A 57712-nucleotide genomic window follows, 5' to 3' on the forward strand; every position below is an offset into this window, starting at 1 on the left:
CAGGCCTGTAAAGAAGCCAGTCCATAATAGATGCACTTACAAAGGTGGGGGGTAGCCAATGGGCATCTATCCAGATGCATGAACCATGAACTGGCTTCTGTCAAAGAAGCAGCAGGTCTATAGCAAACGTCTACCACACAAAAAGAGGCTTGCACAATTCTCCTTAGTTCAGCCGCTCATTTCTGCATTCACTTTCTTTTAGTAACTAGGAAAGATTTGTGTAATAAAGCTTTTTTCGGACGTTAAAGTTTGCAGACATGGGCTGTTGGGTTTAACGCTTGCATTCGAGTCGAATAAAATCCACAGCGAATTCTTGAGGGTAATGTTTCTGTAGGCCCGGGTGACTTTAAATATGCAACACTAGACTGGCTCCACTCTTGACACTGAATGGGAAATGCCTCAACACACTCAGTCAGCTTACTATAAAAGACCGGTCAACCCCAAGAGCTCACCGCTTAGAACTATAGTGCCATATATAGAGGCTGTACAGAAGGGGGGAAACCAGTGCCTGTACTGTATTTTCATTTATTGAATATTTAGAGAATTGTTAATATTTCAGTGAATTCTGAGACATATGTTTGAAGTGTGGACAGTAGGGAGATAGTGTATTGTTGCCTAGCACCATTCACTGTTCATTCTCTAAGAGCTCAACTCTCCTGGCTATCCCCTCATGTGAACTGAGCAACAAAATACAAATAGCAGATAGTACTTAACCAGAAAAGAGACTTCAACTCCCTATCTCTAACCTTAAGGGTCACTTAAAGTCCAGCATATTCCAAAACACACCCTTACTACCATACCTTGCCAAATTAGCATGAAAACACATCAGGAAGGAAATTCTATGTGAAACAGAAGTTTTCTTCTCAGTAGGAAAGACTTGCTGGAGCTATAAAACAGCCTTTTTGCCTCCTCCGCACACAAAGTCAGGCTCCTGAAGTCTGTGTCCACTGACAACGTTTTATTCTAGTTTGCTGGAGGGGAAAAAGTTGACTTTTTATTGTGAGACTGCAAAGACAGGCAATTAAAGACAACATTCCTGAGCCTGCTGTTGCTCCTGTAATAGTTTACTTTAGAGCAAAAGGAGACTGGATGGTCATTACAGTCCGGATCCTCCTTTTCTTTTGTGGATTCCTATTAGAGGAGAAAATTCCTGGCAAACTATTCGAATAAGGACAATGGTGCGCTGCCAGGGTGTGATTTATTCAGTAGTGCAAGGTGTAAAGAAATAAAAACTGAATAAAAAAAATACGTACAGTACATTTTCTTCAGACTGCTCGGTTTTGTTGAGATTAGAATTTTGGACCACCGCTTCCAAACTAATCCTAATTGGATCACGTCAAGCGGCTCATTGTTTTGCATGATCACCATGTAGGAATTAGTCATCAGTACATTATGTCCCTTGAGGCTTTTGTTACTCTCACAAGCTGTGCTTCAGCAGCCACCGAACAGTAAAGAGAGACACTACTATAGCTCACATCTTTAAGTCAACGTGATTAGCGAATATAAGAGTCAGCTGAAAGTGGTCGACATCACTATGCGCTTTGTATATAGCGCTCCTAAAGAGTCGCTCACATTAGTCACACTCTTTCATGCACTAACCCAAACCACCTGCACTTCATAGCAGGATCACGTCTCTTTACAGTATACGACACACACACACACAGCATGAGTAAATGAATGTCCTCCCTGTTGCATGAATGGTCTCTACAGTAAAAACTATTATCTTAGGGCACACAGGGGCAGAACAATGCTTTTCTCAGTGTAGTATGCATGGCTGGTTCTATTCAGAGTAGCGGGTGTCTGCAAGGGTTTACCTGAATGCTTCACTACTTGAATAAGAAACCCTAGGGTTGTTTTTTTTGTACTGTGTGCCTTAATGGAGGATGGCTACTTTTTCAAATTGCCAATGTTTCAGTGGCTTAATCACATGGTCACTTAAGATGGGGCAGCAAATAATGTATGATTTTAACCCTCAACATGAATTCATTCTGAGACGGAGGCCTCAGCTGAGTGTAAGCATGAGACCGGAAGTGTTAAAGTGGTTAGATATCGACTAAATCTTTGTCTTTAGCGTGGAAACATCTGCATCGCAGAGAGGAAGCTTTCTATGTGGGAATTAATGTTATTCTGACTCATGAGGTGAAGTGAAGTGTTGCTGTATACCTCCATTTGTGCAGGGCGAAGCCAGGACACTGCTCTCCACAGGTGATGCACGGCTGTCCTCTCTGTAGCTCGTCCACGGGGTTCAGCTTGGGGACAGGCAGGGACAGGAAATGATGGGTCACAGCATGAACTAATAGATACAGTATTCTGTCCACTTCAGACAACAGCCCTAAACAACCTGGGGCTCTAAATGTCACATTGTCATTGGCTAACTGCTGTTTTGTTTTCAGTGGGTAACCTAAATTACTTTTATAGCCCTTTAAGTTTAGGACAGGTTATCCTAAAACAGTCGGGTGCTGCTGTAATTATTCCTCCTGTTAATACTGACCATTAAAAGATCCCTTTATGATGCAAAATCCACAGTCCTCCTTCTTCACATAAATGTATTTAAAAGTTTATTCGAAGGTAATATGAAGCTTCCGCCATCCAAATGAGTCAAATCAGGAGATATGTTGCACAGTTTCAGTCTTTTCAGTGCCTAATTCCCTCATTTTTTTTACGATCCTTCCACTGCAGATTAACAGTAGAACACTGTCCGCCAAGACACAAAGAGATCTTTAAAAAAACAAAAAAACAAACACTGTTACTGTGGAAGATATCCACTTTATTTGACTAACACGGATGGCTGAAGCCTCATGTTATCTTTAGATAAACTTTTAAATAGCTACATTAGTGCTCAAAACAAGGACTGTGGATTTCTCTGTGACAATGTGAGCACATTGTAAAGGGATCTTTTAATATTCAGTGTGAACACGAGGAATGATTACTTTGAGCAAAGCCTGTTTGAGTGTTAATACAGGCACTTGACTGATGTATTAAGACAGAATTGAAAAATTGTGAGCTTGACCTTTAAACTTGTTTGGAGTCAAAATCTAATATAACATTTAACATGAAGTCACTCCTTACATAAGCTGCTTACAGATAATTAGTTAATTATAAAATAAACACATCTGATAAAACATTTTGGCTCAGTCAGATAACAAGGATGTTTGCTTACGGATATTATTACATATGTTAAATTAAACATAGAAAACATGTCAGTGCAGTTAATGAGGCTTTTGCCAATGCTTTATCTTTATCTTTATTGAGCAGATGTAACTTGATGCCCTTAGCAACGGGACAGGGACCGCTGGTTTAAACATAGAAAACATGTCAGTGCAGTTAATGAGGCTTTTGCCAATGCTTTATCTTTATCTTTATTGAGCAGATGTAACTTGATGCCCTTAGCAACGGGACAGGGAAGAGAAACACACACACACACACACACACACACACACACACACACACACACACACACACACACACACACACACACACACACACACACACACACACACACACACACACACACACACACACACACATTTGAAAAAACTTCACACAAGAGAAAAAGCCACATGCGTATTTCTTTTAAATTAAAGCGCAAAAGTATGTGGTCTGGACATGCGCCATGGATGCCATCAAACCCACTGTATAACTTTGTCTCGCCTACCTACCGATCTGCTGGAATCTCTCCTCTTGGAACTGCGACTGAACATGACAGGTTGATCCAAGCACAGTAAACAGTACAGTCTGCTACCACCGACACAAATGGCGCACAGGGTGGAAATTGGATATCAGTGCGCACTCGTTAAAAAAAATGAAAAATCCCTCAAGACTTTTCCAAACGCACAGAGTCCTGGATGCAGCACGAGTCCCATTAACCTCCTTCATTAATGAATTGGAACTGCGATGTTCCGGGTAGCAGCTCCACCCTGTTTCCTCACAGCCAATCCCAGTCTAGTGAAAATTATCTCCACAAAAAAAAAGAGAGAAAAGGACAAACAATCATCAAACTTGGATAAACTCCGTTGATGCAATGCTAAATAACAGTGTGGATGAGTTCTGACGTTCAGTCTGAGACCATCTCAAGGCAAATAACAGACCCTGTAATCACTGAGAAAATACATGTTTTTTGTATTCTCCTTCAAACACCCTGCCTTTACATAACCTGCACCACTTCACTCTCTATAAATTGTCACAAGTTTCATAACAGTATGCAAAGGTGAATGATATCACAGCAGAACCTGATGCAACCTTGACTCAGAGATAACAGAGTGTTCTTTCTTCTTGTTCCCACTCACAGCTTCATTCCATCACTATCTCACACACTCTCTCTTTCTCTTTCTTTCTCTGCACATCTCGTCACATTTGAACAGAAAAGCTTAAATTGTGACCTCTATTTATCTCACAAGAATACGTCTGCCATGTGCCCCACGGGACGGTTTTCAATTCCATGTGGTCTGACAGTGTTGACTCTTTCCAAGCAAGTGCCTATTTATCACCAGGGAGAAAAGGCTTTTGAGCATCACCAGCACAGCCTCAGCACGCTCAGACTCAAGAGGCACTCTTCACCAAGATGTGCTTCTACTATATTATTATTTCTAGACATGCATTTAGCTCCAGGCTCTATTCTGTATACATTATGCAGCCCTGTCAGCCTCTCCAAAGTTCAGGCATGAACAAATTGTGTGGGATGTTCTCAGATTTCATCTTCCAACCATTTCCATCAAGACTTTGCTGAAATGTTAACCAAATATGAGGGTCAATTAAAGGTTGAAATTAGAAATTCAGTGCAAAATTCATATTAACTTAATGACCGTGGACCCTGGAGTAGTCCCTTTACAGGTAGTGAAAGTCAGGTAGTGGTGTGCATGTGAATGGTTTTCATTGTATAATAATTCATTGGACAGTTGATAAGAACCTGTTCTGGAGCTTTTGAGCATGTCACACAATCTTAACTTTTAAACCAACATGCGCTAGAAGTGCTCAGATGAAAATTGAACTACTACATTAATCCTTACATACCATTTTTACATCTGAGAGCTGTAAAAATGGCAATTTTTTTCCATTAGGCTGAAATGTGATGATGTGTCCTACAATATATACACAGAACTTTTTATAAACATGTTTATTAACATGTTTGTAGTGTGTTCGACCCATATTTATTCAGAATTTCAAAAATGATCATTCAAAAATGTTCATTCTTCACAATTAATATAATTATAGTTTGTTCTCCTGTGTTATGTAACATTGGACCATTATGTGGTGTTTTTTATATAGTTTTTTTCTCATAAACTAAAAAAGAAACTCTTTTCTGTTCTCTGAAATTAAAGATTCATTATGTTTATCTGTGACTGATGAGGTCTTTATGATTGATTAGTGGCTCAGAAGTTTGTTGTTCCAGAACAGCTACTGATTAGACCTTGTGTTGCGATTTTGTCGACAACTGAAGAATGAACTTTAATGAACTTTCCTTGGGAGATAAACCTTGTTAGTTACACTAATGTATGGGGGCACCTAATAATAATTAGATATACATTATCTGTCATATATCAGTGTCACTTTATTTACATCATTTGTTGTGAAAATGATACCAGCAGGTATCTATGAAACAATCCCAGAATAAAAGGATTTTAATGCAAAACATTGATGTGATTCTATTTCAGTATATATGAAGTTGTCTTTCATTATTTTTACCCTGTTTTTGAGCCTTTATTGATACTTTTCCTTTCTACAAAATCATTTGCAAACACTGACATTATTATTATTAGCAGTACTAGTTGTAGTAGCCTATTATTAGCAGCAGCAGTGTACAAATTCAAAAGATTGTGTTAACCAGTCAAATTAAAACACAATGAAAGTGAGTCTGAATACATTTTTCTCAAGGAGCATTTTTGCTTTATTCCTTCATTTCCCATCACTTATCTGGAGTGAGAAAGACAGAGAAGCAGCAGCGCAGGTGTTCCTGGGTCAAAACAAAATGATTCTGCGCTGAATTGAATCAAGCCAGAGTGCTAAAAGATCTTTGTTTTGTCTCGAGGACGGCCTGGCAACCTTGAGACACTTAGTTGTACCGGTGAATAAAGGAAAAACAAACACGGCTGTAATCTGGAGCCAAATGATGGCAGTGAGACACAAAAAGAGAGGAACTCACACAAATGTATACAGCACCCATCCTCTCTCCACACTCAGATCAAAACGTACTGTATCTGGGTATCCAAATGATTTGTGTGTGTGTGTGTGTGTGTGTGTGTGTGTGTGTGTGTGTGTGTGTGTGTGCACGCAGGCCTGAGGCGTACTCACTACTAAGCCTGAGTTCAAAGTCATCCCAGATTACCTTGAGGAATGATGATAATGAAGGTAGGGGAGTGGGGGGGAGCTGACCCTGGGGACTCAGGACTTTAAAACTCCCCTCATTAAGTCTAAAGTTAAGAGTCTAAATACTGTTGGCAGAATCGAAAACAGCTTCCGTGCTATTTCCAGGAGCGATGCAAAAATTCGAGAAAAGCTCCTTTTTTGGTTGTATAGGGCTGACAGGGTGCAGCGAGCGTTAGCGTGGTGCTGTCGGGTGCATCAGTTTAACAGAGTAGAGAGTAACGGGCTCTCGTAAATACTCGTTCCAAACTTGCTTGTGATGCTGTGGATTTTACCTCACATTACTTCAAATAGCTTTGCAGTGAACTTTAGACCTGCAGAAGGCTGTCATGGCTAGTTTGGGTTCAGTGAGCAGCTGCTTGCAAGGTGCTGGACACGGCGTTCAGAAGTGTTGGGGAATGTCTAGTACAGCCTGAAGCCCACAGCGGCTTAGGTCACCGGTTTAATCCTTGTGGGAAGGAGTCACAAGAAAGCAGAGATGAATCATATTCATCACAAATATTCACAGAGGAAAAAGCTGACACCTCCTTCCTTAGTTTTCTAAGCTATTGTTTGGAACACTGTTTTGAAATATTCCCTGTTTTTTTGTCCCCACTTTCCCCTCCCTGTCTCTTCCACACACTTGCACACACCCTTTCTTCACCTCAGTGACATTTAGAGAAAACAACAGCTTTAAAATCCAGCAAACCCAGCTTCAGCTACTTATTTCTCTGCTCTTTTCCTACTCTTCAGACAGCAATGAAAATCTGATTGGTTTCTACTACGGGAGCACATATCTTGTGCAGTGTGCTCTTAGACCCCACTGAGAGGTGGAGGCGGGCTGCGGATCACTGAAAAGGACCCAGGGGACTAGAGGAAAAAACTACAGACCCAGGAAGAATACCAACAAGGATGCTTTGATGGTGTTAACAACATTCATACTCAATGAAGCTCAGGGAAAACTCAAATTCAGAGAGTTAAAGCACAAATGATAAAAGGACACATGGATATATAAAGATAATACATGCTTTGATAAGGAAATGAATGCAATAGTCATCTGGAAATCTAAGGACACTTACCTCTAAAGTGTCATGGGTGGCTGTCTGTTGTGCTGATGAGGGCTCCGTGGAGCTGGAGATGATCAGCAATGCACAACAACACCCATACACACACGCACACACCCATTATATGGATGTTGAATAGACATTAATAGTGCAAAGGTCCCTCTAACACCATTTGACATGAGCAAAAATAAACCATTTTGCTGCATGACTAGCACTGAGAATAAGGGGATTATTATTATTCAAGTCTTGGTGAGTGTAAGTCAACATCAATATCTGCACAATAAATCACATCTGTCGGATTACTGTGAAATGTAAAAAATGACTGGAATATATCCTCCCGGCTATGGTTCAGTGGACTTCCCATGCACACAGTGAGTGCGGGTGCCACTTCAAGTTCTTCATCAGATACGCTTCTGAAAATTAGGAGTGTGAAGAAGATACAGTCTCGCTGCTTGAAGTGACATGTCTTTGTAACATTAAACCCATGCTCAGCACGTTTGGGAGAATTCGCCGTAACTTTCAACAGTGATGCAACTATTTATGAGCAGTGAGGCAGAGCTATTCGGATGACATTTGACGGCTTTCTGCAAAGGAAGGATTTTACTGTAAGCTATGAGTCTGCAATTTATTTTTCTTAGGAATATCTGATGTAACACAAACCTGCTGATATGCTGCTGTCATCTGTTTTTTACACTTTTAACGTGTATGGAGACAAAAAAAGGAAACACAGAGAGTTTTTACTACAAACTGACCCCTGGGATGTTTGCAAATCGACTTCTGAATTTTTAAGTTTAGACAATCCTTCTGGAGCTGTTAAAAGCTTCAGTCTCCCCGCAACCCTACTTCCCTCTCTCTTTCCATTTCACACTTTGTGCTTATTCTCAGTGTGACAGCCACTCTTACAACAGCAGCTCACTCAAAACTGCTGACAGATATTTGAGAAGTCAGGCCCAAAATGTGTCGGCTCCTATTGCTACAGCTCACCTGAGATTACTGAAACAACATGAAATATAGATGAAGTAAGCTTGTGTAAGTTAGTCAGAGCTACTTAAATGCATGTTCTCTCTGTCCTAATGTCTTAGTGCTTGTATCTTATGCACCACTCCAATTGTATTAGTATTAAGTTGTGAACAATATAACAACAGCTGCCCATATTAAACCACTCTACAGGTAAAGTATGACACATTTGACACTGTTTTAAACATTAAAGACAAACATGCTCAGGTTCAGAATATGGTAAGCTGTTACTAGCTGTTACAATAGATCAAAATACTTCCAACTCATACTGAAAGACCCTTTCTGTCACATGTAAAAATTGTTCATACTGTAGATTCTCATCTGGTGATATGTGCTCAGCAGTGAATTACGTTAGCTGCTACTGATACCTGATAGATGGCGTAATAATTCACAATTATCAACACATACACCGAAACCATGAAATGTTACGATCAGCTCCATAAAACACGTCTGTCAGAGCAAAAAGCCAGACTGCTCTAATGCTGGAAAGTGTAATAATAATTAAGGGCGAAGCGGAATTTTACACTCCAAGCATTAACGTGACCCTTGTGTGTTCATGATTTTTTACAGCCTGTATTATAATTCAAGGACAAACTGGAGGAAATAATATATTGGTGTGAAATGCAGACAGGCAAGCGTGGCATGTGTCCGGCATTTCATCTCTCCAATTATTGCCTTACCCGATCTCATACATAAATCATGCTTTTCACAGACTTTCCTTATACTATTACAGTAGATATGACCTACCTATGAATAAATAGGTAAACACAAAAAAGTGTTGCCAAGCGGTTTCTTTTTTGGTGATACTGCATGGTAATTCATAGCATATATGATCAAAGCCTATGTACATTCACAAGAAAAGGTAAAAAATAAATAGGTGCATATTAAAAAAAACTGCATATATGACATTTTACATTGTTAAACTGCAATAATACATTTTCAGATACCTAAAAAAAACATTGTGTAAAATAAGATAAATACATTTAAATATCATGATAATCATTTCTGACACCTGAGAACACTGTTGACTGGACTAAATTCTGACATTCACAATGAGAAGTGCTGTGATCAGTTGTGGCAAAAATAATTTCCTTCCCCGTTAACTTTAAAAATCACTTCATACATGTATAGTTGCAGGTTAAGACCTTGAAATTCCCTTTGATTGAAGTGTACACATTATAACACCAGGCACTGGAACAGCACCATACATAAAGGCTATTAAAAGCAAATATGGCTTCTTAATCAGCTGTGCATTTATAACCTACATATTCACTCTACACACAATTAAGGCTTAAAGAATTAAAGAGTAATTTTGTATGTTTCTGCATAAAAACAAACAAATACACAAAAAAGATACAAAAACATACACATACACAACATTAAAAAGTACCCTGATATTGTCACAAAGAACAACATGTCAGAATGCTCTAAACAGGAGCATATCAGTATGTATAGCTTGGACAGACTCTTAAAAAACAAAGACGGGAAAGGAGACTGTGAGGTACAGAAGGCAATGCTTTACAGGCAGCATCTGGACAGAAATCATGCTGCGGGGGCCTGTGAGCTCAGCAGTTTGTGAGGTGTCTCCTGGGCCGGACCAGCGCGTTAAATCTCCGGGGGTATCTACTGGAATTTTATTGGCCTGAGGTGAAACCTTTCTTTCTGAATTCTTTCAAGTTGCTCCAGATAAGATAACCTGTCTGCTGTCTAAAAGCTAAAAGCTAATGGCTCTCCCTCGTCACTGCACGCTACCTGAGAGATATGCAGGAACACAGAGGAATTTGGTTCTCTCTGATGTCTGGCAGCACAATCTCTACGGTTCTTGTAACCCGCAACCTTCTTCTTATGATCCAGTATGTGTATGTGTGTGTACGTGTGTGTGTGTGTGTCTGTACTTATGTGTTATACTTAACCGCAGCGTGTTTGTGTATGGGTAAACATCTCACTTCCTCCCTATAAATTTGGCCTGTAAATCCCAGCCTCACAACAACCCCTTCTCAACATACATACATAGTAATTCTAAGCTAGCTTTAAATATACATTATTATCTATATAATACCCTTTAACTGCCTGACAGCTGCACTCCCATGAACTCCCTCTGTCATTTTACTGCACAGAGGTTGAGATCTTTTATGAAATCTATCTATATACTGTATATGTATGGATCATAAAAATATATTTTACTAAAAGTAGAGAGTAAATAATATTCCATTCATTGGCAGAAAACAGCTTCATCCACCGGAGTGCCTTTTCAACATTTAGTGAAACTATTTCAAATAACAGTATCAACATGTAGCATCATTTTCTAGGCTGTTGAAACATCTGGATTTTTCCTGCAGCTGTTGCCTGTGTTATTGTTGCACCTGCCCCCTGATACTCGCCAATTAATTAGAATGTACTGTGAGCCCAGACTCTTCTTTCTCCTGTCCAGCTGGAAGAGGACATGCAGCTGCAGTTAACAGCTGAGAGATGCTGGTGGAGCAGCCTGAACACAGTGCAGCCGGTTTGGGACACCTGGCTTCAAATACAACATCTCAGAAGTTAACCCAGAGGAGAAGTGTTCGTAGCCTGCCACAGAGCGTTGCCAGACTCACGGGCTGGGTAATTTAAGGCAACATCTGATTGGGAAATACATTCAAAGTAAGAAATTGATCATTTCCCTGAACTAAAAAAGCTAAGTACAGGAGCACGATTATAGCTGCTGTATGTATCTGCAAAACTTGCCTGAAGCCATAAAAAAGTTTAAAAAAAAGATGCATTGCTTGGAGACACCTCACTGCTCATGGACAACAGTACTGTTGGTCATCATGATAATAAACCTTCTTGGATTAAAAACGTACTAATTTGGTCTAAATATAAAAACATAATATATGGATGTAACACATGCGGTGTGGAGATACTAAAAAGTTACAAACGACCATAATGGAAGGCACATTCTGGCAAAAAATGAAACACACTGTGCGGTGTTTGCTATTGACAATGAAACCCTTAAATTATATTACAATACAAAAATAAATGGCGAGTACAATAAATATCCTGCTATGTACAGTAATTACACCTGATTCATTTACACTATACACACATGGGCGTAAAAGAGGTCATGTGAAGGACGGGTTTGAGCTCTACGATGGATGTAGCACCAAAAAAGGAAGGATGTCTTGACACCTGATGAGCACCTGAAGATAACTGCCAAGATCAGTGGAAACGGACGCTAAAAAAAGACATGTACACATCATTAACACCTAGTCACAGTTGCGTGGAGACTGATTGTGCCTTTCAATAACTGAAATTGAAATATTGTTGTCATAATTAAATTAAAAAAGCATCCCACACCTGTTTGATAGTGTTGGATCTATTCCACTGATACAGGCAGAGTGGAGCCAGAGGACGGAGTACATTTACCGCAGTAGCCTCCACACATTCCTGACACTCTGCTTCCATCCTGTGGACAAAAGAGGAATGACATAAGTTATATGTGATAGTTGAATTCAGTTTTATTTTACAGTTTGTACTGCCAGTGATGTGAAAAGTTAGTGTTAAACATATATCAGTTTGAAGGATCTGCTAAGAAAAACAACCTGGACAATGTAGGGGAGTGCTTATGTTTCTTCCAAGTACTCTGAATTTCCACCACTAAGAAAGTTATTTGCAGCAGGGTTGTTTTGGTGCCTTTAAAATGAGCTTTTTCTTTTCAAAATGCACACAAAGATTGAGGCTCTCCAAGCAGGCGGGGGGCACCAGTTATGAATCGGGTAATCACCACCGACCCAAAGCGGAGAAATACGAGCTAATTTAACCCTAGCACTTCAGCAGCATCATTTGCATGCAACACAATGGGCGGTTTCATACAAACATCCAGAACCACAAAGGAAACAGCATCAGACAAGTACGCCAAAAGTACTATCCCACGACATGACAGCCACAGCGTGCAGTGAGTGGTTTGTCTGATCTCCTCTGAAGTGCTCTCTCTGTCCCACTGTCACAACCTGCCTTTATTTATACTGCCTGGAGTGCCCAGAGCGAGCCGGCTGGCTATGGATATCAACTGTGTACACTTCTTGGCATCTCCGCTGCCTCCTGTTTTGGGCTTGCCAAAAAGCCCGCTCCAGGCCTGATCTCCATTTCAAAAGCAGAGGGTGGGGTGGGGTGGGGTGGGGGGGGGGGGGGGGGGGGCACTTGAGAGAGCAGCTGCACCAGTAAGGGTTCTTTCTCTGCAAGTTTAGGAGCAGAAGTGGAGCTGGGAATGCAGAACCCACTTGGGAGTATGCCTACTTTGGGCTCTGAAGCCACGAGGACACGAGGAAGGAGGGAGTGGGGAGGGATGGATGGAGAGCAAAATTTACAGTAACAAGACTGAGCAGAGAAGACGAGGCAGCCACAAAAATTGATTTACACACATATGTAATGCAAGAGTGCAATGTGAGAGTGTTTAAAAATCTAAGCGTAATGAATTTCCATACATGATCTGTGATGCTGGATAAGAGACAGGGATGAAGTAATTATTCCATGCAGTCATATCTTTTGGATATAAAGAACATGCATGTGTCATATCGCTCATACCTGTGATTTTTGCACATCAGCCACTGCATAGTTGCCCTGGGAGATCCACGAGGTGTCCTCAGCCACCTTAAAACCTGTTCCTGAGAGGTTGATCATGAATCGCCCCTGAAGCAAAGAGCGAGAGAGAATATAAATAAGATATTAGTGACAGATGGACATGTGTTTAAAGACACATTAGAAATGGCTAACAGTACTGTACTGTGTACAGTAATTCCTGTAATTCAGTTTGTGAATTACAGGAATTTAGAAACTTAATTACACACATGCCAACCTTGTGTATGTGATTGGGGTAGACAAAACATTTTGAACACTTTTCAATATTATGCACTCCACTACACCACCACCACCACCCACTGCGACCACAGTAACAAGGAAAATTATCACCTTTCTGACAATGTCAACAAAAACTGAAAATGTATAAGGTTTGCAAAAGAGAATTTATGGCAGAGCTGTTGTATTGGATTCCATTAGATGGCACATGTGTTCCTAATTAAGTGCTCAGTGAGTTTATATTAACATGAATTATATATAAAATCAAACATCAATTTCGTACATTTCATTTTACTTTTATTTTTAATTCATTAGCTTGGTAGAGTTAGCCATGCTAACGATCACACAGACTGTCCCGGTGCTGGATGTCTGAAGGTTGTTTGTTTTTTTCAAATCAAAAAATAACAATTAAGGGTCAAGCTAAAGTATAATGGCAAGTAGTTTGGAACATTTTCTAAAAAAAAAACAGGCATGAACTGGTTCTCCAAGTATAAATGCTGACAGAGTTTCTTCACAACAGATATTTTGACATGTCAAAGCAGAAAAGCACAGGCATAATTTATAATACTCAACCGTGTCTAATCCAAGTTCTGCTATTGTGCATTCTCACTCAGTCTAAAACCTACTATGACACATCCATCATTCATTTTCGTTGTTTAAACCTGTGCTTTCCTGCTATGACAATTATACAGCATAAGCATATAATTAAACAGCTGTTGTGGTTCTCACCTGTGGACAGTGGGCGGCGCTGTAGCAGTCTCCAGCTGTGGCAAATGGAACTCTCTTGCCTTCACGGGTGAAAGCAAACTGCCAATCTGTAGCTAAACAGCAAGATAAATCAACAAGCATGATGAGACAAGCAGCTCTTGGAAAATTGTGACATAAAATTAACCTCAGATGAACTTCCATAATTATAGCTTACATGGACCATAATGACCGAGGCCGATGTTTTTTAACCTAAATCTGGCCTCGTTTTTATGGTCAGCCTAATGGCAATATCAGTGTAACTCCATCTAGTTAGAGCAGTTTCATCTAATCAGCTCACGCCTTGTAATTGTGTGTTGCTTAAATTAAGCTTTAAGACATCTTGAGCCCATTAACCCTTCATGAGCATAATTAAATCAAGGAGGAAGTTCTTATTTGAGAGTAACTGCAGAAAAGCAGGGGTCTTTAAAATTTTGATGACATATAGTGAGAGTGATGGTACACATTTTTGTAATTAGCGCAGGATGCTGCCGCGTGTGTTTGTGTGTGTTGTATCCTCATCAAGAGCCACGAGCGAATGCAGGCTGCGTGTGTGTGCGAGAAACTCACTGATGATGTTCATCTTGCTGAGGTCCAGGCGCACTTTGGAGAAGGTGGTGATGCCCGAGGCAGAATAGTCTCTCCGACAGTCACAGTCTTCTCTTCTGGAGCCATTGGCTGGACACTGGGTGGGGTCATTGAGCCTGGGAAACACACACACATACACAAGATACCTTAGCTCAACTTTACACTTGCGTGGAATTTCTTCATTTACAGAAAACAACGCCGCTAGGAGTCACTTGGCTTTTTTTTGTAATGAAACAGGCTGTTCTTATTGTTATCCTGTTAGCTGTTTACCTGAAGCCAAAGATCTCTGAAAAATTCTCCCCTTCTCCCGTCGTCAAGGTGATGTACTCCTGTGGAGTCTCTGTCTGCATTCCTGCACAGTAGACCTGAGGAGGGAAAAGGCGGAGGAGGAGTAACAGGGGAAGGAGAGGTGGCAGCCAGAGGAGGGAGGAGTAGGGATGTAAGGGTGAAGGAACAGAATTGAGGTGATAGAAAAGCAGAGAATAAATAGTAAAGATTGAAGTGAGGAAAGGAACAAAGGAGTAAAACAGAAGATGTTAAGATGGCAATTACAAGATCTGAAAAATACAGAGGTTCTCTGACATACATTTTATTTTAGAAAACCTCAGCTGACCAGTAATCGAAAGTCATTTTGAAGACAGGCATTCAGTTCAATTTCCTCTCACTGTTATGCAATGTGCTGCAACTATTTGCAGCATTGTATATAAAGTCACATTGCCAAAAGTAAGCCTAAAGACAGGCTAGAAGAGATCACATTTAAGCAAGCACATACACACAGGCATACACACACTGCAGCAGAATGTTCTACAGTGTAAAAGCCATCTGAAATATGAAGAGAGAGCTACTTTCCTTACTGTAAGGGCTTCACAGATCATACAATATTACCTTGAGTGCTTTTCCTTGAATATTGAGAAAGTGTTCGCTGTCAGGAAGGGGGCCGCTCAAGCTGAGGACGTCTTGGCAGCTAGAGGGCAAATGGCCTTGGAGACACGAAAGAAGGAAAATAGATAAGTAAAGTAAATAAGTAAGTATTGTGGGTACGCAAGGATTCAACACAGAACAGGCATTAAGTCTGTATACACACACATGTGCATGCATGCACACACAAATTTCAGGAGTTAAGTCGAGTGTGACAAATCGCTGCGTCGAATCAAAGAAAACGAAAAGCCACTCGCTCTTTGATGTCCCATCCTACCGTAGTGAAGTAAATATGCCGAACAGTAAATCTTTGATGTTTGCTTCGGATCATAAATATTTCACTTTAGGCCAAATCTTGGAGATGACCGGATCAAGTCGAGCCATACCTAATACTGGAATTTGAGATGCATTCAGTTGGCCTGTGTCTAACCCTGGTAGCCTTGACCTTTGTTCACCAGCAGCAATTTTTTTCATGTACTCACAGCTTGGATTCCTGCAGACTTTCCGGGCTTCTGGCATGGCATTCAGAGAACACCCATTGCGATCCTGACCATCTGCGGACATGCACTGCACCGTCCTCTCCATCAATCCATCTCCACAGCTCGAGGAACACTGGTGGGGAGGAAAAGAAGCATTACAGTATGATAAATGCAACTTGTGGACGACAGTCTGTCAGCAATTTCCCTCTTCAAATTGTTGTTTCAAGAAAATGTATATCCATGCACGTTTGATTATTTATCATTTTGCTTTCCCAACTTGAAGCAAAAGGCGTAATGATTTTAATGTCAAGCAAAAGTGGCTATATTTATGTAATGGAAAACCTTGAAACCTCATGTATAAAAAGTTATTGAGTATAAATGACTGAACTAAAATATAAAGTTGTAAAGGTCTAAAAGCTGTGATAATAATTTCAGCTAAAAATACTGAAAAACAACAGGACAACACAAAAAGAGTCTGGACATGCACTTGCTCACCAGTCCCCAGATTCCAACCCTCCACTCCTGTGGCGGTGGACACGGGCCCAGATTACAAGGCATGTAGCTCTCAGGGGGAGTCCCTGGACAGTTGGACAAAGACTGATGGCCGTACTCATAGTTGTCATTCTCTACATGCACCTCGCTGCAGGAGATCAGACGCTGGCGGTAGCCCTGACCACAGCTGGCTGAGCACTGGAGGAGAGAACAAACCACTGGCATGAAGTAAAAACAGTATTCCACACAGGAAACATGAGGGATTTCTGTCATTCCCGCATCACAGGATTTAAAAAGGTGATGTAAATGAATATTCCTTTTGAAGAGAAAAGTGTTGAAAGTAAGCAAACTGATTTTTTACAATTAAGATATCACAGTCTTCGGTTGGGACCACATGGCACACAGGTTTCTCTACTTTTTTGGCTCTCACCTCAGACCATTCCCCTGTGATCCAGAGGAATTCACAGGCATGGGCGTTGCAGCTTTCTATGTCTGGAGGTCTGATCTGATTCACACAGTACATCTCATGGACTTCCTTCTGATTGTGGTCCACGCACTGCAAGACTCGTCTCCGGTGGCCTGATCCACACGACTTACTGCACTGTAACAGAGACATGACAAAGACAGGACTTGGTATAAACAGAAAGATTATGACACTTTTCTTTATTAAGGCTGCAGCGTACTTGGTGTTTAAAAGTATTTCTTCTTCAGATTAAGGGTTATAAAGTAGAGTTTCTTTTAAAAGTATAAACTAGTGAAGTGTGTTCTTGTGAGGCAGCTTCGCCATATAGGACTGAGAGGAAAGCACTGTGTTGTTAAGAAGAAGAACCTGAGCACATGCCAAGTCCTTAAAAGATGTTACACAACTTCTAACTCCTGAAACTCTTTACAGTCAGTGCCAACAATGTCTCTGATAAAATGTCAGAGCTGAAATTCACTTGCAGTAAGCAACTGCTTGAAGTCTCAGCATCCAGACTGTGCAACAAAAAATGAAAAAAGAGTATCAAGTAAGGGATATCTTCAAATACATTTTTTCATCAAGTAATGAATGGTTTTCTTAGTAGAAGACACTCCTCTAGTTGATTCAAATACAACCACAGTAATTGATTTAAGCCATGTCAGACCTGTGCTCAACAGGTTGGGTATCTACTAATCCATTAAGAAACAGAAATGATCTAATATCACTTTATCTTGCCATTGCACATTTCTGCATGAGAAATAAAATGAAAAATGAAAATGAAGCTAGAGCCAGCATAGAATTAGCCTAACTTAGCATAAAGACTGGAAAAATGGGGTAACAACTCCACATAGACCGTCAACTTGTCATTTTTATATCAGTTTGTCCACGGATTTAAAACTTTCATGTAAGCTATTTAGTAGTTATATTAGGTTATAGGTTAGAATAACACATGAGTGTGGCCCATATATCTGTCTTTGCCAGGCCCTTAAGTCACTGAACCTGCTGCAGCTGACTTTTTGAAAATGGGGTTGCTATGAAAATGGTGTCTTCGGATGAAGTGATCACTTGACTGGAAGTTTAGAGCCATAGAAGTACCATAACAATCTTTTACTATACCCATGTCCATAGTAACTCAACTGTTACGACGCTCAAGTCAGCAAGTCTCGTAATTCAAGCCCTGGACATTTTAGGACGGGCTCAGAGAAGCTTCCACTTACGTCAGAAACACTCTGTGCTGTTACGAATGCAGCTGACTCCAGCTGGTCTTCATCAGTATTAATACGCCGAACAATGTCAAACAACTGAAATGCCTGGAACTGTTACTCTGAGTTGTGCTGTGCTGCTGTACTGTGCAGGAATGAACCCATCCTGCACAATAGGGACCTGAGTTTCAGGATGTTTTGTTAACATTAGCAAAAGACCAAGGGTATAAGCAAAAAAGTTTCATTTTAACAAGTATGTTAGGCCTGTAGGAACAAGCATAGTGCAAAGATAGAAAGTATGTAAAAATGCTTAAACCCATGAATTGAGATGACAATGTTGGTTAAAGAGCATTTCTGATTAGTAGAATCAGTGTACAGTAAATGCATAAAAGACATAGGCATGTTAACCCCTGCCAGGTGAAGTGTTGTAATTACTTCCAGCTGTTAATTGGGATGCCCAGGCGGGGAGCTCCGAACACTTCTCCAGACTAATTACACTCTCCTTTCAAAGAAGACATTTCATGCTGCTCAGTGACCCAGATTCAAAATCACTTGAACACAGTGAAGACGAGACTCCTGCTGCAGCTGCCTGTTCTAATAATCCCAACTCCCAACAAGGATCTGTAGCCTCCAGCCTACAGAAAATTGCTGAATGTTACTCAGCAGGAATGTACCTGTTAAATACAGCCTAGACATGACTGCAACCTTTTATTAAGGAACGAGAACCGACACTTCTCAGAATTACAGGAGATAATAGATGGATAAAAGTATTCATACACAGCAAATGGACTTGTAACTTTCTAAAGAACCCTCTCCGTTTAGGCTACTTGGTTCCTTCCAGCTAGAAAACAGTGGAGGCCGCTGAGCTGCGCAACTGTTAAAGTTGTGTAAAATCAGTGTTAACCGCAGTGTGAGGTATGTATGAATAACAAATCTCATTTTACACCATTAAACAGTATGTCTTGAATTAATCTGAAAATTACTCACAGCTTCAGAATTTCCCTTAATTAATGTGACTTTAGCATCAGTGGTTAACAACTTGGTTAACATAAACATTGTGAAACCTCCTCTTAAAAATATGGTAAAGCATCTTTTTTCCTTCTTTAAAGATCCTGAAATATGGTTTTAAAACAGTAACATATGAAATAAATGTATGTAATGATGTGAAAATACTGAATGTTAAAGTTCACAGGAAAAGCAGAGTATCATCACTGAATGTTGAACAGCGAAAAACTGCAGAAATCTGCTTCATTAGAACTACGTGGTTGCAGTTTGATCACATTGTATTGACAGTGGTCTGGCAGCATAAAGCAAACAATAACTGCCCTAACATTCTTATTCAAATCCTGTTAAATGCTGATTGGTGCTCAGAGATAACCTATTCTAACTGTGATCCGCCCACCAACCAGATTTTAGGAATTCATTATATTTATCAAGTGAAATATAGAAAGCTGTTTAAACTTAAATAAACAAAACAAATAGTATTTTAACATACTGTAGTACCATGTACAAAACAGCTAACTGAGAATCAATTTTCAGGCTCTTTAATGTAGCTTTTTAAGTAGTAACTTGTAATGGGAATACATCTATTTATATTATACAGTTAATAAGTTTATATTATATTAACAGTTATGCCTCACAGGTGTGGATTTATTTAAAATGTACAACTGTTCAAAGAAACCTAGCCAATTATCCATTTCATAATGATGGGAATGAGGTTCAGCTTTGTTTGAAAAAAAAAAAAAAAAAAAAAAAAAAAAAACCTTGATCATCTGATTTTCATCAGTTGCCTCCTCTCCTCCCCTCTGCTCTCCCTGGCCTCAACGCCTCTGACTGCAGCAGCGACTTATACCTTCACCAGATATGACAGAGCAGATTCACCCTCTCCCAGTAGAGACAGGGAGGAATTAAAAAACAAACACTTTCCTTCCGCTCATGCATCCAGACACTTTCTCAGCTTACCATCTGCCAGTCTCCTTCCCTCCACCGGTACCGGGAGGGACATTCTGCAACCCGGCAGCTCTGGCTGGACGTTGGTCTGGAGCGCAGGGGACAGTCGGACTCCAGTGGGCTGCGTTGGTCTCCAACTTGGCAGAACACCTCTCGTCTCTGAATGCCGTCGCCGCATGATGCTGAACACTGACAGCAGGACGGGTAAGACATTTAAACAAGTTTATTCTGTTACTCACATTTCATTTGATTGTTTTTACTGCATATCAAATAGTGGCTGTTATGAAATGAAATAATAGACATAATAGACATACCATGTGTGTTTACAATGTCCTGGTATGTAATTGTATTTCTTTAATATAGAATTTGTATGAGGTATGAATATTATATTTATTTAAGAGAATGTACTCAACTAAAACCATTACATTTTAGATCTATCATGTTCTATTGATTCTGCATTTCTTTGTGTTCTACTTTCTTTGTGTCCCTTTACATTTGAATGTGTGCTTTGCTCATATTATAATATCTAAATGAGGGCAACACTGAATTAGACACTAATTACAGTTTAATTAGCTTGTCAGCTGTGGCTTTTCATGAATAACACAAATATCACACATTGGTGTATTAAAGGGTACTCTTAAGAAAATATAAAATGCTTAAATAACTGCAATCAAGCCTCTGTCTTATTTAAGTTATATGTTTTATATTAAGACAGATATTGACATTTGTATTTGCAGAAATGCAAAGGACTTAGAGTTGGATCCTGGAAAAAGTGGATGTTTTTTGTCATCTTGTGTCTGTGATGCAACTGTAATGTTTTTAATGAAAGTGGCTTTAATAGAGAACACATTTCCACACAGAACATAAAAGAATGAGAGCAGGTTCTGTTTTGTCGCCTGGCAACTCTTAACCCAGATGACCCAGAAAAATCACATGATATAAGCAATGCAAACATTATTTTAGTTTTTTAGCTTAAATTTGACTCACTGCTTTGGCCATTTAAAGTATTTTAAAGTAACCATCTTTTTTGTCTTTTCTTCTTCTCAAACAGACACTGTCGATCGTTCCAAACAACCAGCACTGCACTGGTGTTAGGGATGGATTTACAATCAAAGATTAAGACTGATAAAATGTTTGTGTCTGTGTTTGTGTGTGTGCAGGAGATGATGATTAATTTCTTTTTTTCTTTTTCAGATTAAGGGAACACAAAGAGATGCACATAATCTGATGTTCGAGCTGAGGTGAGATGAGATGAGTAGATGGGAACCATTCCAGAGTTTTCTATTTGAATCTATACAAAAAACTTTCATATTCACAGCATGTGCATTCAAATGTAACACAACTTAAAGGAACATATTACACTGGGCGTTATCTACTGTGGTGTCCCAGCGCTTGAACGGCTAGGCAGCCTGTTGCACCATGGGAAATAATGCTGTACTTGACTATGAGACTGGTGTGGAGTATTTTTTCTGCTGGCCTGTGTCCAGACCCACAGCTGTTCACAGCAGACGCACATCCTCTCTGACGTATGGAGTACAGATGTGTCTCTGTTGCTTGCTCTTAGAAAGAGGGGTGAATTGAGAGAAAGAGGACACGATAGGACAGAGGGAGAAAGACAGACAGGGAGACGGGCTCTAAAGCTGCCCAGGTGCGCAGTGTGCGTCTGGCATGGTGACGTAGGTGGGTAGCCTCTTTAGTAGGGCATTCAAAGAAAAGACCAACATGTGGTTCCCATTTGGAAGGCAGGAGATAGAGAGAAAAAAGTGAGTAACTGAAAGAAAGCAAGAGGGCCAGTACTTGAAAGAAAAAGTGATCTGTGGGGGGAAAGAGCAACAGTCAGAGGGAGGATAAAAGGGACAGAGAGGAGAGGAAAGTGAGGGCCAGCGGAAGAGAAAAATATAGAGATGAGAGGGGTAGATTTACACTAGCTGGACTTAATATCAGTTGACCTCAGATCAAGGAGAAGGGTGCAAATCTCTCCTGCTGCCCTACTTTACTGCACTGTGCACCTCAAACCCAAGTCTGCAGCCGCCCCAGGCCTGTGCTGCAACCTGGCAAACCACCACACGATGTATAAAAGCACCCTGCCTTAGTTAGTGGCTTGGCATGGTGTATAAATACAGTCAAGTTCTGCTGCAGATGTTTTTTTACTCATAAGTACACACTTGCCAGCAAGCTGGTAAGCATCAAAGTGGAGAGTGGAGGGGAAAAAAAGAAAGAAAGAGTGCAAGTCTGGCAGCGTGAGAACATGAGTGGTAGAAGAGTGTTTTATAGCAGGGTCAGAGAGTCCTACCTCTCCCCAATTGCTAGTCTTCCACTTGGGACACCGGCCACCTCTGCAGCGCCTCTGCTTGCCGGGTTTAGGGGACAGGTGCTGGCAGTTTTCCTCGGGGACGGGGCGGCCTGAACCGGTCACGCAGCTCACCTTACGGGATTTGACGCCTCTTCCACAGGAAGCCGAGCACTGCAAGATATCAAAAGGAAAGAAGGAGTTGTATAGAAATCAAAAAGGTATGTTTTGTGTTAAGTGTAACTGTAAAAATATACACACTCCAAATCATTTGAATTCAGATGTGCCTTGTTTTTTGGGTTTTTTTTGGGTCAGCATTATTCAGTTCAAACGGCATGATTGGGATTAATAATGCACATCATTTGTTGAATATTTGGCTTTGAAGTTTAAACTGAGAGAAAAAAATGATTTTAAAACACATCTGCGTGGTTAAAAGATTAAAAATATAGATGAACAGGTAAATGTTAATCATTATGGGGATAACATGTGACCCAGTTCCACGTGGGTAGCTCGTCCAATGACAATATATGTCTGATCACCCCGGCAGCAGTTGGTTTTACCTCCGGGTTCACCGAGTTACTGAAAGTCTAACTCAGTGTGACAGGCAGACTCACACACACACACATACACACACACACACACATACACACACACACACACACCACACACAGCGGCGTTACATGAGGGAGTGGAGAAGGGCTGGATTGTGCTCGGATAATCAAAGGGGGCGTTGCGTTTGGAGATGGATGGGAAGCGACAGGCTCAGAGTTGAACGAGTACGTGGCCCAGCGTGCGGTGCTGTCCTCACCAGCAAGAGACTGTACTGGACAGGAACATGCTGTGACCTCTCACCTCATTTAGGGAGGGCTCATGAAAGGAGGGGCTAATAAAAATGCTTATTCCCCCATTTTGGCTGGGGCACCCTTCACATCCCAGTTCGATTAGTTGATGTGTTACATGTACTGGAATTGTTTATGTTCTTAGTGATGCCAGTGGATTGCCAGTTTATTCAATCAATAAATGAAAAAAGAAAAAGATGATTCTGTTTTTATTTGTGCCAAGAAATAAAGAAAGTACATTTCTGTTTTTGAGGATATTGTTGTGTTGACATTGTAATAAAAATTGAAGTGCTGATGTTGCTCATTTGTGTCTTTATATGAAAACATAGCACACATGAGTTGTAGAATGACTCCATGGTTGATGTAATAAGTCACTGACAGTTCTCCTGATGTCAAAATGACCAAATGACACAATTGACTGTCACCAAAAGAGGTAATATTTTTAATGTTGCTGGCCAATGTGAACACATTATAACACATTTCCTTTAGATGCACATTGTTGACTAAAAGGGGTCATTAGAGGGGAAGGTGGACATTCCAGTAGAGGTTAAATCATTAAAAAGGTAGGCATTTACAATCCAAGGAGGTCGTCTGGACTGATGTTGTGTTGTGTCCTCAAGTTTTATATACTTTTAACAATGCTCCTCCTGCTGTTACACTGCTGAAATGCCCTCAGAATACCTTGGGAATCAGTACAAAAGGGTCAAATTAAAACACCATGTGTTTTATCAGTAAATGAACCACTCCCCCATGCAGGGTTCATTAACTTTGCCCACAGGGTCTCTGTAATTATCCAGAGCAGTGCACCAATACAAACATAACTGCTCACACATACTTGACCTTAACGTTTTCTACTTGATCATGTAATGAAATGTAAGCTTGGTTTTATTTGTGCTGGTCACTAATATAATTAGTTTGAATTGACTTATATTCACGGTTCAGGGGGTGACTACGATCCATGGAAGTTCAGACACAAAGTGCTCAATTCAAATCATACAACTTTATTTATAAAAATCCAGAGAGGCAAAGTCTGTCCGCACCATGTCAGATGAAACACCTCTAAATACATTGCTTTCCAATGTCAGCATAGTGTTTGGGAATCCTATTGAATGCCTGTGCAACCCCCCCCACCCCATCCCTCCCCCACCCCAGGATCACAGCAATTTCCCAGAAGTATGTCTGTGCTGATGGGATGAACTGGAAAGGGGGCCCCTCCCCAGATCAAACGTGACCCTTGACCCCACCGATACACCACAGCATTGTCTTGCTGACGGCCCTCCTCATTCGAGTCAATGTCACCGGCCCCCGCATTGGTACACTGTCATCAACCCGCATTAGACCAGAGTAGAGGGGCCTGACAGAAAGTGGCAAAGGTCGCTGGCAACTTCATAGCAGAGCACGCGTCACAAGGCGTCCCAGAAAGGCCAGGGTAGGCATTAATAGTGAATGAACACAGTAAATGAGATGGGAGGTATACTGAGGCATTGTCACACAGGACAAAGATTTACCTTGATGAAAAGAGCTTTGAACTCCTGCCACAGACGGTAAAAGCATGATCGCTCAAAGAGGTCAGCAGAGGCCCTGACCACATAAAATAACAAGGATATTGCTCAGTGATTTGTGCATTTTCATTCAGGAAAAACACCCTGTTGAATAGACTGGCGGGGAGGAATGCCTTATAAGCTATTTGGCAGGCTTTTCATTTGAAACCTTTTAGCCAAAGCCATAAGTAAAGCACTAAATAACATAGGACACTTCCTCATCCACAAACACACTGTAATTACCTTAAAATTGGAGTTCAAGTAATCTTTAACAACTCTACATTTCAATATAGTCTAAGCAGAATAAGTAACTGTGCAAAGGCTAGCTTAATGAATGATGTTAGTGGTTGGTACTTATCAGTTATCTATTTCTGACTTAAATATTTTGTGTAAGTTGGCAGCAAGTTCTTTTTTGTTGTTGTTTTTAATGAGTGTGGGCCAGGTCACTGTGCATGATAAAAATGTTTTGCTCAAATAATGAAAAAAAGACTTTAATAGTACCTCTACTTCACTTTAATCGTAACCTTTTCTGGAAGTGAACAGAAATCCAACAAATCCATAAAAAAAATTAAATATTGACATAACATTATAATGAAGTAACAATAAATACAAGTAATTACATAAATATACAGAAATCTTGAAACACAGACTAATACTGCCATTTTTGAATAATAGACATACAATATACTTATTTCAAGAGCCTGTTGATATGGTGTTAGTGTTGTACTGCTGTTTGCACCAAGAAGCTGAGCACAAGAAATCAAACTGCTGAGACTGGAAAATGAAATGAAGCGGGAATACTAAGAGAATTCACTGTGGAGTGCTAATATTGTGTTCTACTTTCACTGATTGAACCTACTGTAGATTTGATTTAATGCTGCCTTACAATCACGCATGTGGGAATCATTACATGCAATAGTTCTCATTAGTAAATGATGTGTGGTAAAAAAAAAATGTACTCACTGCTGTGTTAACAGGCCCTTAAAATAAGGTGTGATGTCAGTACAGACATTTATGACCAGGAGGAGTCAACTGGGTGGGCTGCAGGCAAAGGTTGCCCCTAACCACAGATTCTGGATCAGTTTTCACTTGCCACAATAGGATGGTAAGCATTACAAAGTGGGAGATGACACACACCCTGGATCTGTGTTTAGAGCCATCAGCTGCACTGGATAGCCTCAACAACTCATGCTTAATCTTAGCCAGCCAAAATCTCTCCAGTGCAAGGGAGAGAAAGATACGGCAGGGGGGCAATCATAACAGAGACTGAGGTAGACACATTAGGTTGGCTCAGAGTAAGAGCTCTGGATACAAAACACTATTAACTTCCCCTGTGGTCACAGGTATCACGTGTTCAAAATACAACATTTTAATAGGCCATTGTCTTAAAGGTTAAGAAAGTTGATTGGTGGACATTCAAAGACACATCAGTGTATGTAATCAAATTTGACACACTGCATTTCGCTATATGATCAATCCACAAAGTGCTCATGGAATGAAAGAAAACATACGGAAGAGGCAGCATCAAAACACAATGTGCCAAAACACACACCTACCCGCTCCAAAAATGTGATGGTTCAGTTTTGATATTTATATCTTATATCTCCCTTGTTTGGCCAAAGCACCACTGTAGTGTAGGTTATCATAGTTTAATGGCTAGTTGAGTTGTGTTTTGTTCCAAGTGAGGTATTGTTGAGCATAGCATATTTAGCAACTCCAAGTACTTACTGTACAAAGCAAATATTAACTAACACAATATAAATACACTCATATCAAGCACCTTTGGAGCAGAGAGCTTTAAACCTATTGTTTTGGCCACACTAAAGAAATCTGGGTCAAAACCCTCTGCCAAACTGGAATACAATGGCTATTAGTTCTAATTACCACAAACTCAGTGAGACACTTTATTTTACAGTGCTGGTACAGCTGCTGTTTCCTATGGAACTATGTTACTGGACGTTTCAGGAACTTTTGAGTCAACATATGAATGCTCCAATGTTGATGTTGTTTGGGATCGCACCATTGTTGGTTTCATAGCAGAGGGCAAATACAGTAAAATAATACTGTAAAATAAAGTGTCTTAATAAGATTAATAACTTCTCTAACAAACCACATGTGCCTTAAGACAAATTGAATTCTTGATACAATAGCCATTTCAAAGATGTATATAGTACAAAGATGTATATATAGTACATAGCCCAAATATAGTCCCATGTAGGTTGGTGCTTTAAATGTTCTTATCAGAACATGTGTAACAAGTGTATTGTGTAGCACCACATATTTGGAGATTATGGGCCATTCTTTGGATAATAAATGAACAAGGCATCGTACTGTATATTCCTGATATACAAAAACATTCATCAGTATTTGCATATGAACAACGATTGGCTAAATGTGCGAATACAAAGAGCTAAGACACAAAATAAATCACCTTTTAAAGTTAATGCTATATACAAAAGATAAAAAGGAAAAAAATATCTTAATAAATTATCTTTAAAAACAATATTTTACAAAACTAACTTTGATTGTGATACAAAGTGATCCTGAATTTTTCAATACTAATACAAGGCTCAACAACAGTTTTATGGTAACTAGGACTGACAAAAAAAGTTCTTATGGTCACAGCTGTCACTGAAGCATTGTGTGATGTTGTACTTTTTTGGCATATTGCAAGTGAGCGCATCTTTGCCATTTAAGTGCAACAGAAATTAACTTTCCAAATGTCTTGAGGAAACGTTGATCAATCGCAGGCACCAGAGAGGGAAGATGAAGTGGAGGGGGTTAAAGTAAAAGTGGAGAAGTAGGGGCACAGTGTATTTCTCCAGTGCAATAGCACCATAGACATGCCTGCCCCTTTAAGACTGTTTGTGAAAGAGTAAGACTACAGGTATTTCGAAAAATGTGAGGTTGAAAAACAAGGTATAGAGTATTTTTTATGAGCGTACCGAGCTCCATGGGTCTGTGCTCCAGTGGGGGCTAGACGGGCACGGCTGAGTATTGCACTGCTCACGGTCTGGTGGCTTGTCATGGATCTCGCAGCTCAGATCATTGAAACGCTCACCATTTGGACGCTGACATACCACCAGCCTCGTCTTTATCCCACCTCCACATGGCTTGGTGCACTGAAGACAGCAGGAGGAGAGGTTGTGTTTTACAGATGGGCATGGGAAAAAGATTTGAATGTGAGGACAAAACTAGGGCTGCTTTTATGTGGAAATATATCTGTGTTGTGTGAAGCTCTGAGAATGTGAGTCTGAGCTTCAGCTAATTTGCGATGTACTTTCCAACCTTCACACTGAGCAAATTCTGCATCAGTCAAACTAATTATTCAAACACAAATGAGCATCCCAAAGTTTACATATTTCTCTCTAAGCAAACCCTCTAAACAGCAGTTAAATGGTGTCTGTCTTACCTCTCCCCAACTGCCATAGATCCACTGTGGACATGGCCCTGACTCACAGGATCGTTGCTCACTGGGCCGGCTGCGATCCTCACAGCTGTTGGCAGGGTAGCCATTCTCATCCTGGCACACTACAACACGTCGCTGAAAGCCTCCTGCACATGTGCTGGAGCACTGTTGGCAGAGAGAAGAGAGAGCACACTATCAAGTAGATGGTTCTCACAAACAGATACACAATGGGTAGGTATGAATAACATCCAGAGGGATATATTGTATATTATTTACATTTAGACATGATGATGTCCAAACACATACCAACTTAAAGTGACAGCTGAAAGCTAATAATGTGTCTTTGTGTACATTGAAAATCACGTAGAGACATACTGAACAATACTAAGATAGTCTGCTGCTATATTAAAATACATATCCTCAGGACAGAGGAAGGAAGAGTCACCAGAAATAGCTTCAATCACTTCCCAGAATGATTTAAGGGTCAAAGTTATTTTTGGACAATCATTATCACTAACAAAAAAACAACATTTGAATAATACAGACAAAGAGATCCGTGGAGGGAACAGCCTGTGGTTCTTAGGTCACGCTATCCTGTGGTGTTACATCACAATGGATATGGCCTCGTCTTAAAAGAGTGCACTGTTTGTCAAAGTCTGCAGGTTACAAGCACGTGTTGTAGGTTCATGAAGTGCTATTAAAGAATTTCCCAGGATTTTAATGAACTTTAGTGCTTAAACCATCCAAAGTCCCTAAAAAGCAAGTTAAGCCTGCATACACTCATCTTTGGTTCAACTGACACAAGTCTCAACAGTTCAACACAATAGTTGTCTCAAATCAGACAGTCACATTATTAAATGTTATTATACTGCATTCAGGGCAAAGCATTGCTCTGTTGTCTATGTTTCTGTATATGGAGTGTCTTCAATAGTTCCTGGTGTGAACAAGTAGTGTGTTATGGTAGTATCTTTAAAAACAAACAAACACAATATCGGGGCTGCCTCAGCTCAGCAGCTGTCTCATTATTCCACTTGCTTAAAGTTTCTCTGGACTGTTGATGTAACAGTTTGGTTGAACGAGATCAAGCACAATATTTCAAATGTCTGGCTCAAGAGAAATGGTTTGTTGACCACTGTGATATGATGCTGCTGTCTGTAAGATGCCTCACCGCGCCCCAGGGTCCAGTCCGCCATTGATGGGATTGGCTACGGGGAATGTTGTTCCTGTTGCTGCTGTTTGGTGAGGACGGGAGAGGTCGGGCATCACTGGAGCGGGACGGGCATTGAGACATGGCACAATCCTGCTCTGTGGTTGGACGATCGTCTGGGTCACACTCACTAGCATTCACTTCTTGGTCACTGAAGTTGACACACAGTACCTGCCGTGTGGTCTTACCCTGGCCACAGGTCACTGAGCACTGAAAAAAAAAACACACACACACACATTATATAAAAGATACCAACATCCACATACAAAAACAAGCATTGATATACACAAGCACTTTTTACATAAAAGTGGGCATTATCAGATTGTGTGAGGCATGGACCTGAGAAAAACCTGTGATTGTTACAAATTGAGTACCATGGCTCTTTAACCTTGCTCATGACCTGGGTTTTGCACACCATATAAAGGGTGACCAGGGATTGCTATAATAACTATAATTTCTGGTCATCCATAATTTCTGTTCTCACTCACACAGACACTTCAACACAGGTGAACTTTCTATATGGCCAAAGCCCTTGTTTCATTTAATTGAGACAACCTTATGTATGAAGAGACTAATGTACGCAGACTTCACTTTCCTACATTTCTAATAGAGGTTTTCAAGGGATTGATGAAGTTATTAATAATACTAATAATTATCTTCAAAATGCCATTATCATGCATAGGCAGAATACACTGTTATGTGTATGTGCACCATTAAAAGCTGTGTAAGCTAGTTTGTGTGTGAATTTATCTTAAAGTAATCTAAGCCACATGTATATCATCTTATTTTTTTTAAGTCATAACCCAAAGTCTGTGAACACAGACGACATTTGACTGGGGAAAAACAAACATTCTCCATGATGCTCAGGCACAATGTCCGAATGATTGCAGCTGCTGCATACATCCACCTGTACACCTCATGACCCCTAGATATTTAAACCTTTTCACTGGGAAACAGCAACTAAATCCCAGTCTGGTGACCTGTTTCTTATTGCCTCAGATACAGGGGTGTTGTCCCCATTTCCAGTTGCTTGACATTTGGCTTGGGACACACCTAGAGGCCTGCTGGATGCCAAAAACATATGAGACCAGCAGAACTATGTCAAGTACATACAGATGGCATCTCATCTTAAAGACACTAAAGTAGACAAGTTCCATGCCTCACTTGGGCTACAAAAATGTGCCTAGAAAATGTGACTTCACAAATAGACAACACAACTTTCCCAGAGTTCAACACCCACTGAAAACAAGCTCGACTTGGTGGAGAACATGCAGACACAGCCTCACTCCGATTATAAAGGGGCTGAATGGCATGCAGTAAATGCCCGGTGCTCTTTTACTGGCTGCCGATGCAGTATCTGCTTAAAGCATACATCTCTCTTTCTAGGAAAATAACACATGCCAGATCTTCTGCCAAGCAGTAATGGTGTCTCACTCAGCTACTCCCTAGCAGAGTCCTCTTTCTGTCTTGGTGATCTATTATACTTATGCAACAGCTGTCTACTCTATAACCTCGCATGGTATTACAATGTCCAGAGGTTTACACTGCTCTGTCACAGTGTTATGGATTTTATGTGATTATAGATAGTGTAAGAAGGTTGTACATACATTAAGTCGATATATATGACGTGACACAAAATGAAGCTGTTGGATAACATACTGTAGGGCTGTCGGGCCCTCAGAACAATAACACAAATCTGTTATATTAGAGGGTTCTGTCACCGTCAGATAAAGACGCCCATTTAGCTTTGGGTTTGTAAATTGTGTGTGTGTGTGTGTGTGTGTGTGTGTGTGTGTGTGTGTGTGTGTGTGTGTGTGTGTGTGTGTGTGTGTGTGTTCATGATAGACTTCTGAATCTCTTTTGGCCATGGGATGAAACTATTTCCTTTTGGAGGTTCAATGAGTGTCTTTGGCTTGGTGGTAACACGTGCAAGTGTGCATACGTTTATATGTGTTTGTGTGTCTGCATGATGACCAGACCTGCAGTCTGTCTGTACTGTATCATCAGAACGCTGATGAGAACCATCTGTAAACAAGGCTGGAGCCCCTCACTGCAGCCCCTTGCATCTCCTAGCTCAAGAAACTTGTGCCTCACTCAGGCTCCTCTCTTTCTCTCTCTCTCACACACACACACACACACACACACACACACACACACACACACACACACACACACACACACACACACACACACACACAAGCTCCCTCTCTAGCCTCATTCCAGCCCTCCTCCAGGCCTCGAAACACACTTGCCTCCCAGCTGCCGCACTGTCTCCACAACCCTGTTCACACAAACATCTATATAGCATGTGTGGACACTGATTGTTAGTGTAGGTGAAAAATAACATTGAGTCTACTGAAATAAATAATCTTGCAGGAAGAAAAACATCTGGATGGCAATACTGATGACGAACAATTTAGGTTAATCAACAGTGCTGTCCGCCTGTATAATGGGATGCAGATCTGGGGGAAATGCTTACTGATTCAACAGGATATGTTTTTTGTCCAAATTTCCACTTATTTGAAACTGTTCTCTACAAAATTGGAAGAGCAATAGATAATGATATTGAGATCATGTGTGATAGCTGGGTCGGCTACAACTGAATTAATGATGACGACGGGTGCGTTTTTTTTACCACTGTCCACTCCAGCACTTTCCACTGTCCGCAGGCCACTACCGAGCACACTTCTCTGGCAGGGGGTTTTGGTAGGTGGGCACATGCCGACTCCTCTGCCACACCACCCTGGTTGTCACGGCAACTCACGTAGCGCATCCGTGTCCCTTTGCCACAGCTGGCACTGCACTGTTATGCAGAGGAGAAATGTTAAGAACCTGGGAACCAACACAAAGACAAATAGACTGAAGATGCAGCAGAACAACCAACCTGGGTCCAGGAACCAAACCGCCACTGGGTTTTGTGACTCTGGTGGGAGGGTACTTTGGTCCCTGGTGGAACAGGGTGGCTGCTGGGACACTGGGCCAGTTCACAGTCCTGTGGAAGGGAGGACACATATATCCATTCATGCAGTGATTAACAAAATCAATATACTAACAAAATCTGCCAACGACCACACAATACTGAGAATAACAAAGATCCTTTGACATGGGACAGTCATTAACAACTTAAAGTATATTCTTACAGCTCTACATTTTAGAGTAGTTGTGTTTCCCATCAACCCCCCGCACCCCTTTACCAAAACAACATGAACAGGGTCTGCCCTGTCAGTTCAAACTATGGATTGTGGCAGTAAGCCACTCAGCATAAAGCCCTGATCCCTGTCATAACAGGTCATAGTGGAGTGGTATTCAGGGCTCCAATGCCCATGCTGGCGTGGTTCAAAACTCCACCCCTCATCCACCCCCTTGTCCCTCACCTACCGCCCTTTCCTCTTTCTCCCCCCATGCCCTGTGGTGCCCTCTGACCCCCAGTCTCTAGGAATGAGGGCCTTAATCAGGTCGCACAGACTCAGAGCAGGCTCCACATTCCACACTCTACCTCCTAACGGAAGCAAACAGGCATCATGGCAGCACTTAAAGTAGATGCAGTTGTATGCACACTTCCTGTCTGACTGTCACATTTTACATGTATACACTAATCAAATATACATTCAGATTTTGTGATGATCAGCTTTTATCTTCATGTGTATATTACAGCTTTAAGGCTTTCACAAGTTGTACGATAGGTCCAAGTGGAGCTCATGAATACACTCCGAACCATCAATGTGAGGAAATTATGGAAAGCATGTCTCGCCGCCACCATCACTCTCGTCCATGTACTCAGACCTTCATCCATCTATCTGTGCCTCTTTTTATGAGCCTTGCTTGGTGGCTGGTGGTGGTGGAACTGGCGGCCTCGTGTCCCACTTCATGGCTGGCTGGTTAGAATCACAACGAGGTGGGGCGACTGCTTCAGGGTCACTGGCTCTGCCGGCCCAGGCATTGGAATTAAGAGCTGCTGCGACTAGAGGGGGCCTCATCCTGAGTCTGCATGCTCAGCCCTCTGAAATAGGTTTACGCCCCACGCTGACCAGACAAAACTCTCATTCAGCTCAAAATAGGTTCTACTGGTCTTTATGTGTGTGGAGCACTTAAAGAACAGATGCACACACAGATGTAGAGAACATGAAGAGTGAAACCGCTAACATCGCACTGTCTCTGTCTTCATTGCTAGTGTGTGGAGGAGACATGGGGTAGCATTGCTTTACCATCACTGTTGCATCACTTTTCAACTGCTTTAAAAATGTGTAATTTGTGATTTGAAGAACATTACTCACACAGGTCTGTAATAAACAGCCTAAGAATGCCCATTACAATTAAGGGATATATGTGTAAGATCCAGATTAAGAGTAAATACATATAATATATAAAGTGATCTGCCAGCCTTGTAGTGTTGTGATGTATCTTAGAGTTTAGAAGAATAACACTGCAGGAGGGTCATCCTGCAGGTTTTGAACTCTGAGGGATTCTGATTGAGAGCTGTGTGTCTCTATGTGGGGATAGTGAGGCCGGTATAACCTGCGCCTCTGACTTTCCCTCTAGACTAAACCAGATCAGACAACACAGTTTTATTGAGACCAGGTGGAAGTGAAATGCGTGCATTTTTCTGTGTCTGTTTTGAGTGTAAAGTGTGCATGAAAGTGGGTGCTTCATTCTCTCCTATCACTATAAATCAGTTTCAGATTCGACCATAGAAAAACTGCTCCCCTCACAGCAAGGAAGAGTTATAGAGACAGAGGTTATAGAGAAGCAGGAGAGATGTCCATCTTACCTGGGTGTCGGTGGGTCGGGTGGCAGCATTACATTCAGTGTCTTCCATGACAGAACCATAAGACCCAACCACACACTTCACCGCTCGCATCTGGTAGCCTGGCCCACACGAGGTAGTGCACTGGGTTCAAAGAGGGGGGGAAAAAGGAGGAGTGTTGGGGGAACATTAGTAACAGTGAGCCAACAAGAATACTGAGAAAAAGGCAAGAAAGTCAAACAGAAAACAGACTGTTCATCTGAGCCAACAAAACAACCCCCTCACACAAACAAATAAAAAACAGTAAGTCAGCCTTGGCAAAGACAGGGGCTTCTTTTACCCCTCCACTCTAACACACTACAGAGTGCACTACTAAGCTCAGTTGCAAGCAGATAAGAGTCTCAAATATCAAATACATGTGGAACCCTAACTCATATACATTGCACTTGTCGTTTTTCCCTCTGTAGTTGAGTCAGAGGGTACTACCCCGCACTCTCTTCTGCCTCACTGCCTCCAATGAAACAGGGTCAAACTTGTGTGGCGGCAACTTCAGCCACCATTTGACCACGCTTCATTAAACAGCTTCAAATATACCTTAACATGCACACATCCTCTGATGTTATGGGGAGGCACGAAAATATCTCACATTTTTGGGTGTTCGGTTCTCTGTGTACACACGCAAATGAGACTGAACTTGAACACACAGACACTATATACTGTATGCATAACCCTATATAAAGCTTTTGTAGAAGATTTTAACTCAGATCATCCACAGCTTTTTTATATTTATTTTGGAAGGATATGTTCTGTATCTAAACAGGAAAGAGAATATGGAAGAAAGCTAAATGATGAGCTTAGCTTATCTGTGTCCTCCCCTTGGCTTATATCTTAGGAGATTCCATCAGAGAAGTAACAGCGTTTGTATATGTCATTCTCAGGCTGCTTCCTATCAATTGGGCAGACTTCTATGATAAATCTGAAGCCAGTGGTTGTGGATCATGATGTCAAGAATAGCATCTTAGATGTTTTTCTAAAAAACACCACTTGGTTTTCTTATATATGACTCACATCAAGCATGGATATACAATACAGGCTCAATTTATGCAGTCATTACAGTCTAGTTTAAGCATACAAGAGTACCTGCCATGATTACTTTATCTTTAACAGTCAACTCTAGAAAAGAATACCTAATGTCTCTATAAGGAAAACAGTGTCATTTTAGATCATAGACCAAACTGTTATCTGCTGTTTCACCTGTTGCGGAATATTAATACTTTACTTACTACCACACATTAGGTAGCTATATCACGGGATTTGGCATCAGTCCATCAGCTGTACCACTCAATCAGTACCTATCCACTTTAGCCACACATGATCCAGTTTGAACAATTCTCACAACCTAGAACAAAGGATAGAGTACAGTGTATACTATATTCTATACATTACTGTTAACACAGAGGTTACTCACCTGTCCCCAGGGTCCGACCTGCCAGGAGGCACACTCCTGCTGCTGGCATGTCTGCACCGACTCAGGTTTAGCAGAACCACAGAAGCGGTCGTCTAGGCGGTCTTCATCAAACTGACACCATGTCTGGCGGTGCTTGTAGCCTTTCCCACACGTCACAAGGCACTAAAAAGTAAAAGTTTCAGGTTTGAGAGATATATATGTATACAGTATATTGCATGAACCCTAACCCTGCTAGTTCATTACAGAGGATGATCACTTGTTGTTGTGTAAAGCAGGATATGCAGATTTCAAAAGAAATGGCCAAAAATCGGGGCAAAAGTGTTTATTTATGTGTGAGTATAGTGGATATGTATACAGTACAGTGTGGCTGTTTGTATTTAGCAGCACCACATGGGAGATGTAAAATATTTCTGGAATGCAACCCAAAGCTGTGCAAGCTCCTTGGTCTACAATGTGTAAATTGTACAGCAGTTAAGTACAATCTTACCCTGCAATCACCGATTTCCCAAGACTCACTGAAGTGGAAAGAGGGGAGTTCTCCCAAAGTTGAGACATGCACAATCAACACTGGGATTTTACATTTGACCCAGATTACAGCTGTCTTATTTACAGTATGGACCATTCCCCATTGTACTGAGTAAACCCACCCATATAAACACCAGGAAGTCTTCCTCAGACATATAGTCAATGTAATGTACTGTATATGTACATGCTTTCTGTATTTCTATGACTCATAAACTCATAAATATCATAATCATCATTCCTCTCCATCTATGTGATGGAAATGAAGTGAAATCCAACATTTTAACTATAAAAATATTTAGTGTAAATAAAGGTTCAAATATCATTAATGTGGTGTGCCATCATCTACTCAGCCTATGTACTTCCTTCATTAGTAGCTCTATATTTGACCAGTCATCCTCTAAAGGCAAAGGGAACACAACAGTACTAACTGAACTGACCTCAGACCAATCGCCAGTTTTCCATTGTGGACAGAGGAATTCATTGCAGGGTTGGACAGTCAGCTTGTCCCTTTGACTGCACTTGCTCTCATCACCGCCAGCCTCTGCTGCCTTTCGACACACTGCCCCTCGTCGGCGGGTGCCCCCACCACAGCTCTTGGAACACTGAAGTACAAACATTTGAACATCAACAAGTGGTATCAACCTTTGGTAAACTGATATAAAGAACAAAGATTTGGACAAAAACCTCACATTTCCTACAACAGTCTTACCTCTGACCAGGGAGAGTACTCCCAGCCTCCTGGGTCACAATCTCCATGGCAACCTTCCTTGTCATCAGGTTTTCGCTGACCACTACAGTAGCGGTCATCAACCTTCTGGGTTTTGCCATCTGTACGGCTTATTTTGGCACAGAATATTTCCAGGGTACGATATCCAAGGCCGCACTGGGCTGTGCACTCACTTTTACGGGCAACATGCCACCTACATCAGGGGTGATGGATGTCAGTATTTTGTAAAGGACCAAGTGTAGAAAGATGTGTTGATTGGTTGACATAGGTACTAATAGTGGGTGAATTTGCTAATACAAACCTGAGTTCACATTCTGTGTTGCAGGGCTCAGTGATGATGGCAGGTCTGGCTGTACCATGACATCTCTGGTCTGACACCACCACCCTGTCTGACTCTCTGCTACAGAGAATTTTCCGCTTGCGCTCTCCTATGAAGACACAATGAAATAGGTTTGGATACCAGGCAAATAAAAAAGTCAACAGTCTCTTATTCTTGAGCACCCTACAACAAAGAAAAAATTGCATCCACAACAGTATTTTTTGCTACCTCCACACTTCATGTGCAAGGATAATAAAAATGAATATGAACACAACTGATGTTGTCTCCTGTGTATGTTGTTTGCTGAAAAATCAGAATGCAAATATTTATATAATAACTTCATCCTTAAATGAAAGTGCACACTACCTTTCACCCCCTGACCTCAGCTTCTGTGTGATCCTGCAAGTTGTTATCTGAGTCAATGCAACAGCTTGCTCAAGTTCAACCTAAGTCACCACAGGAATCTCAATGAATACCAGCAGCAATGTGTATCTGCTTCACCTTGGCTCCTGTGTTGACATCCTTCTACTGAATCATAGTGCACCTACTGTACAGTGAGGGAGAGAGATTTAAACCTCATGTGAGTCCAGGAAATACACTCTCTATCAGTACCTCATGTTGCCAAGTTTTGCAACCCAGTGCTATGAGAGCTTCCTTTGCTCCAGACTGTCAGAAAGGCTGCATAAATTGGAGAGTCAAAATGTGCTAAGACTGAACTCACTGGTTTCTCTTTTTTTGAATTTACTTTTGGTTGTTCAAGCAGGACAGTGGCAAAAGTGGATGAAGAGGTTCTCAGACAAAATGTTAGACTCATAACACATATTAGGTTTTCGAGTCTACTTGCAATCTGCCTCTGCACGCCCACATATTCACAGCCAAGCCAAAGAAGATAATTTGCCTAACCGCACTATGAAGTTCAACTTTAATCGCTTGTTCAAAATCTTTAAGTCTGGCATGAACCTGTGAGCAGAGGCTCACAGGTTCCAACATCTCCCCTCTTTGTTCCATCTCATCTCACCACACCATTTATCATTCACTACACCCATCGCATCATTCTGCTAAACCCATGTGCCTCTCCCTCACCTTGGCACAGGCGGCTGCACTCCTGCCAAGGTCCATAGGCATCCCAGAAGAATTGCTGAGGTTTATCTTCTATGGGGATGTTGAAGGAGTACCTGACGTCTGGGTTGTAAAGGTTCCCGACAGACAGCACCTGAATGAAAATGCATTATAAAACAGTTAGAATGATTTCAACATAACAGATTATCCTCCAGCAAAAACATGTAGAGACCAAGCCTGTAAAAGCATTTCAATTCCTAAATTCAAAACATCCTGGTTCTCACTAATGGCACTTCTTCTATATCAGTCAAGCTTTGCATCTCATAAATGGTAAATTAGGGAAAACAGTGTACCTGAACGATGATCTCCTCCTCGATGCGGTCAGTACAGTTGATCCTCTCAATGACATGGTCAGAGCCACTGTACTCGATGACAGCATTTCCTACTTTGATTTCCCTTTTGAACATGCTGACCACAAACTCTCCATTAAGCAGGAACTCTCCACGGCTATTTGATATGGCTGCAGGGAGACAGAAAACAACAGTCACATACGGTGTTTGATCCCACTGGAACAGAGGGCCAGAATGAGTAGTATTCCATGTAAGATCAAATTATCTTTCCTTAATCGGCACGCAACTGCAAAAAAAGTTAAAAATGTTAAATGTTTTGTGGAAATTACATAAGAGCCTGAGCTAACTTTAACAATACAATAGCCCATTTTTGCAGAGCAGATGGTGGTTTGCAGTGGCGGACGTTTTCGTTTACAGTAAGGAACATGAAGCAGGCAGCAGAAAACCTTATTGGGGTAAAATAATCCCCTATTCCTGGAGAAGTCCCATCCAGGGGCGTCCTGTTCTGCTCAACAGCCAGTCTGCTGCACTCATTCACCCTAATGCGATTATGGAGCTAATTTCCTGCCTTTACTTTCCTCGCCATTTCACACATATGACTGTGGACAGCGGCACTCATTCTGGCAATCTTCCCCATTTTGGGCCCCTAATGACTGTGCTCATACACAAATACATACAAATACTCACAAAAAGCTACACACAAAGGGTCACACGTGGAAAACAATGTACAGAAGCTTGCATGTAGTGTTAGGGTTCATCCAATACTCAAGCTTTCAGTCCAACAAACACACAGAATCAAAGACAAAAATAATAACAACATGCAATTATATACAAACTACACATACTAATAATGGAATGGTACCCAGAGGGCTGTCTGAGCTCAAGTATTAGCATGCTCGTGCCAACAAGACGTGCACTAACAGCTGACTAAGCTGCCACATCCAGACTGACAGACAGGCATGTGGTACAGAATGAGACATTTAGCACAGAAAATAACACACCTGCGCAGACAAAAGACACAAAAGCTTATAAACTACCTGACCTTGCAGGAATGGTACCCACAGGCCTAGTTCTGGTTCATTAACGTGTTATCATGCATGATATATGCCAACTCAATAGGTTTGCACTTCATGACTTTACACTAGATGATGAACACTGTCATTCACAGGCAGACAAGCAGAGACTTAACGCACTGCTTAAAGAAAGTGCATTTTGCATATTGCTTCAAAAACTGATTGAAACAATATGAATGCATGATTACTGGCAGTAGTTTCTTTCAAACACTGTTGTGAGTTACAAAGAATGTTGTATGTTGTGTCTTACCGAGGTAGTTGTCATCCTCCGGTTTCCCTGAGTAGCTGTGTTGACGCACATCTATGTTTGTAGCACCACTGGGTATTCGCACTACTTCATTATAGCCTGTAAAATATCATGAACAGTACATTTAGATCTACCTACGCTAGTTTGAATACAGGTACAAATGTGTTCAAGCAATAGATCAAGAGGATCTAAAGGGCTGTTCTTATTTATACCTCCTGAATGAACAATGATGTGATAATCAAAAGAGGCTGTCGCTTACCGTAGCGTACAATGTTGAAGGTGCCTGCTACAGTTTTGCAGGAAGAGTTGTCACCTCCACACACGCCACATTTGTCCCTCCTGGCTTTCGAGTTCAATACATGGTCACAGCCTGCTTGCTGCTCAGTAAAAAGGGAGGAAGGTATGAAAAATAAAAAGAGAAAATACCAGGAGTTATATAAATTGTAATTGGAAAGGAAAAAAGAAATTAAGTGGAAGAGAACTTCAAGAAAGAGGAGCAAAAATTGCATGGAGGATAAAGATAATGAGGAGATAAGACAGGCAGATGACATTCTATCAGTGGTTCCCAAAGTGGGAGGCAACCTGGGATGCCGTGAGGACCGGCCAGGGGTGTCATGAGATTAACCATTATCATTGTTCATCTATTGTACAGTTTCACCACAAAAAACACCTGTAACATTTACATTAACAATGTGTTATGCTACATTGTCAAAAATAAAAATCTGAAGAAATAAGGTCAACATCACCATATTATATATAAGATATACATATAATATACATATATATAAAACATTCTATTGACTCTGTATGACGACTCACTGTTGCCAGTTGTTGTACTAACACAAGACACTTTCTGGCTCTGGAGTTTTGCAAGAGCTCAGCAGTCAGAAAAATGTGAGCGTCAGATCAGTGATGGAAAGATTTGAGATGGTTAACAGCTCAAAGGCACGCTGAAACATCTCAGCTCTCAACAGAGTGATGACTGACAAAACTACAACGTGGCTAACAGCTTCACGGATAGACTGGCTGCTTGTGGAAGACAGATATCCATCACTGTCCATGCATATTCACTGTGGTATGACATGTTCCGAAATTCATATTTGTGTTATATGGCTCTCTGATCGCTAGTATACATGGAAATAAAACAAAAGATGTCCTGACAGTGGAGTCAGATCTGCAGGTTGTTCTCTCTCCACATGAACAGCAGCTCACATGTCCCATTGAAATGCCTGAAAACTTTTCCCTTGTACATCTTAAAAAACAAACTCATTTTAACTGAAGAGAATCAGATGGGTGTTGTGGTTTTAAAAAGTTTGGGAACTACTGCATTAGATGACAATGAATGCAATGGTAGCCTGACAGAATAGGGAAGTCAGGTTTTTTTTTCAAAACAATATAAATGCACTTTTTTTATTTTAGCTGCTGAGCAATTTCCCCCCTTTGCCATTACAACTTTATTTCTTAGTGAAGTGGTGATCATGAAAGAACTCAGTCACCCTTCAAATAGTTATATAAAAGCTTACTGAATTGCGACTATATCACTGACACACATCTGAAATAAATTTCCTTCATTAAAACCATGCCAGAAATGCCATATGAACTGCCCTGTATGTAACTGATTGTAGCAAAAGACATATTTGATGTTCTAAAAAGGATCAAGAGCTTAGCTTTTGTGCCCTGCATCAATCAAAATTAATTTGCCATGGCCAGCATACTAAACCACAATCTAACCAAAACACTGTGTGGTTCAGAGTGTAAACAGAGCAGCCCACTGCTTCTTTCAAGAAGTACACTGATTCGTGTTTGTCAGTAATCAAGCTTTCAAAGTAAAATCTATTTGTCACAGGAGCTAAGCATATACACATTCTGGTTTGGCAAAGGATGAAAATGCATTTTGAAAATATTTTCTGTATGGATATAGAAATTATGATATCTATGTAAGATGAACATATCATGTGCCTGTGAATGTTTAGAAGTGCAACCATGTGCCATGTAGGAAACTTACCCTGCACAGGCCCTGGACACAGATGTCATTAGTGTCGGGTCCGCACGGCGTGCCGTCAATGACCCTGTCCCTGAGCTGATAGTAGGCTGTGCTGCCTGCCACCCTGCAGAACAGCTTACACCTGTCCTTCATCAGGACTGACAGAGGAGGCAAGAGTAAGACAAGTCATTAATACCCATAGATATTAATGCCAAGCTAATGTTACGTCCATAACGTATTAGCAGAAAAGTTCTAACAAAAGGAGCAAGCATGATGCCTGTGACTCACTTCCACTGTATTTGGGCACCCAGCGAACATTAGGAGGTAGACCGTTGATGTTGAAGTGCCTGCCATCGAAAGCAGCACATTGCTCCTCCCTGAAGTCCTTTTTCTGCTTGGAGCAGGGCTCAGAGTTACAGGAACGAAACTTCATTCGACGACCCACACAATACATTCCTCCGTTCCTGGGCCTGGTGGGGTGAGGTTGTAGAAGTAAGCGGACTGATCATTTGTCTAATTTCGTAAAAGCTCTTAGTATATGCTGTGGTGAGCATCTTTTCTCTAATCTTTTTGCCCATTTTGTCTTCTAATGCTACTGCCCAGCATCACACACCTACCTGCTTCTCTTACATCGGTCCATTAACAAGGATTAAAGGCAACATTCAAAAGGATTCAGTGAATTCTGTTTATACTGTACAAGGAAACAAGCCTTTAACATCTGCCATCAGTGAGCCTGTCTTGATGAACACTAGCTATGGAAAGAATTCCCTCAAGGTGGATTGATCTATGGAACACTGACTTTGGCAGCTAAGATGGAGACAAGGTCCACCAGGCATGCATGACAACAAAGAGAGGGACTGCTTACACGGGTCGGTTGCATTCGCGCACAGCAATTTTGATGCCCCCGCCGCATGTCCTGGAACAGGTACCGAAGGGACTCCAAACTCCCCACGCCCCCTCCACAGGTGCGGCATCATGCTCTTTGGCTATACACAGGCCGTGTTTGCAGTGCTGCAGCGAGAGAGAATGAGAAATGAGAAAAGACAGAATAATTAACAGAGAGATTGAGGAAAGCCAGTGAAAAAGAAAAATGAAAGCGCGAGACAGAACAGTCAAAAAAGGGAGAGGAACAGACTGAGTGAGCACATGAAATCTTATCCTAGGAACTGGCAACACATCTATCTGTTCTCCTGTGCTTTGATGCTAATCTGGGAGAAATTATACAGTGAAGCAAATGGAAAAAAAGAGGAACCGAAAAAGACATTTCATGGCTGTGTCTGGCTGGACATAAGACAAGAAAACATCACACACATTGTCAATAAATATATGTCAGCTCATAACAGGAGGATAATATTACACTATTCAACAAACAGACTCCAGCTTAAGTGTTTAGTGCGGTGGACTCTGGCATGGGACGGAATGGGAAGTTGTTGTAAACATGAAAAGGTTTCAACATGTGTGTATCTGTGTGACTTTGGACTGGCAGGCTCATGCCTCTTTAATATACTCTCGGTCAAAGTGGCAGGAAGTGAGAAAGTCCTAATTAAAAGCTACGCTCTCCATCATTCACAGCTTCATGCTATCTACTCATCCAGCCATGCTCAGTTATTAGAGTTTACACATCAGTTGATTGTTTTTTGTATTTTTTTTGTCACTCAGAATTTAATCGCCTGCGAATAATTTTATGGTCATGAGTCACCGGAAAGGTTGTAGGATCAAAAGTAGGAAATGTGGTGAGGATTGTCTATTCATAACACAGAGCCATATGAGTATTAAACCATAATGTACTGGATAAAAATGTGGCAATCAGATGGAGTGTGCTTCTTCCCTTTACATGTCCATCCCAAAGTTTTTCTCTAGTAAAAAGCACTTCAATTCCACACATCCTGCTCCTGATGCTTTTGTGTTATCAAAAATGTGCCTTTCCCTTGTCTTTTTTTTTTTTTTACTTCATGCTGCTCCCACACACAGTGCTCTCTCTAAACATCTGTCTTCATTTTCACATGACATTTACCTTTCCAGGGGAGCAGTCAGTGCCGTCTGCCCATGGCATGTGCTGGGTCCTGCAACCCCGCTGTGCGCCCTCTGGACTGGTGCACCACAGCCTCCGACACTGAGTCTAACAACACACAAACAAACAAACAAACACACACACGCACACAGTGTTAAGTGTGTTTCTGAGGTTCCAGAAAAACACTTTTATAACAATATGTGACTTTAAATTGTCATGTTGAATAATCTCAAAGTAGACAACTATGTTCACATATAAACTCCAATTTGCAGAAAGCACATTATGGAACACCATGCCAGAAAGTGACTGTGTACAGTACGTTTGCTGTAACAGCCACTACATTAGCAAGGTGTTTCTGATGTCTCACATCTTTCTGTCACGGTGGAAGACGTGTGCAGAGAAAAATATTCCACAGTGCATAATGATATAAGACATGCTGGGTTATTGGAGACATTTCTGCACTCTTCATTTAAATTATGATAATAAATATACAGTAGCTGGATGGTTCGCTGTGATGATTCAAATTCCACCTTTCCTCTCATTCATGTTTTAAAAGGAGTTATTAGCAGAATTTAAAACTAAAGAGACACAATGTTTTAAACATTTGTTTGGTTTTTTTCTCAGAAGGAGAGGATGTAGATCAGTATTTTGTTACTTAATATAGTGAGTGACTTTAAAGGCTTCTCAGTTAGCTGAAACACACTGCAGCACATGATCATAAAACAAGAGGCTGTCTCAGAGACCCACGTGTACAACATGACAGTTTAGATTTGCGCACCAACTCCACTTACCATATAAGGGCACACCTGTGTTCCCGGCCCAAATATCAATTCACACTGTTTATTGACATTGTATATCCGTCCAGGCAGCTGCTGCGAGAGACTGTAAGGCCTAGAAATGGGTTCGTCGAGCAAGCACTCACCATATCCTGTGCTATTAAGAAATAAAAATAAAATGACTTAAAGAAAAAAGGGAAAAACAAGACACAAACAGACAGAAAACACACTCAGTACAGCCAGAGAGGTTATTTTTCTGTACATATATAGAACCCCTACTGTACAGACAGCTTGTACTTAATGTTGCAGAACAACTGTAGAACTTTGGATAGTCGGGGTGAGAAAGGAATTATGGAAAGTTGCCAAAAACCCTCCCATCTTTTTCATTTGACTAAAGAGACTTGAGGGTAGAAACAACTAGAGGCTGCAACAGTCCTGAGAAATGATGGCAGTTTTGTGAGTGTCAGTGTTCATAACTTAGAAAGTTGGCCATTGCTGCCAAAAGTGAAAAAAAGACGACTGTATGCATAGGCGGAACTCTCCCTGTTGCTGCTTTCGTTTATGGAGACTATTTGTGAAATCTCTATGATACAGTTTGATATATGCAGAATCTGTCAAAGAGCTTAACAAGCATAAATTAGAAACTCCAATAACAAAGTTATTTTTACATGACCTTACAACTTAGCATATCCTGTTTCACTTCAGGTTGTTTGAGTTGTTCAGTAATTTCTCTAAAACAGTACATAAACATGAACCACATGACCTAATCCCTATGTATGTTTGGAACAATGTTGAAGAAAAGAGTGCAACATACTCAAGGAACTCTGTGATGTACTTCCTGCTACACTTGGACCACATCCAAGGGTTTGTGTTGTAGTTGAGCGTGGGAGCCATCACATGTTGCTGAATCTTAACTCCATCCTCCTTACACTTGTTACTATCATCATGGGGCATGTTGAACCTAGCAGAGAGAAAACAGACAAACTGGTATTAAACAAAACAATGCTGTTACTGAAAAGTTTGGAAGGTTTCTTTCCTTTTTGTTAGTTCTTCTTAGTTAATAATTCTACTTGTTGTAGTTTATGTGGAACAGAAGCAGCTCTGTAAGACCACTGCCTGGATGATATAACTATAACAAAGCTAGCACCACAGTGATAAATGTTTTTGTGCTGTCTCTGGCTGGGACTTTGGATATTTTAGTGTTTCTCGAACAGATAAGACTCAGACTGAAATTTGTAATTTTTGTGTTTCATTACGTTTCGTTTGTTCAGCCATATTTTTTACAGTGATTCTATATTTCTTCTGTCACTGTATTGTTGTCTTTGGGAAACCCATTCAAGGTTGCTGCTGAAACTAATGCAGAGCATTTGTATTGCCTGCCTAAGGGGAGTTTGCAAAGAAACCAGCACAATATTAAAATATATGAACGCCAGGCGATAGACATAGCAGAAAGATTTAGATGTAAAAACCAGAGAGCAGTGAGTATAAGGGAAGCATTAAAGCTCCTGCTGGGTGAAAAAATATGAGCCTGGTTGGTGCTGAACAGGTACAGCACCACACTGCCCCCAGTCCTCCCTCTGACCCTCACCCCACCTGCCAGGTACCATATAACACTAAGCTCTGTGGCTAAGCAGTCATGTTGTCACAGCTTGATGCGGATAAAAATGGAATTCAACAATCCCAGCATTTGTTTAGTGGTTAGAAAGAGCATTTGTAAGAGATGATGAGGGCTGTTGAGGTCTGTAACAGTCTCCAGTGTAGTAGGCTAACCCCCCTCCCAGCTCTGGCTGACTCGGGACTTTGGACAATACAGAGTTTGCTGAGGGGCAATGGTCAACAACCCGTGGTTTTTACTTTTCAATTCTAAGAGATAAATCTACAGATGCTTTTCTTTTTTCCCCCTCAAAATTAAAGGCAGAAAAAAATTAGGATGTGTGATTAGAAACAGTCAGAAGATAAAACTGGGAAAATGTACGGCTTTTGTGTTGTCTACATTTTCAAGATTCCTTGATCCCCATCTGCTGGTAAGGCATTTGTGGATTCCTGGAAAGACCTTTGAAGCTGTACCAATGCCTCACTGTAGCCAAAAGTTTCACTGACTGGGAGTGATGACAACACTTGAGATAAAACAATCATTGGAAACATGCTGTACTTACACATGACCAAGTTCATGGGCAATAGTGAATGCAGTGCTCAGTCCATTGTCCTCGCTGATGCTGCAGCTCCTGTATGGATCACACACAGTCCCCAATTCTGCCAGTCCTGAAAGACAAGAGGCTCACTTCATTCTTCCTGACTGATACCTTTATCATTTTCTACATGTAAAGCATATAAAAGATGGTTTATAATTCAGCCCATTTGAAAACAAACCCACTTACCCAAGGTATCACATTTATCCCTTGCTCTGCAGATGTCTTGCCTGTGGTGAAGAAATAGACAATTGGTCAAGGTCAATGGTACTGTACAAAAGGAAAAAAACTTGTCCAACTTTCAGGGATCCTTCATATAATATCTAAAGATCCTTCCATTCAATCGGCCTCTGGATTCAGTTTAATCCAAGTCTTTGATGCAACTGATTCTCAGAAATTATATAGTTTTACAGTGTTAGTAAAACACAGTATACAGTACACTATATGCCACTAAACACATTTTTCTTTCTTATACCTTGTGATGAGGATGGCAGTGTCATGATGGGAGTGGTGGTTGTCATCCAAGATATTTTGACTCTGCTGCCAAATGCAGAAGTTCTTTAAAGTGGTCTGTGCATTAAACGAAATGACAGGACCATCCTAAAAATATATATAAAGTGAGAGAATGAAAGAAAACAATGAGGAAAGTGTGTCATTTGATTTGTATGTATAGACAAAACATACTTATGTATGCAAGTATGAGGATTTAACAAATGTAGTAGTCTTACCAGTTCGTTGTTTATTATGACTAACTTCACAATCACAATGTTAATGAGATTGCCAATGCTGGGATCTTTGTAGATGGAAGATACCTGAAAAAAGAAGAAAAACTATGAACACTTAAGTTATGATTATTTTTACTATGAGGCTCAATATATTATAGTATTTTCATTAACGTAAACCAGCTTAAATGTGACACAGTATATTTACAGTGGTAACTTGATCATGGACTGCCATGCAGTTTCAAGTAGGTACCAGAGAATTTGGTTGATTGGAGGATCAAGTTGATAATGGCCTGAGCCCCTGTGGAGAAAGCAGCCTTTGCCAAGACCAGAATATAGGTCATCTCAGCCTCCCCCTGAAGACTGCCGGCCTCAGACGCCTGCGGAAGCTTGTATTTGAAGTGGCTGAGAGTATGCGGTCTATGTGACATACCTGAGCTTATTTTTTAACATTCATCAAAGCTGTCAGACAGGCTTTGCCTCAGGCTGCCCTCTCTTCCCCCTGGCCGTTTGAAAGTGGTGTTTACCCCTGCCCTGGGCTGCCCTTTTCCCTCCCACAGCCCTCCTCCAAATGCTAGCTGACGGACTTGCAGCACAAACAGCAAAGCAGTGCAGGTACATACATTTACTATATAAAAAGGTGTATATATGCAGCTACTTTCTGTCCATACGTGCATATATACAGATACATAAACACACTTCAGTCACACAGCTGACCACAACCAAAACATCTTTATTTTAGCAGCTTTGAAGCCATTTGACAGAGTAGAACTTACTATTGACATTAATGTGAGTATGTAGTGCTGTAGGTTGCTGCCGTGATGTTCCACCATTTTGCTGTCGGCCACCAGCATGACTTCAACGAAGCGCGGGTAGGAGAGGAAACGCTTTGATCTCCTGTGAGGTCCTGAGTCACCACTGCTATCATTTGATGGTCTAGCGCTAGCACTGCTGCTCTCTGATCTGAGCAAGGCATCACTGGTCAGACTGGCACTCAGTGACTCCATGTCATTGAATATACCGGTGCTGACCACAGGGGCTGCATTAGACACAGTGGTCACCCCTGCTGCCGGCCGTCTCTTCGTCTTGTGCCTTTTATGTCTGTGTTTGTGTCCTAAAGAGAGAAGCCAGAAGGAATGGAGCATATGTAAATACACAAAGATGCAGCAATGGTCGGAAATGCACTGGGTCAGGAAAAACAGACAAGACATGAATGTGTTAACAGATCAGCTAGTTGTGGTTTATGCCTTTAAAGCTGGAGATGCATGAGCTGGCTATTTGTAGGTTGATATTGTTAAGATATGTTGAGTCCTCTTATCCTTTTGTTTATTGTTGCTCAGAGTGGGTTGACAAATGCACACTGCCTGGAGTCCCTTTTTTCTCTCTCAGAAGAGGGGAGAGAGGAGGGCAAAGAGTTCAGGCTAGGTAAACCTGGCACCCAGCCATAAAAAAATGGAGCACAAACTGCAGGGCACACACCAAGAGAAGACAGTCCAACTACTGGGCAGGAGCAGAACTTCCACGTTTAGGGAAATGAAGTCAGATTTTATCAAGAAGTGGCAAGAAAACTGCTGAATGTTGGTCTTTTTGTTTTTTTTCTCAGCACATGCAAATCATCCTTCTGGACCACCAGCAATGCGTATGTAACAGGAAGCTAGACTACAACATATTGCAGTACAATTAGAGTGTCCATGATTTATGAGTCTGATCAAAAAGAACAATTTGCTCTACTTCAAAACTTACAAGATTACAATGGGACTTTGTACAAGGATGAATCACTCCTCGCCAAAATGGCTCTTAGTCAAATCTGTGTTCCCTCAGGCTATGATATCAAACACACACACACACACACACACACACACACACACACACACACACACACACACACACACACACACACACACACAAATGAGTGTGAGTGTGTGTGTGTGTGTGTGTGTGTGTGTGTGTGTGTGTGTGTGTGTGTGTGTGTGTGTGTGTGTGTGTGTGTGTGTGTGTGTGTGTGTGTGTGTTTTATACAGAATGGGTCAAAACAGTCTGCAGAAAGATGTGCAGTACACAAAGAAGCAATATTTCCTGATTTATTTTCTTAGGTTTGATTATTTGACAGTTTCACGTTAGCGTCACTTTGCTTTTATACCATTTACACTGCATGTTCATGGCAGTGGGTCTACCCAACTTTCTTATCAAAGAGGCAGAGGAAGTACAAGAGTCAACAGGAAGTTCAACCAGTAAACTGAGATGGGATGATACAAGGGTGAACTTCCAAATGATTTTTCCTGTGAGTATGCAGTGAGAGTTGGAAAGCGTCCGGCCCTGCTGTGTGGCAGCTGTAGGCGCTAACTGTGCAAGCTATGACATGATGTGTGAGCTGAGATATTTTCACACCATACTTTCAGTTTAATTCTGTCATTTCTATTTTAGCCTGTCGATGGGGATAATATACAAACTATATAGTGATATTTCATGACTACGTAACAATAAATAGCACAGAACAACTGAATAGTTAACAAATGTATACTATTTTAACAATTATAACCAGTTTTTCTGTTTTTTTACAGTTAAGAATCCAGTGTTATAAAGCGTTGTACAGGTTCTTTGTGATTCTTTTTCTTTCAAAATCGACATAATATCTAGCCACACTTAGCAGCTTTACTTGTTTGATCCAGCTAAGTTACATATGTGAATACCACACTACAATCACTGTAATAGTTCCATAAACTGAGTTACTATTACATAATCAGTTCCTGTTGCAACTGATAGAGGGGTCTTTGGGAGTGACGCAATGATTACGCATGTTTACATCTGTGGGAACTAATTTAAAGGTCTGATAACACATGTATATACAGACAAAGAAATGACCACAGCTTTACTCACAAGCACATGTACTGCATGAATACACACGAGCACATACATACACATAGCTCCTATAAAGTCCACACTCAAATGCTGCAGTGTGCTGATCAGCTAGGTGAGGGTTTTCTGGAGCAGGTATATGAGTCTGCTGATTGGCCTGGCCAGCTCAGTGGCGAGGTCTGTGTACATGCAAAGTAGCTGTGCATGCTTGTGTTTATATTTGCAAGCGTATATGTAGCAGCATTAAGGTTGCATCAATGTACATTTGTGTAATGTATGTGTGTGCATATTTGTGCAGAGCTTGTCGTGTAAATTGCATGCATGCAAACCCATCATGTAATACATCATACCTGAAGTGTCACAAGCTGAGTTCTCCCCGGATGTCTGTTTCTTGGGGGCATTCTTTCTGTATACAATATGAGGTTTGGTGTGTTCCTCTTCATAGTGTTCTCCTTGATAGCTGTGAAGGGGCTCCACAAAATACTCCCCTTCTGGAGACCTGAAAGTCCCAAGCTGGAAGCAGAAGAAACACATAGCAATTAGTCTCCATCCATCCATTTACTATAAATGAGTATTCCTTTTCAGGAATCTGAAAAAAACGACAAGACCAAGGGGAATATTGTAAAGTTTAACGATCTTCCTACTCAGTGAGCTGCTAGGCCAGTTTAAATGTGTATTTACTAAATATTTATAGAAAGCATCAGTGGAATGTGGCTCATTTACCATCCATTAGCCAAAAAAAAGCAATACCAAGGCCCGAGGGCTCTCATAAAAAGGTGAAATAAGTGAATTTGCATGCATGTAAGAATGGTCTCTAAACAGGAGGAAAAGATTATTGAGACCTATGATGCCTATCAGGGCAACAGAGAGAATGCATGTTGTTGCTTTCTTGGCAAGCATGCCAAAAGCCCTGTTACATGTATTTCACGTGGCACATTTAGTGCAACTCGATAACTTGGAGGTCCATGATGTACCAGATTAGGTACATGCCAACGTAAGCACATTTCACTTGTTGCTCATTGGCTGGAGAATAGTCAAAGCAGGCCTGCTGGCTGAAATACATTTGACATGATTATGTTTGGCACAAGACATATTTATAATCCCTGGTAATGACAAAATTATCATTATAAAAACATTCCGTTTTCCCGCGTTTGCAGGAGTGTGGACAGTTGTTCAGCCAGGGGGCACAAAGAGGAAGCTTCTTGCTTATGTTCCCTTTGAGCAAAACCCTATTCCTATTACTGTATTAGAACCTGCACTTTGATTGAACAGTGGAGTTGGCAAGGCAAAGAGAATATCCCTGCAAGACAAGTGTCACAATGTTTTAGGATGTACAGAATTAAATACAATTGTGGCCACCAGCAGTATTGCCTGTTCTAAAATAAAATGCCCTCAAAAGGTCTTGAATAAATAATAAGATATGCTCCATAAATGTCAGCTCAACTCCCTGAAGCTTTGCGGAGCAGAACATTCAAAGCATTTTTTATTTGATTTGTCGTTTGGGAAGAAATTGACCCCTTGCTTATATCTGTCACCTCTCTGTGGTTTCTATGTATAAACTCAGAGTGCACTTTTGCTCCACTCCAAAAGTCATGCTTCAGCAAGCCCGGGAGTGGGACCATTTCATGATGACGTCAGTACCACCCGTACTAGCGTGCGTAAACACGTCACCGACTACCGGGAGACGAGAGAGAGGCATGGAAGTAAAATATAGAGCAGTGTTCATTAAACTTCATTGTAGGCAATGAACACCACGAATCAGGACAATCATTTGACAATCCTGTAAACAGCCTATAACAGAATCAACAGAAACAAACACCAGTTTTAACAAGCCATGCAGTCTAAACTCTTATTTTCCTTTCAACTAAAATCTAGGTTATTGAAATTGTTTTCAATTTCACTTATTTAATTTTACACAGTCAACAAGAGTTTGCAGTTATGTTTTTGACTCATAAGACAAAGATGTTTTAAAACGCCACAATAGACTGTATGCATGACTTTATTTGATAGCGCGCAAAGATGGGACGTGTGCGCAAAATTTCAAAATAGATTTTTTTTTCTCGGGCAATGGTGAGACAGCTTTTCAAGCCTTGTGTAAGCAGTAATGGTGCCTAAAAAGACATGGTGGAAAAGTAAAACACCCTGTCGTAAATTCATCACATGCATGGCGAGTCTCCGTGCGTAAAAACTCACCAGTCCGGAGCACAAACTGATGACTGCGGCATGTTCTGCTTGTGCATTTACATGTCCTTTATAAAAGCAGTGCCTTAACTCCGTATCCTCCTCCTCCTCCTCCTCCACGACCCCATCTGTTGCAAAACCCGTTACGTTATCTCCTCTGGGTACTCCAAGTATTGTCACAGTGTAGAGAGGTGCGATAAATCCCGATTCCAGCGTGAGGTTGAGGTGATAGTTCTGTCCGAAAGCAGATATCCTGTAATGGATATTTGGCGAGGCCCAGTGATCCGTAATGTTGCCGGTGCTCTCATCCAAACTTCGTCTTTTCCTCTTGAAGTGCACACTGGTTGGAAACTTGTCACCGGCTTCATTCACTCGCACCGGTGTTACAATCTCATACGCGCCGATCTCCTCTTTTCCTGGGGAATAAGAGCAGAAGAACAACAATGATTAAGGATTAAGTGGTAGTCCAACAACATCAGTACAAATCAACGAGCCCAGATGTGTTCATCTATATATTTTTTCATTTAGATATCAGTGTGTACTTTCTTGAAAAATCACTTGTTTTACAGCGTTGCAAGTAAATTACAATCAGTGAACTTTAGGTAAGTAGAAAGCGCTGCAAGTCATGTGCTTGGCTGAATTCAAAACTCATTCATTCTCTGACCTCCGTGCTAGAAAAGAACTCGGTAAGGGGAGAAAGCGGGGAGGGGGGTGATGTCAGAGCGAGATTCTTTACCTGTGCTTGAATTCAAAAGCAATCTCCCCGTAGATGCGACTACATTCAAGAAATCAGGGAATAGTAGGAACCCCAAGCCCCAGAAGAGCACATGCATGATTGTCCACGTTCAGAGGAGAGCGGCAGCCTGTATTCCTGTAGTAATACTGTATTCCTCCGGTCACTCCGGGCTTTCCGCCTCCGGTCCGCCTGCCACATCCAATTTTATTATCCTCGACTCTTCAGTAGATGGTCTCTGGCCGGTAAAGTACACTGCTGGGACGTGAGCGCTTCGCGGATTCCCTGGCGAACATGCATACTGCAGAGAGGGGTGGGCTGCTCAGACAGTCTACTGCGATGGGCTCCGCTGCAAGCCTGTGCACCAGCTCTCTCCCCAGCTAGGGGCGGGCTCAGTCAGGCAAGGTACACTGGTGCTACAGTGAAGCCACTCCCGTTATATACTGTAGTGATTACTCACGTCCACTTTTTTATGATTATATGATCAATGAATGCGTTGCTCATATGAATTTGGGACTGTTTGTTCACAATGAATTACGCAAGGATCCCCATAATCATAAAGGGGCCTAAAAATAAACTAGCGTAATGAGACAAATGAATAGCCTATATGTGTGAATAAATGGTCATTTTGCACTGTCACACAAATTGGCATACTAGCCTACTTTCAATAATTTTGGGAAAGTTTTAGAGGGGTGGGCAACTGCTGTATGCAGAGCAGAACTGCGACCATGACAGTGAGGTGGGGCCCATATAGGAAATGCCTGCCCTGGGGCCATGGGCATGGCTGTATACTTAGAAGTTCATGGGATCACAGAGAGTGACAAAATACAAACTGGCAAGCAGCGTAGCCATATACAGTAGTGATTTGAGGTCTTAAGTAGGTGCTGGAAAAGGTATTGTGTAGGGATAATGGTAATGGTTTTATGAGCTATAGTCTCCTCAGCAGAACAATGCTACAGCCTGTATGGACGCCTTTATAGGTGCCTTTGTTATGTGGAGGATCAAAGAGAGGGCTATCCAGTCTGCCTCCTGCCCCATTCATGCGCCCCCCCCCTCCCCTACACGCAAACCCATGCACACACAGAGCTACAGACAGAATACACAACTTATTCTGTTAACTTTTTCTAATATGTTCCAAAAAAGGTATATCCACTATATCCAGATCCATTCAAACATCTGAGCAGGACAGTGTCAAAGAAGAAACAGTGTAGTATATGGAGGTAGTTTAGAAAAAGTGTCGCAATGACATGTTTTGTCCACAAGAGACCACTGAGAAGTTTATCTTTCAATTGAAAAACGTCCCGCTTACACGTCGAGGTAAAAGTCCTTAAAAAAATGTATGTATTCATGTTCAAAAAATGATTATCAGCTTTATTTTTTTATTCTTAAATGTCGATATCAAAATTAAAGTATTGGTATGACTACAAAATCTGTCATAACTTACCTAATGGAGTTATGCCCATATAGAATAAGAGGCTTTTGTCACAACAGATTTTTTGAGTTGTCATAGCTGGAAGAGCACAGGTGAAACTAATACTGGTAATGATGGCTTTGTTCCATTTAAGAGTTTTAATAGGTCAGGCCAGTGAGTGATCATGCACAATCCCTGAACCCTGACTGGAAAAAACCTAAATGGAATGCAGCTATTAATTAATCATCATTAATTACACCTGTGTTGCTATTACATGTTAGCCTAGACATAAACCTCGTTGTGTTAGCCTGACTCTTACAACACCTGTTTCATGATAAACTGAGAGCCATTAAATGACAACAATGTAGGCTAATATACATTTTATATCTTGTTAGTATATTGTCATATTGTCACAGAAGTAACTGCATTCATTGTATATTTAACATATTTTAGCTGTTTGGTGATAGCAAGATTCCAGCTGAAAAACAGCTAACAGAGCTATTTGCTGACACAAAACTTTAAGCTAGCTGGAAACGCTTCCACCCACAGTAGTGGGAACACACGAGTAAAGCTGGTCTCATTGAGAGCGTTTAAAAATGATTGTGTAGCAAGCTCTCCCTTCTGACACGTTTCTGGGTATATATGCTAGTGACAGACATTCCTTTGTTGTATCTTTCATTTGGCGCTTCTTAGGTTTAACGAATTTCTGTGACTGTCGACGTTTTTCCGCCATTTTTTTTTAGGTGGCTTGGCATCTTCTAACATAACATTTCACACTTGACTCTGCCAGGTTCATTCCTGCCATTACTACAAAAGACAGCAGGAAAGTTTTCCACACCACAAGCTTTAAACTTAGAAACCAATATGACTGAGTGTAAGCCAACAGAAAACTCCTGTAATTAGATTAAACTGGGCTCACTGGACAATTTAGGAACATCTTACATTGTAGTCAAACACACTGTAACTAAAATAAAAAACAAACAGAGTTGCCAGCTAGGCCGCAGTAGGCAGTCGTTTTGCTATTGTAATGTCCCTATACTAATACAGCATTAAAAAAGAAGGGAAGATAAAACGATGGCACTTTTTTTCCCTCACATATTAGTGGCCAGCTTTTATTCCTACATCTGCAACTAAATTGACAGGTTTTCAGTTTTCAGTCCTGTAATTTAGTTTCCATCACTTGAATAAGGTACTTATCACCAATTACTGGACCAATTACTGAGATGGACCTACACAGCCAAATCTATTGTGTAACACTAAAATGGTACAGGGCAGCAGGTGGCTAAGTGGTTAATGGCAACCACACACTAATGGGTTTCAATCTGCTTGCCCAACATCTGACCAACTGTGCTGGGATAGCTTACAATAAGTGGGTGTCAAAATATGAATTAATATCAGTAAACACAAGAGCATATCATGGTGAAAACGCATTACAAGTATTATGTTGAAGATAAGATTGGGGCTGTTCCCAAACTCACAGTCTGAAAAATGAAGAAAACATTGCTCACTAAGGGTAGTCTTGTTCTTAATGATAACATGTAGCCAAAACAGATTTAATACTACATTAAGAACACTGAGTACAGAGAGAGAATAATGTAAGAACATCAATCTTAATACATTACATCAGACTTATTTTTGATTATTAAAATTATGTCTAAATCTTTGTCAGGGATCCTTAAAAAAGAGAGACTCCTGAAATAGTAAAACTGGGTGCAAAAATTGGAACATAACAGATATTTTTTACAAATGCATAAACATCACCAGGGACTCTGTCCTGAGTTGTACTCAACTGGCCGCCATGTCATCACACCACTCAGAGCCACATCACTGCAGGCATTTGTGGATGTTTCCCGCCCAACAAGACCTTATGTGGTGATAAATGGTAGCAGCTGGCACAAGGCTTTTTACATTTGTTGTGCACCATCATTAAGGAGGCTAACTTGGATTTGCAGGTGTATACCTCAAACTAAAGACTCACATGAAATGTCTCTAGTATCTGAACAAATAAAAAGATGATGATATTTGTCTGCAGGATGCTTACTGAGCAGTCTGTGCCAAAAAGCTCTCTAGCCTCTGTCATTATGGTCATTACATGCACAGGCCTGCGGTGATACTAAGAGTTATGATCATTTTTTAGTGGGAAAATTTCAATAAATGTCACAACAAACTTATATAATCATGATTTATGCTATGTATGATCTAAAGTAACCAAACTTCTAAACAACCATGGGCCACCCAGCGTTTTGCACCATGTAGCACTTATTTTCCAGTATAATGGAACTAATTAGGTATGATCTCAGGGGTCACTAAAATGTCAGCATTTGAGATCACTGGTTATAATGCATTACTACACACACCAGAGATTATTTGCCATCACCTTTATGAACTCCAAAATCTGCTTACATTTGCACGGGAGCTGGTTTTCTTCCTATGCTCCTCTTGTTATTTGGAAATTCTTCCTTAGGGTACAGCCTAAAACATCAACATGGGCAGCTGTAGGTCACAAACCCCTTTAAATACAACCTTTCTCTTACAATTAGTCCCTTTTCCCAGAACTCCCTGTAAAACATTTTTATAGCGCAGGGGTCACAGGCAAGTAAAAACAGTTGGCAAAAATCACCCTATAGGCTGTGTTTTGATGTGCATGGACTATAACTTTAAGTGAGCCGTTAACTTTTTAATGTGCTGTCACAGTCACTGAATAGTTTGTACAGACACCCTTCATTTCCAACTAAAAATTACCATTTCAAGTTTCTGAATGGTGAATGGCCATTTGACTTCAAGTCAGGGGCAACACGTGGAAACGGGCATGCATTACAAAGCGACTCTTCCACCTTAAACTGTTGCGTGTGCCACCATTTCTAGTGAACTAACCTTTTCTCCATGTTTCTCAATGGAGCAGTCACTACAGCTGTGGGCGTGTGCATGTGTGTGTGTGTTCTCAATGGTCACTGAGGTCATCAGAGTC

General features: G+C 41.0%; 1 protein-coding gene across 1 annotated transcript; it reads right to left on the minus strand.

The window, feature by feature from the left end:
• Window positions 1-11532: 11532 nt before the first annotated feature.
• Window positions 11533-53433, minus strand: LOC134005589 (A disintegrin and metalloproteinase with thrombospondin motifs 9-like). Its single transcript, XM_062444514.1, has 40 exons — window positions 53337-53433; window positions 52613-53016; window positions 50770-50932; window positions 48340-48677; window positions 47570-47653; window positions 47317-47441; window positions 47031-47071; window positions 46809-46914; window positions 45467-45613; window positions 44668-44809; window positions 43880-43984; window positions 42731-42876; window positions 42154-42335; window positions 41887-42023; window positions 40141-40258; window positions 39885-39980; window positions 38565-38731; window positions 38236-38365; window positions 37135-37261; window positions 36816-37026; window positions 36544-36708; window positions 35582-35743; window positions 34138-34257; window positions 32254-32361; window positions 32005-32172; window positions 29331-29579; window positions 28166-28327; window positions 27699-27875; window positions 22377-22547; window positions 20096-20272; window positions 16902-17072; window positions 16475-16669; window positions 15983-16112; window positions 15468-15562; window positions 14853-14947; window positions 14565-14698; window positions 13980-14071; window positions 12981-13085; window positions 11754-11862; window positions 11533-11631 (listed from the first exon to the last, which is right to left on the minus strand). Exons 1-39 carry the CDS (start codon window positions 53431-53433, stop codon window positions 11773-11775), a joined length of 5832 nt encoding a protein of 1943 aa, XP_062300498.1. The 3' UTR covers window positions 11533-11631; window positions 11754-11772.
• Window positions 53434-57712: the final 4279 nt, after the last annotated feature.

The sequence above is a fragment of the Scomber scombrus genome, chromosome 3 (assembly GCF_963691925.1).
Source record: "Scomber scombrus chromosome 3, fScoSco1.1, whole genome shotgun sequence".
Lineage (NCBI taxonomy): Eukaryota > Metazoa > Chordata > Actinopteri > Scombriformes > Scombridae > Scomber > Scomber scombrus.

Excerpts from the sequence above, each read along its gene's own strand:
- LOC134005589 (XM_062444514.1), bottom strand. The coding sequence starts at position 53,433 with ATGCATGTGCTCTTCTGGGGCTTGGGGTTCCTACTATTCCCTGATTTC. Across the intron at positions 22,548-27,698 it reads GCACAGACCCATGGAGCTCG|TGCTCGGCTTCCTGTGGAAG; the intron begins GTACGCTCATAA and ends GATATCTTGCAG. Across the intron at positions 14,699-14,852 it reads TCAGAGATCTTTGGCTTCAG|GCTCAATGACCCCACCCAGT; the intron begins GTAAACAGCTAA and ends TGTGTTTCCCAG.